The 70,139-nt window shown below is 31.6% G+C and overlaps 9 protein-coding genes across 11 annotated transcripts; 4 read left to right on the forward strand and 5 right to left on the reverse strand.

The window, feature by feature from the left end:
• Positions 1-354: 354 nt before the first annotated feature.
• Positions 355-4,222, reverse strand: LOC114194498 (B3 domain-containing protein Os11g0197600-like). Its single transcript, XM_028084763.1, has 7 exons — positions 4,063-4,222; positions 3,713-3,941; positions 2,661-3,204; positions 2,266-2,441; positions 1,354-1,843; positions 924-1,093; positions 355-778 (listed from the first exon to the last, which is right to left on the reverse strand). Exons 2-7 carry the CDS (start codon positions 3,797-3,799, stop codon positions 464-466), a joined length of 1,782 nt encoding a protein of 593 aa, XP_027940564.1. The 5' UTR covers positions 3,800-3,941; positions 4,063-4,222; the 3' UTR covers positions 355-463.
• A 2,485-nt stretch (positions 4,223-6,707) lies between these two features.
• On the forward strand, positions 6,708-10,993 carry LOC114193592 (GPN-loop GTPase 3-like). 3 transcript variants are annotated; one of them, XM_028083463.1, is made up of 10 exons: positions 6,708-6,970; positions 8,295-8,354; positions 8,466-8,574; positions 8,668-8,749; positions 8,875-8,960; positions 9,278-9,381; positions 9,513-9,643; positions 9,727-9,820; positions 10,277-10,332; positions 10,649-10,993. In XM_028083463.1, the coding sequence occupies exons 2-10, from the start codon at positions 8,310-8,312 to the stop codon at positions 10,743-10,745; spliced, it is 804 nt and encodes a 267-aa protein (XP_027939264.1). In that variant the 5' UTR covers positions 6,708-6,970; positions 8,295-8,309; the 3' UTR covers positions 10,746-10,993. The 3 variants fall into 3 exon arrangements, with proteins under 3 accessions (XP_027939264.1, XP_027939262.1, XP_027939263.1); XM_028083461.1 differs by having other exon boundaries at positions 6,719-6,970; positions 8,152-8,354; XM_028083462.1 differs by having other exon boundaries at positions 6,719-6,970; positions 8,155-8,354.
• Positions 10,994-12,182: 1,189 nt separating this feature from the next.
• Positions 12,183-14,349, forward strand: LOC114193246. The gene is made up of 3 exons (XM_028082968.1): positions 12,183-12,407; positions 12,504-12,815; positions 13,362-14,349. The coding sequence occupies exons 1-3, from the start codon at positions 12,312-12,314 to the stop codon at positions 14,109-14,111; spliced, it is 1,158 nt and encodes a 385-aa protein (XP_027938769.1). The 5' UTR covers positions 12,183-12,311; the 3' UTR covers positions 14,112-14,349.
• A 6,865-nt stretch (positions 14,350-21,214) lies between these two features.
• Positions 21,215-27,737, forward strand: LOC114194424 (nucleobase-ascorbate transporter 3). The gene is made up of 14 exons (XM_028084619.1): positions 21,215-21,541; positions 21,940-22,037; positions 22,144-22,320; positions 25,012-25,112; positions 25,227-25,302; positions 25,497-25,556; positions 25,638-25,822; positions 25,918-26,014; positions 26,225-26,311; positions 26,425-26,483; positions 26,591-26,682; positions 26,772-26,849; positions 26,939-27,099; positions 27,245-27,737. The coding sequence occupies exons 1-14, from the start codon at positions 21,388-21,390 to the stop codon at positions 27,461-27,463; spliced, it is 1,644 nt and encodes a 547-aa protein (XP_027940420.1). The 5' UTR covers positions 21,215-21,387; the 3' UTR covers positions 27,464-27,737.
• A 2,172-nt stretch (positions 27,738-29,909) lies between these two features.
• Positions 29,910-33,345, reverse strand: LOC114194276 (probable disease resistance protein At4g33300). Its single transcript, XM_028084402.1, has 5 exons — positions 32,646-33,345; positions 31,781-32,175; positions 31,308-31,663; positions 30,986-31,197; positions 29,910-30,900 (listed from the first exon to the last, which is right to left on the reverse strand). The coding sequence occupies exons 1-5, from the start codon at positions 33,343-33,345 to the stop codon at positions 30,089-30,091; spliced, it is 2,475 nt and encodes an 824-aa protein (XP_027940203.1). The 3' UTR covers positions 29,910-30,088.
• Positions 33,346-35,851: 2,506 nt separating this feature from the next.
• Positions 35,852-39,045, reverse strand: LOC114194683 (probable disease resistance protein At4g33300). Its single transcript, XM_028085047.1, has 5 exons — positions 38,370-39,045; positions 37,769-38,160; positions 37,217-37,572; positions 36,906-37,111; positions 35,852-36,678 (listed from the first exon to the last, which is right to left on the reverse strand). Exons 1-5 carry the CDS (start codon positions 39,043-39,045, stop codon positions 35,852-35,854), a joined length of 2,457 nt encoding a protein of 818 aa, XP_027940848.1.
• A 7,084-nt stretch (positions 39,046-46,129) lies between these two features.
• LOC114193279 (protein OSB1, mitochondrial-like) lies at positions 46,130-49,024 on the reverse strand. Its single transcript, XM_028083009.1, has 4 exons — positions 48,588-49,024; positions 48,330-48,468; positions 47,416-47,491; positions 46,130-46,959 (listed from the first exon to the last, which is right to left on the reverse strand). Exons 1-4 carry the CDS (start codon positions 48,899-48,901, stop codon positions 46,691-46,693), a joined length of 798 nt encoding a protein of 265 aa, XP_027938810.1. The 5' UTR covers positions 48,902-49,024; the 3' UTR covers positions 46,130-46,690.
• Positions 49,025-53,914: 4,890 nt separating this feature from the next.
• On the forward strand, positions 53,915-59,465 carry LOC114193237 (mitogen-activated protein kinase kinase kinase 5-like). Its single transcript, XM_028082958.1, has 12 exons — positions 53,915-54,524; positions 55,587-55,705; positions 55,795-56,329; positions 56,445-56,532; positions 57,038-57,100; positions 57,229-57,392; positions 57,509-57,584; positions 57,774-57,833; positions 57,906-58,031; positions 58,224-58,439; positions 58,782-58,885; positions 58,982-59,465. The coding sequence occupies exons 1-12, from the start codon at positions 54,184-54,186 to the stop codon at positions 59,157-59,159; spliced, it is 2,070 nt and encodes a 689-aa protein (XP_027938759.1). The 5' UTR covers positions 53,915-54,183; the 3' UTR covers positions 59,160-59,465.
• Positions 59,466-63,231: 3,766 nt separating this feature from the next.
• LOC114195298 (transcription factor MYB73-like) lies at positions 63,232-64,015 on the reverse strand. The gene has a single exon (XM_028085718.1). The coding sequence runs from the start codon at positions 63,866-63,868 to the stop codon at positions 63,272-63,274; it is 597 nt and encodes a 198-aa protein (XP_027941519.1). The 5' UTR covers positions 63,869-64,015; the 3' UTR covers positions 63,232-63,271.
• Positions 64,016-70,139: the final 6,124 nt, after the last annotated feature.

Below are 70,139 nucleotides of genomic sequence, written 5' to 3' on the forward strand. Positions count from 1 at the left end.
TTTATTTTTTATTGAATTTTAGTTTTACTTCAATTAAAATTTCATTCATGAGCTTTAATTAAATTTTATTTAATTGAAATTCATTCACTAAAATGAATGTTGAGTAATTACCACCGACTAAGATAAACTTTTAATTGTATTAAATTTTAATTAAATTGAAATCAACAAAAAAAATTAAATTTTTACTATTTACTTTTAATTGGAAAGTATTGCAACTGATAATTTAAATAAAATTTATTTATTTCAAGTGTATTTACGATTTTGTAAGATTATACGTAGAATTTAATTGGTAAATACTATGTAGGATCTTACTATTTAAATCTCTCGATTTGAACTAAAATAGAACCACACACATATCAAAGAGGATGAAATTACTGAAATATGTACATAAAACAAAAGATGTTTGAGACTCTCAAAACAAACATCCTCAGTGAAGATTGATTCTGAGAAACAGAAAAGAAGGTTAGCATGAAGATGGAAGGATAGATAACCTGTCAGGTTTCAAGTGACCATTTTGATGTTCAGGCCCTTCCTTTCCGACCCCAGATATGTACACCTGCATCTCACATTGAGTAACCAATTCAAAAATGCACGTGTCTCCAAAATTTATGTCATTGTCACGAACAAAGGCCATCCAACCCCCACAGAAGGTATGAACTGTTCGCCCTTTTGCATCTGGAACAGAGTTCACAGTCCAACATTCACCTCTTGAATTACGAAGTATGACTTCAGTTTTGTAAGTTGGGAGATGTGCAGCTGAGAACTGGTATGGGATTTTCTACAATGTAACACCAATTAAATAACTTAACATTCATATTAAATATATATATATATATATATATATATATATATATAGAGAGAGAGAGAGAGAGAGAGATAAATAAAATGTAAATATGGATACTAAATGGTTGTGCATAACTCACCAGAGTGTATGAGCCACTGACATTGAACATTTTCATGATTTTAACAAAACTGGGAAAAGGGGAACTAAAAGCTTGAGCTACTCTTTGTTCATCGAGTGCAAACAACATTCTCAAACCAGATTTAGCCTGTGAGCTAAGTTCATCTTCAACCCGATGTCTCCTAGGATTAGCTGTCATTGTTTAGAGTTTAAAACATAAGTCATAATTTGGAAGTTACAAACCTTAATAGAAGGAAAGTATTCAATGTTTATTCTTTAAATAGTAAAGTGAAACAATTCCAATTCTCAAGGAATTGAGTTATGCTGTTTTCCTTTTTATTTTCTGAAAAATGAAAGAATTTCATAGAAATTTGTTGCAAAATAAGATATAAATCGAAATGGAATTAGAATGTGAGTGGATCACAAATTGGGCAAACAAAGAAAAAACTTACCCAACTTTTTATGGGCAGCTTTGGACTGAGAGCACAGGCCCATCTTCTTAGAAGTATTTGAAGCTCTGCCAGATTTCTTAAGGTCAATGGATAAAACAGTTTCTTGACCAATCTTGGGCCATTTTTTATCTGATAGATCAACTTTTCTTATGGACTTTGAGTTTACTTTAGCATTCATTGGCATATATCTGGTAGTTCCAGCATGTCCTGCATTCGCTCTTCCAACCTGGTCGTCTAGATCATCTTTTCCAACCCCAGCAATGTGAACACGTAATTCACACTCTTGCACAAGCTCAAAAATACAGATATCTCCAATCTTAATGTTATTACCACGAACGAAAGCCATCCATCCTCCACAAAGTGTGTGACTAGTATGCACTCTAGTTGTTGGCACAGAATTAACAGTCCAATGCTCTCCTTTCAAATTATGAAGAATAATCTTTATCTTGCAATTGGGAAGGTGTGCCATTGAAAACTGATATGGGATATTCTGCATTACAATATTTGTAAAACAGCATCAGCAAGAAATTGATCCGCGTACACACGCAGGGAGAAGCAAAAATAACTACTTCAAGGTTAATGGCAGGCACAGTGAATAAGAAAATAGATAATGCTAGGTGTGGGAAAATCACTCCAAGATGCATTTAAGTGCAAGGAAAATAATAGTTCCAATCGACCAAGGTTGACATTCACTAATTCGGATTTGTATGGATGAAAATTTCAATGAGGGCATCTTTTAATAATATACATCTGAAATGCTTTTCATCCTATGTTTATGAATGATGAAGGACTTTCAAGGAAAAAAGATAATATATATCAGTTCAATTTCTCAAGCCAATGAAGCACCACGAAAGTAACTTAACAGTTAGTGTAGAGTCATAAAACAACACTATTTGGAAACTAACAACTCACCAGAGTATATGAACCACTGACATTGAAGCTTTTCATGATTCTAACAAAATACGGAAAATTGGAAGTAAAAGACTGAGCAACTTTTTTCTCATCTTGTGCTGATACATTTGATAATGAAACTCCACCAAGAAAATAATGACCATCTTCCTTTCCACTTCTGTACAGGATGGCAGCCCCTGCATTGCATTGAACAATTCCAGCGATCATGAGTTTATGACTTTGTCAATATACTGTATTTTAGACGGCATTTTCACATATCAAACTTAAAGGAACAAGTACTAAAGAAAAGTATACTGTTGCATATAATTAATGATTTTAATGAAAAATAAGTTTTTTTAGACGGGCATAGAAACTCATTTTGTGTGAGAAACAGAATTTGATCAAATTAACTGTACCTTCATTTCGATTGTCCATGTGAAAAGGCACAAGGTTATTACTAGCCAAACAAGCTTTAGAGGTTTCTTCAGTTTCTCTGAACATTCTAATCGGTCTTACTACCTCATACCGCAATAGTTCTTTACCAACAAACCCTGGTTCAAGTTCCCGGTTGTCATATTTACAACCTCTCCTTTTCTTTGCAACACCATCAAATGCAATATCCAAAGAAGAACTCTCCTTCGCGTCTCTTTTCTGTCCAACAATTTCCTCAAAGTCACTCGAACTTTGACTACATTCAGACGTAAATGCTGCCTCTTTCTCACATGCATCCTTATCAAATACTTGGACAGTAAAATGCAAGTGACCTTCGTATCTGAAAACCAAGAGGTCACCACATTCTAGACTATGATCCACCACAAATGACGACCATCCGTGATGGAAGAAAAGATCATTGTCCTGCTTAAGTAATTGCACTGTCCATACATTTCCACTGGGACCAGTCAATGAAAATGAGCCGTGCGTCCTTCCCTCCATCCGACACACAAATCCATCTGGAATTTTCTGCATAAAAAATAACTTACTTTTAAACAAAAATATTCCAACAAGCAATTTATCATAAACATTATTCAAGAGCGACATCAAATATTTCTCAAGCCCTCTTTAAGACACGGCAACCCTAGAACATGAATAGGATAATCCAACTAAGAGTGTTGTGAAAAATAAAATTACCGTTGTCGTTCTTCTAGACAACTGATAACAAACAGTGCCTTTCAGGACAAAAAAGTTAAGAACTTTATGTTATCCAGAATTTTCTTTAAAGAAAAAGCACAGTTGTTCCTATTTAAACACACTTTAGCTTGTTATTGTTGCAGCAGCAGAATGATGCTTATTCATAATACATTGTGCAGAAAAGGAAAACTAGTACCATAGGTTGTAAAACCTAAGTTTCAGATTGAATCTCCTGGTTTCATTCAGAAGGGTAGTTAAATATATTAGTTTGAGAACAGGAAGCTAGGTCTACGGACACAGCAGAGAGTGAGAAAGATAGAGAGAGAAATCGGAGAGTTACCAGTCTGTGAGAGCTGAAGGCAGAGGAATAAACCTCATAAAAATGAGGCTTTCTCAAATTTAACTTCCCCCCACAGTCACACCCCATCAATCAAACCCTATTCCTCTCTTTCTCTCTCGATTTTGATTCTGACAACGAAGTTTGAGTAATGCGTTGGCACTTCTCAACATCAACAACCCCAAAGCCTCTGATTTTACTCTTATTTCGTTTTCTGGATAATCACTTGGTCCTGATCATCGCCAAATCGCACATCAAAAGTGAGAGAAATGTGAGCAATTAACGAAATTGAAAAACAATCAAAATAATAATAATGATAAAGAAAAGAAAGAGAGGGAGTGAGAAGAAGGTACCTTTGGGTAGAGTAGAAGTTGTGATCTGTGGAACAAGCTTGGTGTGAAATTTGTAATGTTAATTTCTCTCTTCTTTGTCGTTTTCCTTTGGGTCTCATTCTATGCTTCTGCAACAAATTGAGTTTATCATGTCACGTGGGCGCGTGCAAATTTACATCCATGGGAACGACGCCGTCTCTGTTGGCCAAAGGGCGTGAGACCTTGATTCTCAATCGAGCGGAGTGCGAGTAAGATAGTTATGATGTGCTATTATACACTTTTTTATATATATTTTTTTAATGTTGTTTCTTTTGTCATTTAACTAGCACATATCCAGATAATTTTTGTTTGTTTTATATTTATATATTATAAATAAATATTTTAATTAATGATTTATTAATTATTTAATTTTGTTATAAAAATATTTCAAAAGAATCATAGTGGCCACTCTTAACTAACATACAAAGCATTATCAAGACAAAAGAGTCATAAACACATCATATTAGAAATTAAATGAAAAAACATGAGTTGAAAAAGAATTGAACATGAATGTGTGCACTTTTTTTTGAAGTTGTTATCTATTTTTTCAAGTTATTATTTATTAATACAATATCGATAGATGATAAATTTAAAAAATATATATTTAAAAATAAAGTATATTTGTAAAGGGAATAGTAAGAATTAATTGTTTTTTTCTTATGAAAAAGTATGCATTATAAATATCATACAGCTAGTATTTTTATCGTACACCAAAATTATTTCAATTTAATAAAAAAAATATTTGTCATCATCCAATTTTATCCAGATAAATAAATTATATTTTTAAAAACTAAAAAATAAAAAATAAATAAAAATGGTTGAAATAGAATTTATAAAAAGAAAATTAAAACTTTAAAAGGACATTAATTGGTTAAGTTAATTGGAATTTAAAATAGAATAAAAAAATAATTTTGGTCTATCTTTTCCCCCAACTTTTTTAAAAAAGAAGTTAACTCATTTTCATCCACGGACCCTATTTTTCTATTCACACCACCCATTTTTCTAAGCCAATTTATTTTTTCTTCAACACACACCCCAGTATTTTTCTATTACACTTCCTTTTCCACCAACATTTTTTATCCATTACCAACCTGCTACTTGGCAACCCTTTTCTACCTCTACCAATTAACCTCACTCACCACACACCTCGTTGGGAATAAATCCATAAGAGGCAATGATTGGAGTGATCGATATAGCTGCATAATTATGACAAAAGAAATTATCAAAGAAATATATTATGTGAAAAAAAAAATAAGGGACATTCACCCTCAATAAAAGATTATTGAGAATAGTCTAAATGTAAATCAAAAGTCTCACATTTAATATAATAAACAAAGTTAAATATTATATAAAAATATTGACTCATAACATTATTATCTTCAAGTTTTGAGAATAAAATTAGTGTTAAATACCTAATATCATATAGTCATATAAAAGTTTTTGTATGAGTATAACTAAACCATATAAAATATAAGGTTAAAATATTTCGTTGGTCATCGTTTTTTATCAAAATCTCAATTTGGTCCTCATATTTTTATTAGTATAAATTAGGTCGACATTTTTGTAAATTAGTATCAATTAGGTCATTTCTGTTAGCATAGAACTAATACCGTTAAGTAGGTACCACGTGTCAGCTCTTCGTTTTTTTATTTCTTTTTTGAATTTTTTTAAGTTTTTAAAATATTTTAAAAAAAAGTTATGCCACGTTTGTAGTGTGTCACGTGTCAATCTAATATGGTGACACGTGTCAAATTATTGTATGAATCTCAATTTGGTCCTCATATTTATTAATTTGATTTGATTTTAGTCCCAAATTTAAAAAAAAATTAATTTCATGTGCTACAAATTTAGACCAAATTTAATTTTTATATAAATGTAATGATGATACTTTTATTACATTATATTTCATTTACATATTTTTAACAATATTTAATTTATTTAAATTTATATTTTACATTAAACTTTATTTAAATTTTATTTTAAAATTATAAATATATAGATTAATAAATTTATATTCGAAATATTTGTATAACATTCTATATGAACAATATTTTAGAGTTGGCTTAAAATAAAAATTTAATAAATTCAAATGTAAAATTTTAAAACAATTTTATAACAAATTAAAATAAAAATATTTAAAATTTTAATATTAAATACAATTAATATTATTAAAATATTTAATAAAAATATCAATTTTAATAAAAATAATCATAACATTATATAAAAGTAAAATTTGATATAAATTTGGAGTGCCTGAAATTGAAATTTTTTTAAAAATATTGGGACTCAAATCAAATAAAATTAACAAAATATGAGGACCAAATTGAGATTTATACAATATTTTGATACGTGTCACCAATATTACATTTACGCGTGGTACATTACATATATGAGACATGACATAAATATTTTTTAATAAAAAATTAAAAAAAAATTAAAAAAATTAAAAAAATTAAAAAAATTAAAAACAAATGAAGAGCTGATACGTGATACTGGATGAGTTTTATAATAACCTAATCGATATTAATTTATAAAAATATTAACCTAATTAAAATTAATAAAATACGAGAATCAAATATTTTGGTAAAAAACGATGACGAATCTAAGTATTTTAAACAAAATATAAACCCATCTCAGATACTTACGCGGGAGACACTTCGAGACCTAAACCTCCTCACTGACCACTGATCACTTTCTTTTTTTTCTTTTGAAAGCTGCTTCCAGCAACAGCGTCAACGGAGACCCAATCACCATCATCTAGGAATCACTACGCCAACGTTTTCCAAAGCTCATTTCTGTGTCGCTACAAGGTTGTCTCCTTGCAGTCTCGGCTCACCAGTGATTGGAGTTTGCAACCTTCTCTGTGTCATCCATTTCTAGAGTTAGAAAGGTGAACCAATGGTTTCTCATTCACAGTAATCACCCCATATGATGCCATTTCCTCTTTCTTTTCTTTTTCTTTTCTTTTTGGATTCATGGTTGGAATGATTGGGTCTGATTTGGGTCCTGATAATATTCTTGTTTTTTCCACTGATTTCCCTTTCGATATGGGTTTGAATTGTTGACGCCTTGTATGTGCCTATGGCGCTTGGGGCAGAGGCGATTCTGGGTTTGTCTATGAATGCGATGTTCATGTTTGGTGATTGAGGTTTTCTTGTTTTCTTAAGAAACTCTGTTTGGGTCAGGTCATCTGTTAATTCTATAATTGTCGGTGAAATTATGTAGTCTGATAGATGGTTTGATTTTATATGGATTCTTGGAGGTTTTGTATAAATGTGTAACAATAGATAATGGCCAGATCAGTGAAATGTGTAGTTGAGTTTGTTTTGTTTCTTGTTCCGGATTTTTGATTCGTATTGGATTGAGTGTGTGAGTTTACTGTGATCATAGTTGATGCATTTCTCTGCCGTTGCCCAGGATTATGATAATGTCTATTTTGTATTTAATTTGTTGCATTGCTCCTTATGCCTCTCTGCTTTATTACTGTGGTTTTACATAGTTTTCTAAAATAAATTATAATAACAAATAAACTATAGTGACTCTCAAAATTATATTTTATTTTAAAGTATTTTTTATTTTTATCGAGATAGGGATCCTAGGCCATTTAGGTTGCGACAACCATCTAACAAAAGATGCACCATAAACTATTAAAAAAGCTTACATATCCTTTGTATAATTTTTCATAAAAACACACAGAAATAATTAATTTTAAAATTACATGACATAATTTGAAGATGTAAATTGTAAATTTAATATTCATAAAACACACATAAATAAATAATGAATTTTTATTTTATTTTTCATTATTATTTTCCGTATAAGTGGCACTCACGCCATCTAATTCATTAAAAAAAAATCAACTAACACGCTTCTCACGGGTTTTGTTAACATCATCCAAATTCATTAACTCATTTATTTGCATTTTACTAAACTTAATTTGTTTCTTAGCACTGCAATCGATCAGAAAACCCAAACACTGAACCACAAAGTGGAAATGAAGCGATTTTTTTTTTTCTTTTTTATATTTTACTCTTTTTTGCGTTTGATATTTGGTATGTTCATGTTTTGTAGTAGTGTGTGGTGTATGGCCTACAGTGATGTGGTGAATTTGTTTTTGGCCATTGCGGTTTGGTGTACTGCTTACATTGCTGTTGCAGTTCTCGCTTCCTTTCAAGCAGTCAATTACCTCTGTACTTTCTGAAACCTCCTTGCAGTTTCATAAGGTTACCATGGGTTATGCACAACTTGTGATAGGTCCTGCTGGTAGTGGCAAGGTAACTCTATTGCTTTCACAAAATTTGCTGAGTTAAACCACATACCAAGGTTTTAAATATGCTATTTAGCAATAATGCAATTATCTGTGTGTCTTGTTTTTGTGCAATCAGTCTACCTATTGCTCGAGTTTGTATGAACACTGTGTGGCTTCGCGGAGAACGATTCATGTTGTGAACCTTGATCCTGCTGCTGAAAATTTTGACTATCCTGTTGCAATGGGTAAATAAAGTGTTATTATGTGGTTATTTCTTTTGAGGGTTTGGATTTTTGTTATCCTTGGAGCTTTACTTTTCTGGGCTGCGATGCTGGCAGATATTAGGGAACTCATTTCTCTGGATGATGTTATGGAGGAACTTGGATTGGGTCCTAATGGTGGCCTTGTTTACTGCATGGAGTATCCTTTTTCCTCAATTATGTTTAGCAGTATAGTTTCTCTCCATGAGTACCCATGTTAGCTTTTTGCTGTTTTAAAATTTTGATTTTGATTTAAAATTTGGTTGCCTTAATAATTATATTTAGGCACCTTGAGGATAACCTGGATGATTGGCTCACGGAGGAATTGGACAATTATTTAGATGATGATTACTTGGTTTTTGATTGCCCTGGTATTCACGATCTCTTCTCTGCCTCTATTGTTATTTATTTATGTTTTAGTAGCGAAAGTTTGATGTTTGAAGTTTTTGGAGGATATTGTGATTATGAGGTGGTGATAATATTGTTATAGTTATAAAATGCAATAACATATATGGAAGGCTAGAAATCAGAAGGGGTGGTATAATGAACTATAGTTTTGTTCTTTTAAAACAGATCGGTAGTATGGCCGTTTCTGTAATGTTGAAGTCTATATTACGATTGTTTATCATGATTTTTGGTTGGCTTGACAAGTTGTGATAAATCAGCTTTGCCTTGTGATGTTTTGCAGGTCAGATAGAACTTTATTCACATGTTCCAGTGCTTAAGAATTTTGTGGAACATCTGAAACGGAAAAATTTTACTGTTTGTGCTGTTTACTTACTTGATTCCCAGGTTTGTGGTAGTTTGCTGAAATCATATTTTCTTTTAAGCTTTTGGATTTCTCGTATTTCTTTAGGCTTCTAGCTGTTGTTTATTTGTACTATCGTGTTTGTTGACTGGTGGTGATTGTAAATTGTTTCCAGTTCATGACAGATGTGACCAAATTTATAAGTGGATGCATGGCATGCCTTTCTGCAATGGTTCAACTTGAACTACCTCATGTTAATATCCTCTCAAAGATGGACCTTGTGACTAACAAGAAAGATCTTGATGAGTAATCACTGTCACTGAATTTTCTTTCCCAAATTTGTTTTCATATTTTCGTTCATTCAAGTTTTAATATACTTTTACTCTTAGTTTTTTGGATCCAGAGCCCACCTTTTTACTGTCTGAATTGAATCAACGGATGGGTCCTCGGTATGCAAAGTTGAATAAAGCTTTGATTGAATTGGTAGGTCGTCTATGATTTTATGGAAGTTATGTCATTTTCCTCCTTTCCCAATAATATTATAAGTTAATATAATGTGTACATGTTGGTTTTCAATGTTAAACCGTTTATTAATGTCTGGGTTATATACCATGTCATGTTATATTTTCACAATTTGATAACAAGTTACACTTCCATCATATGCGTGCTGGTTTTGTGTAGAATGTTGGACTACTTCCAAGGAACATAGAATATAGATAACTATATTATTAGAATTGCTATAGAATGAAGTATAGTGGATTTTTGTAGACGACAGTGTCAATTCTAAATAAGCAACCATGAATTGTCATTGAATTTCTGGGCAATATTATTGAACTGATGTTCCTTTTCTAAATATCATATTTTTTCTGAGTGCAATCATACTCATGAGGTTCAGATAGGCCACCTCAGTTTTTTTAACTATTTCCTCTTTCTGAACAGGTTAATAACTATAGCATGGTGAGTTTTATACCACTAGACTTGAGGAAGGAAAAAAGGTATGTTTCTCTCTTTTCCTTGCATATCCTAGCTACGGTTCATTTCTTGAATAATCTTATATCTATATAGTTGGCATATAGCGGATATAATTGTGCATCATAGACTGCTATTGGATATCTACCATGGGTGTGATGCTGAAATATTAAATCTGAATGGTATGAACTGAAACAGGTGTAAATTATTTCTGTGGTAAAAAGAAAAAAGATAGAATAACATAAATTAAACTATTATAGTTGAAGATAACACCAAGATGGTCCTAGTTTATACCTGATTTCCTATTTTTTTATACTTTTTGTTGGATTCTTGTATCTACAGTATACAATATGTACTGGGCCAAATTGACAACTGCATCCAGTATGGAGAAGATGCAGATGTGAAGGTTAAGGATTTTGATCCTGAGGAAGATGAGTAGCAAATGCATGTTTTTTTGTATTTTGTTTTACATGAACATGATGGTGAATGAAGCTCACTTACATTGTTAATACACTGCCTCATTGGAAAGTTTGAGGTTGTTGTTTGGTTGTAACATGAAAAGTATTTGGTTACCACTACTTCAGATATAGCTTTCTATAAAAAAAAGGTGTGTCAAAGTAGACAATTAGGGATGACAATGGTTATAATTTGGATAAGGTATATATGAAAATAACAATTTTAATCTCATGTTTTAAGTCAATAGACATTTATCAATTTAAAACAATACTACAAAGGTGCACTGCTGAATGTATTCATACATGTGTTTGTTAACAATTTTGGGATATTCTTTCTGCTTAATGTTAATACTATGATACACCACAGTTGGATTAATCTTCAAGAAGTAATTGGATTTAATAATTAGTCTTTATTTTAAGCTAATATAGGTGTCTTTAGTGAACTGAGTAAAAAGTTAGAAGCATATTTTTGTTTCTTTTACTTTTGTGTCTGAAAATATAGAGATAAATTTTGATAGTTTTTTGTTAGAACGACACATGATAGAAATTATATTTTCAAAACTTTTAAAAATTCATGATGAGAAAACTATCAAAAGATGGTAAAAAAATGAATAAAAAATCAGGGGTAACAGACATATTGAACTTAATTTATTTTGTTAAATAAACAAAAACACTACCTTACATTTTAATAGAATACTTCTGTTTTTCTAATATATTGAAGCATATTGTAATCTCATTTCAAATTATTTTATTTTTCTAAATATTTTTGTTTAAATTAAATAATTCAATTAAATTATAGTTTTCTCTTTTAAGATAAAGCATTGCAATTATTAGAGATGTAAAATGTTATTTCCATGTCAAACAATTATTAATAATTAAAAAATTTTAATATTGAAGATTGTTTTTAATCAATTTTGTATATGGAATCACTACACAAATAAAACTACATACACGTATACGCTTAAAAAACTGATTAAGAATTTAACTATAAGTGAACTAGGGAATCAATATGGTGAATTTTACTCAGACTTTTAATTATCTTTTGGTATTAAATATATTTTTACACTAGTCAAATAAATAGATTTGTATTTATAGTCATTATCTCTAAATTTGTTTCAATTTTAATAAAAAAATACTTGTATTAGTTAAGATTTATACTCAAATTTTGTAAAGTATGCGTAAAAGTAATATATATAAAGAAAAAAAAATCATATTTTCTGTTGAATTTGTTTGTGTAATTTTTATCGAATAATAAAATATACTGATGCATATAATTTTTTAATATAATTTAAATGTCAAAATTAATAATTTAAAAAAATATAATATAGGAACAACACAAAAAAAAAAATCAACTTCCAACAAAGAATCTAAATTCAAAAAAAAAATTTAAATATATAATAGGAATGAATCAGGAATGAAAATTTATTTAAAAAACCATATACTAGGTCTCAGAAATTCAATTCAACTTCATCCTCAGCAGTTCCCAACACGACATCACGACACCTCTGCTTTCATCGGAGATCGGAGTTACCCAACGTTTGGCATCGAGGATGATCAAAGCTCGTTTCCCTTTCCCCTTCTTCATCATACTTCTCCTTCAATTCACAGCTTTTGCATCTTCTTCCAACCTCACCCTCATTCTCCAGGTACTCTCTCTCTCTCTCACACACACACACACTCCACTTTTTCATTCTCCAATTTCTGAATTCGCTTATTCACTTTCACGATTCGTGGAAACCAAGGATGTTCTGAGGGCGGTGTCGGCGAAACAGAAGTGGGATTCGAACGACGTGAGAGTGGCCAATTTGGATGTTGCAAAGGTCAGATTCGGAACTTCCCGGAGCTACGAGTTCCGAATCGGATTCGGCACTGGTAACTTCACCCTCAAATTTGCCGACAAAGTTGCCACGTGGAACAAGTTCAGAACACCCTTTCCCGATTTACCCTCTCTCGTTCATCGTCTCGGTTCCTTCCCATTCCTTCCCACACTCAAATTAGAAGGTCCCTTTTCATTACGTGTTGATGCCCTTCATCACCTTTCTCTATCCCTTCCCGTAAGTAATTTTTTTTCCTCTTTTTCAGTTCAGATCTCAGTATGCTACGTCCTAAAGTTTTCTTCTTTCATTTGGAACTTGTAGTTTGTTTTACTCTGATTGCTGAAACTCTTATCCACGAACAAACAAAAAACTTACGCATGAAAAGTACTGAGAGGAGTAATATCAGCCGTATTGTTAAAATAGATGATTAATATTAAAATTAGTTATAACAATCTTGACCCATCTAAGTATGGACATATGGTCAAGATTCACTTCAATCACCATTCATGTATCCACTTCAGTGTTTTTTTTTTTTTTGCTAACAGCCTAACATAAAATCTTTCGTCTGTAGCTAGTCATGTCTCAAAAGTTGAAGATATTTTACTATTATTTTTGTTTTATGTAGTTCTGCACTTAGTTCAGTTGGCAAATTTGATGATTATCCTGCTATTGTTAAATGATTTTTTTTTTCTGAGCAATATATGATATGTTCTAGTTAATTCCTATGAATAACGAGTGGTATTGATATTTCAATAAAATCTGAGTCCTGTCTCTGTCTGGCAGATGAATGTTTCGTACACTGGTTTGAAACAAATCCTTGTTGGTGAGGGTATTACAGTAGAAGTTAAAGGAGCTCAAGAAATCTCTCTTTTTTACTCTTCTGATATCGATCTACCAATGAATGGAAGTGCCATTTGTAGTGGAGGGAAGAGTGACATTTGGCCCTTTCTGCATTCAACTTGCATGGCTCTGATTCCTATTCGCATATCAGGGTCTGCATCTTTGGTTGCTTATAGAGCTCGAAATCCTTATGCACACATAGCAACTACATTGATTTCAGAGGATGTGATTGAGCTGCTTCCAGAAAAATGTTACCATGGTCGTATGTTTAAAAAGCGAGCATGTCCAATTGATTCCTTAAGTTTGAAATTAAGTATGTTGGAGAAAGTTTTGAGGAGTCTTCTTGGTCGTAACATACTTCAAGGTCAGCTTTTTGGCCTTCTCAAAGCAAATATTAAAGCATCAGCTGTTGTAAAGTTCCACATAGAATTAGAAAGAGACATAAGGAATAATGTCACTCTTAATCGTACGATTCCTGATTGGAGAACAAAGCCTGGTTTTGAAAGGTTTTTGTTTGAGATACTGGCCAGAGTTGAGGAAAACAGGCTCAAGCCTCTTTTAATCACGAAGGTAAAACCTTTTACTGGATCTGTTTCGGTTTCGTGGGCCAATTTGATGTCGAATATGTCATATACAAAGTTGAGACCCGTTTTTCTTCCTCCAGAACCTCTTACACTGGATGTGAAATGGTAGGAGAAACCAAGTTATGATATCTTTTTTAACGAGTTTCTAGATCATGTTTGTAGATTCTTCTGCTGATCTTGTTATATGCAAGAGTTCACCAATTCTTGTAAAATATTACACTCATGATTGGTCCTGTAAATACCAACATAGGATAGGAGAAAGAAGTGATTTTACACAATTTATACAGTCTTCCATTATATGAACTTAATTCTTTAATTGGTACCTCTGATGAAGCAGTCTGGACTAAGGTGGTGTGCTACACTGCTTATGCTAAGTGGCTGCGCTTCTAATGTGCTTTATGCAGGATTATAAATATAATCTGCAAAAACTTAGTTATCCTTAGTGTAAATGTCACTGTTGACATAATGAAATTTTTAGGAAAGTCTTGTAACCATGGATTTTGGTCTTGTGCTTTTTTTCTCTCCCTGGGTCTTTACGTCTGATCTAAGAACTTCATAGTATCTTTCCCGGTTGGCTCGAACACAATGAACAGTACATAAAAACCTTAAAATAGACCCAAATTCAATGGCACGAGCAGTTGCAATTATGCACCTTCAATACCAGCATGATTACCTTCTAATGACACAGCTCAATTTCTGAAATTTTAGTTCCCAGATTTGGGAATACTATACAATCCATACCATTCAAGTTGACCTCTATTCAACTTCGTACTTGCCACCCACCCTTTACTGATCTTGTTGATCATTGTTTGGTAATTTAATGACACTATCTAAGGGATTGCTATGCTTAGTGACTTCATCCCTGCAAGAATCTGCATTAACAAAGCTCCAAAACACCAACCAAGTATACCATAATGGAAATCCAACATTTCTTAACATTTTGAGTCATTTGTGATAGAGTCATTAGACTTAAAGGTTAGAACACTCTCAGAATGCAAAAAACCATGCTCGAGTCTCTATAGCCCCTCTAATTGTCATGAAAATAGCCGAATGATCCAGATATGCTCCAATCTGCTGAAGATGTGAAATTTTATCAGTAATTCCTATCATTCTTCTCAGAGAGAATAAAAGTGGTTATACAAAGGATTAGGAACTAAAAAGCCTAACCTAAATTGGATCTCTGATAGAAACTAAGAATGAATTGAATAACTAGGTATGCATTATTTGATGGATGATGCAGTAAAACTGTGATGAGCGTATAGCTCTATAGCAACAAAGTAACTCCAGAGTCACAGACTCCTCCAGAGAGTAACTCTCCTCTCAAAACAGGCCAACAATCCCCGATCTTCAGGCCCATATTTTGGGCCTAACTACCCCATCTATAGTCGTTCCATGTTGAGTACAACAATTCCCCATCTTCAGGCCCATATTTTGGGCCTAACTACCCCCATCTATTGTCTTTCCTTGTTGAGTAACAGGCCCATGCTCACTTCTCAACGTATGGCCCCTGTTAGAAGTTCTATCAATGTCTGCCAAGTCCAAATGCTTCAAAGGACTCAAAAAGCAAACATTGACCAAAATAAATACTGAGAAGTTCTTTTTATACTCAACCACCTTAAGTAAACAAAAGGTATGACTCAGATAAATGGAACATGAAATTAAAACAAACCCCTTGATGTTGGGTTCTTAGTTTATTGGTTCTGTTACATAGGTTTGGACTGAGCAGAAGGTGTTCACAAATATGTTGTTAAGTACCATTTGAGGCTAGAGAATTACTAATTAAAAGAAATATGAATCTGGGTTGTACTATTTATTAAAAAGAAGTAATAGGACAAACAACAGGTTTGGATACTTCAATATCCACACAATGCAGTTAATGTATATATTTTTATACAAAATTATAATGCATTTTGAAAATTTTGTATAAAATATATATTATTGATTTCCAGACATAATAATAATGTGTCCATGCATATAAGCAGAGTTGTGAGTATGGATGCCACTGCTGGTACATAACTGTACGTACCACCCAAACTTCAATCCCATACTTAAAACTCATCCAAACAACCAAATAATAAGGTATGACTGAAAGCAGCTAATTGGGGCCCTTCATCAAACTGGTCTGAATGAAATTAAAAATAAAAATAAAATTAGAGTGTGTTTCTTAAATAGGTCTTACTTTATACATAGAGTAATAGTTTTATAGACATAGTAATAGTGAACTATTTTTTTAGCATCTTTGCATGTACTTCAGATGTGAGAAAAGTCTAAATTGTTTATGAGTCTGAAAGATTTTTAATTGTATAATAATCTGAAAAGTTATTTTGAAATGTGCAATCTAAAATTCTCTCCTTATACCTCAGAAAATGTTCTACCAATGATCTTTGAAGATGTTCTAACACTGATCCTTTAAAATTGTATCTAAATCACACTATTTGATAATTTGTGTGGTGTTTGGTTGAATTCAAACTCTGAATTCAGATCAGAGATGTGTAATAAAGAAATGAGAAATAGCAGTGAATGGTTAAGGTCGGTGGCTATATCTTATGGCAATAACATTGCAAATCTCAAAATAATAAAAAATTGAAGAGAGTATATAGTGATTTGGTAGTACACAGATAACTGGGTATGAATGAAGCATTTCCAAGGATCACATGGCTCATACGTGATCTTTCATATTTTAAATCCTTCACAGACTGTTTCTGTCTCATTTCACTTCCTTCTCTGTCCTCATTCTGCTAATCAAATTACTATTGCATGTGCATGCTCTTCTCTTCTGATTTTAACTGTTATATAGGATTTTCTGTAAACTGCACAACTCTGAGCAGTAAAAAGTAATTCAAAATCAATGATTTTGAATTATATTCAACCTGATATTACACCTAACATTCACATTTTTGACCACTCATTTTTGTAAGCTTTATAAACATGTTTGGTACAAGGTGAATGTAAAACTTCTAAAATAGAACACACACACACACATATATATATATAATATTGAGAGATATGATGGAATAACTATAAGAAAATAAGTTTTAGTATAATTTAATAATTTAGGTCTAAATTAATTTCACAATTAGTTTCTGGTGTGAGAATTATTTCTCACTTATATACTTTTTTATATTTTTCTTATTTAATCAATTTAAAATGTAGTTTTTTCTCAGTATATTAATGAAGACTTTAATAGTAATAATTTAGAATTGTTCAGTATTCATTGAGATGATTATTTGAATTTGTGTTTATTAATTAAATTGAAAATAAATATACTATTTTATCATGTCACTAACATTCCATAACAATATTGTGGCAAAAAAATGTTAAAATAAATTGTAATATTATAGAGATGATATAATTGAAATATATATTGTGTTGCTAAACTTGTTCTTGCCTTCGATTTCAACTATCTTATGTTTTCTTTTTTATATTTTGGATTGATATTCAGGTTCACATCTAATTGTAATTATTTTTATATAACTATCTTTATTCTACATTATTTGAAAATTATTGTAAATTACGATCAAAAATTTGTTAAATATAAAATATATTGATTAAAGTGTACGAAGGGTGGATTTTCTTAGTGAGGATAAGTTAGACCTTTTAAATGATGACACACTCATATACAAATCAAATAAATTGTCATGAATAAAATGTTTTTATAAGAAAATGCATTGTCCATCTATCACTACAACATAAAGAAGATATTACTTCTGATAAACATAAAATACAAAAAAAAAAACATATTTATTTAAATGATTATATTGTAGAAAATAAAATTTAGAATATTAAATAAATATTCAAATAAAAGGTAATCCCAATATAAAGAAAGGATGAAAATTTTAATGAAAATAACATTAAATCTGAGTCATACACAAAAAAGTGTCTTGTAATTATTTTAATATTAAGCATTTGGGGGATAATGTTAATAATAAAAAATAAACCTTAAATGCTAACAGCAGAGGAATATGTGACCAATTGTTACACCTTATCCTAATTTTTAAATATTAAAGTGGAAGTGACAAAATTATAAAGTAAAATATAAGAATAATACCTATTTATTCTAAGGATTTTATTTATAAGTTATCAGCTTTTTGTAAGATCTTATCACTGTATTCAAATAAAACTCAAAGTTATTATTTTTGCTTAAACAAGTTAATCTAATCATATAATTTGGATGGACACTTAATCATGAATATGGACAAAGTAGTTCATTATCGAGAAATTGAAGATCTTGGGTTGTACATGTGGGAGAAGATTATAAGAGAAAAAAATTTCACAAAAAGAAAAAGAGATAAGATAAGAGAATGATTAAAGTTGCACGAATGATGTATGATGAAATGTTCTTTTGTGAATTCTTACATCATATTATATCATACTTTCATTGATTGCTGTTTTTTCATTTAGATGTGAAAAGCTTTTGAGATCAAATCTTTTGAAAAAGTGCTTTTAATTATTTATATTGTATTAATGCGTGGTTCAATTTATTTGTTTATTTATATTAAAATCTTGATTAAGATTCCAATTAGTGGATTAATAGGACAAAACTCATATAATTAGCATCAACTACACTTATTCTTACTTTGAAAAGTAAGGCACAACTAAAAAAGTTTAATTAAGAGGTTGGTAATCAAAATATTAAAATCTAATTATTTATTAAAAAATAAAAAATATTTGGATGCAATATTTATAAGATTAGTAAAGTAAAATTTAAAAAAAAGATTATAGTATGAAAAACTTTTCTTAAAATACTTACCAGAAATAAAAGTTTTGGTTTTTAGAGAATATTGTAAAAAAGAAAAAGAAATATTTACATCAAGACTATAATCATTATTACTTGGGTGAGGTTGCTTTAGTGCGTACATTAATCATTGAAAGTTGAATAAATCAGAATATATAAAAATTATTACTTTGGTAGATAGCCTTTAATTAACTCAAAAGTTTCATGACATGCAAAAATGGAATGATGAATAAAAATGAACATGAAAATAAAAATGTAAATTGGATAAATAATTTTTGTGAGTAGTACTTTTTTACTCTCATTTTTAGATTATTTATTAATTTTATAAGATTAAAAAATAACTAACTATGATGATTTATGACTAATTATGAATATTCTAATTATTTATAAAAATACTTTAAAACATATAGAATAGTAAACAGTTGTATTCTATTTTGACCTACAAGTGAATATTACTTTCAACTCTCACAATCAGTAATTTACATAAACAAACTACAATGCAACAAAAAAAGTTCTTCTCACAAGTTACTCTAAATCACTTAAAGGAAAAATAAAAAATAAAAAATCATGATGACATGTTTTACATAACTTTTTTAGTGATGCCAAATAAATTTGTATAATATTTTTAAAACATTTAATAATATTATATTTTTTAATAGTGTGAGTAATTTTTAAATATTTTTTTTCACTCAATTAGGAATTATAATTATAAGTATTTGTGTGTATGTATAAATAATCACTAAAAAAATTTAATGTACACTATTATGAATTATATATTATATTAACTACAGCACGATAACTTTATATAAATTTTTAATTGGAATAAAAATATATATAATTTGGTGTCAATTTTAATAAATAGATAATCAAATAACCCCTATTATGATATTTTAAAAATATATTTTAAACTGACACAAAAAAAGAAAAAATACATTCTGTGTTATTTTGATGCATGCTAATGATATATTAAAAAATATTAAATTATTCTAATATTTTATAATTAACATGGTATACATGGTATGATATGAAGATAGTAAAGGATGTTTTTCATAATGCATTGCCGCACTATATTGCTACTTTGAATTCCAAGTAAATGAGGTAAATTTATTTTTATATTAAGATATGTTATATACATATAATAGTATTTTATAGTCTGCACTCATTTGTTTATTTTATCAAGCTCTATAACTGTACATGAATTATATATATATATATATATATATATATATATATATATATATATATATATATATATTCAAATTTTAAATATTTTTATGTACTATTTTAAATAAAAATCTAAAAACGAATAAAAAATATTTTTATTAATATCAATATATATGAAATAAATTACATAATATCTTAAAATATACATTTTAATAAGTACTTAATATTTCAATATATATATATATATATATATATATATATATATATATTTGAATATAAACAGTCATAAATTAATGTCCTACTAAACAAATTATATTTAATAATATTATTGAATTGAATATATTTATGTACCATTTTTTTAGTTTAATAATTATTAAATATATAGAAAGTCATACATTTAATAAACATATTGTAGATAACATTATGAATGATAAATAATATAATATATTTACTAACTACAATAACTAATATATTATCTAAAAAAAAAAACTCTTTAGTTATACACTTCTGAAAATAACTCATTATTGCCAACAGGTGCAATATTAATGTCTGTTTGTTTTTCAATCTTGTAACTTCTAACAACATTAAATGCTAAAGTAGTTCTGAATTTGAAATCTTCAACAGTAATAATCTTTTCATCTATCCTAGTTATTAAAGGAAGGATGTAAAATAATTTCACTTAATAATTGAATAGGGTGAATTATAGACTAAAGATTAATCACTCAACTGTTTCAAACAACTAAAACTTCTTGAAAGTGTAACTGTAGTTTTTATTGCTCACCACATTTTTTTATGCTTATCTGTTTTTTTGTTGTTGACTGGTTTTGTGCAATTGTCAAAAGAGCAAAAAGATGTGGACCATAACAGTTTATGCATCATCATATGCATGAGTTTAGTAACAGTTTCATATTCACTACAGAAAAAGACATTGTATCCGAAGAATGAAGAAAAAGAAAAAGAAGAACACTGTGCATTTGAATTGAAAGATTAAAATGTGTCACAAAATGGCAAACGGTAAATTTTGAATTTTGGAGAAGTGTTTCAATGCAAAGTGCGTGTAATGTGAAGAGGTTTGAACATCCTCGAAGACTGTAAAAATTCACTGCAATCCACGTGTTCATTCAACCCATTCTCTCATTAATAATCTCAAACCAAACAAGAAAGAAGAAGAGAAAAATACTTCCCCCAGAACACGACAACAATAAAACGCAACCTTAGTAACTCCTTCCTCACTATTTCCTTGTACTTTTCTGGAAAAAAACAACTCTTTACTTAATTATTCTAATAAGCTTATAACTCCTTTTTTTCGAAATCAGAAAAAGACTCTGTCTTCAATACATTTTACTTTCTTTCCTTTGTTTCAAAGACACCCCTTTCATTCAGCATAAAAAAAGACCACACTTTCATTTCACAGCTTTTCTTTTCATTACCCACAAACTGAAACAAATTATTCTCACAAAGACTCTCTTTTTCTTTGAAAAAAAAGATGGGTGAGGAGCACCACCATGCACCGCCACCAGTTCAGGCGCCTCCGGCTGGTCCACCACCACCGAATCTTGCACTTTCTAGAGGTCCAGTGTGGAATCCAGCTGAACAACTCTTGCAGCTTCACTATTGCATCCACTCAAATCCTTCTTGGCGTTAGTATCTCTCACTTTTTTTTCCACCCTTTTTGATTTATTTTTTGTGTTACAAGATGAAAAAAGAGAGGATACCCTTGATGTCAACAGAAGTTAGGAAATAGGAATCTCTTCATGTAAAAGTTCCTTTTTTTTTTTACTCAGTTTTGTGTCTCTATCATAAATAAAACAATTTTATGTAACTTGGTATGTTTGCAGATTGCTTTATGTTAACCTTTATTCCACTCTGATTTTATTCTCTTAAGAAAAAAAGGTCCTTTGTTTTTTTCTCTTGTCAGTTTTGAGAATCTTTTAGGTGAAAAGTTTATTAATTTAATTCTGGGATTCAATCTTATGATGATATTGATGCATGTCTCTTAAAGTTTTCACCTTTTTGATTGCATAAAAAAAATTGATAGCGGAGGCGCTTCTACTGGGTTTTCAGCACTACATTGTGATGCTTGGAACAACTGTTCTGATTGCAACCACGCTGGTTCCTGCAATGGGTGGGAACCATGTAAGTGAAATTTATAATATAAAGATTGTATTATAGTACTTACTGTTCTTGTTTTTGTTGTATAAATTATGGTATAAGTATATGAAACTTTGCTATTTTTGGACAGGGTGACAAGGCCCATGTTATTCAGTCATTGTTATTTATGTCTGGGGTGAACACACTGCTTCAGACTTTGTTTGGATCAAGGCTTCCAACTGTGATGGGTGGATCATTTGCTTTTTTACTCCCAGTGTTGTCCATTATAAACGATTACACAGACAGAACATTCCCTTCTGAGCATGAGGTTTGTATATGATTATATTGGTAGTAGCTTTTAACTTGCAACTTTTAATGATATACTTATGTTGATTTCAAATATTCTAGGATATTCAGAAATTTGAATCTTACCTTTATTTGAAAGAAAATGAATGCTAACTACTTCTTTAAGATTCATTATTCAAGATTCTAGGGTGAAAAATTTACATTGGAATGTGTGACTTTTTATTTTTATTGTTACCTATGTTCCTCCAAATTGGTTTCCAAGAAAAACTTTCTATCTATTGATTTTTCTAAGTAGTGGGTAAATCCTTGACTCTTCTTTTTACTTGATTGCCAATGTCTTCTCTTTGTTTCAAGCATTATGCTTGACTTTCTTCAACTGTTTGTTCTGAGATTTTGTTGTTTTTCCCTTAACTGAACACTTTTGCACTACAGTTTTGGTGGTGTATGCGCTAGGTTACTGATAGATCAAACTGATAATTCTATCTACTCTACTCTCTAGTGCTATAGAAAATAGTTTTCTCTCTTCCTCCATTCCATAAAATGGTTTCTTTATACACCACCAGAAAAAAGAAAATTTAACAATAATGAACATTTGCAAATAACTGTTGCGGACAGCTACAGCAATTCTGGCTCGAAGTTCAAGTGAGTTTGACCTAAATTGCTAAATTGCGCTCATATTTATAGGTGAATTCACTGTGAAGCCTGAAGATTAAATACCCAAGGCATTTGGGAAAATCACTGCTTTAGAGGAAAATCTTATTGGAAAACTGATCTTTCTGTTTTTTTAATTGAATCCAATTATGGAATCCCTAATCTCCCCGACAACGAAACATCTTTTTCTAATAGTAGACCATCTTTCCGAAATTAGCGCCAAATATGTTTCTATACCTGAGTGAATGAGTGGATGAACATCAATGGCTCTCTCTCAGCTTGACTATGCGGAACCACTGACTTATGACGGATTATGTCACTAACAATTTCTCCCACTGGGGAAAAGACCTTGTCCTCTCAATGTGATAGTGTATGAATTTCATCCCACCCACTTCTCACAAGTCATGTTTTCAGAAGGAAGGCCCAACTTGTACGTAATGTTGTTGAGCCCAACTTATCGGTAATGTTGTTAGGGCCCAATTGGGACATTGACATGAAATATTCCATTGTGGCCCATGTGTTAAAAACAGAAGCTGAGGGAGTGAGATGGAAGTCCACCTTGATTGTGTTATGTGGCCCTGTATCTAATGTGATGTTTGAGGTTGCTCTGCCACCTAGGGGATAGGAAACCTATTCCTTTTAGTCCGATTCGCCTGCCTCGAAGACTGGCATTAGGCCCCTCCGCTACGGCGATGCTATAAGAAGATAAGCCCTTGGGTGCTAGTACTTACCATTACACAGGTTAGTAGCAGACAACCCTCAATTACATCGACCCTTGCAACAACCAAAAAGCAGTAAGCCTTCTTACAAGGGTAGGGTTTGGATTGGAATGCTTATGGAATGGAAAAAGGGCTAGGACGAAAGGGCCAGCATGAGACATAGGGACTACGGTATATACGTAATAGCCGGACAAGTGCTGGTGATCTAAAAGTGAACAACTCCCAACATAACATAGAGAGAGGATTTAGAAACCTTGGGAAGGCCAAGGTGTTAGACAACACAAGATTGCACAATAAAATGTCTGCTGCCACTTTCAATCTGGATCATGACACAATAATTGTGAAATTAGCAGTGGATGCGAAGTGTGTCGGAACCTGGTGTTCTAGAGAGGCAGATAGGAGGAATGGGTGAGAGGCCACATCTTCAAATAGAATTGGGAATGATGGGTCATTTTTTGTTTAACTGATTAGAGGGAGGAAATGTCCTCTATGACGATGATTTTCATCGGAGACCCTCCTCATGTTAGAGGTGGTGATTTTCTAAGATTGGGTTTTAAACAGAAGCTAGTACAGGGTAGATTTAAAAGCTGGATCGGTGGGGGAGGTGATACTGGGAATTGACAAGAGCACCAAGGAATTGTGACGCCAGTCTTTGAGCTTGGTTTCTCAAGTTTCGCCAAAGTTATGGCTTGAGGAAGTGAAAGGGATTGGTGAGCTTGTACCTCATGGCGGATCTCCGAAGATAGACCTAATACAAAGCAGGTCATTAGGAATGCTGGTGCAAGAATAATTGGCAATGCACTCAAATTTGGTATGGTAAGGTAGTGATTAAAGATCCATTTTGGGCAAGCTTAAACAAAGTGCCTTTAGGATCATTGTAGTGGGACGAAACTAATTGAGTTTAGAGAGCCTGAAGAAGTCCCAGCCATGCCGCAATAAACCTTGTTCTGGAACACCCATCAGTACCAGCTTAAAGCAGGAACCTCCGTATAGAAAGAGGCAATGATGAGCTGCACTTCCTCCAAGGTTCCTTGATAGTTGATGAATTGCAAGATTTTGACCATCCATCCCAAGGGATCGTGGCTGTCAAACTGTGGAACCTCAAGTTTAATATGAGGATGATGCAAGGAGGGTGGTGTTAGTGTTGTATTGGATGGTGTAGTGGTAGTGAAACTAGAGATATAATCCAGAATGGTCTCAACCTTGAGGGGCTTCTTTGTAGTCATCTTAGATTGGCCATGTTGCTAACATTATACTTTGTCTTTTTTGTTGAGCAAATTGTTTTCTCTAACGTGAAAATGGTGAATCAAACTGCTAATGAATTATTACACCGGCGCTTGTAGAGGTTCGTCTACACTATCAGAACAATTCAAGGATCCCTCATTGTTTCTTCTTTCGTCAATATCTTCCTTGGGTTTAGCAAGACATGGGGAAACTTGACAAGGTAAACCTCATGACTTGTTTTCCCTTTTTATTTTAAGTTCATGGTCAATGTTTAAAGTAACATCTTTAGTTATTTTTAATTGTAAATTATTAATTAATCTTCTTATCTGAACAGGCTGTTTAGTCCCATTAGTATTGTACCTGTGGTATGTGTGGTGGGTCTTGGTCTGTTCTCCAGGGGCTTTCCATTGGTAAATATTCCTAATGATCTTCCTTTAATATTATTGTAAAAGACATAAACAGGTTATTTAGTAAATTTTCATGTGATGGCAAATGCTTGATGGACTTTGGGGTGCAGCATAGCTGAGATGTCAAAGTTCATAGTGATGCCTAACATGACCTTATTTGGAAGAATTTGTGAACTCATCTTTCCTCTTCTGTGCAGCTTGCAAATTGTGTGCAAATTGGCTTACCTATGCTCATTCTACTTGTCATAACACAACAGGTTTATATCTTGTCCGAAACAATTTCTTAGATGAGTTTTTTCTTTGATACTAATATGCCCTTTTTCTTTTCTGTATGACAGTATTTGAAGCGTCTTCATCATGCTGCACATCATGTACTTGAGAGGTTTGCTTTACTTCTCTGCATCGCTGTCATATGGGCATTTGCTGCTATCCTTACTGTCGCAGGTGCGTATAATACTGCTAAAGCTCAGACCCGAGTGAGTTGTCGCACTGATAGCTCTTACCTTATGTCTTCTGCTCCATGGTATGTTCACAAAACAATCAGTTCAACAGTTTATTTGAGTTTCAGTGCTGTTTCTGGAACTTTATAACAACAATTAAATTGATTTTTTATTCCAGGATTAAAGTTCCATATCCATTCCAGTGGGGTACCCCCATTTTCAGAGCTAGTCATGTCTTTGGGATGATGGGGGCTGCACTTGTATCTTCTGCTGAGGTCTATCAACTATTCCTTAATTTTTTGAATGCTACATGTAGCTCTAATAATTTATGTTCATTCTCACTTTTGAAGAATTTGACAGCTTTGCCCTGTGGAAAATTATTATTATTATTATTCTTTCTGTATATATGCCATTATTTTCTGTCAATTTTCATCAAATTGATAATCTAATGTGGAGTTTTCTCCTTGATGAAATTTCGAATGCAGTCAACTGGTGCTTTCTTTGCTGCAGCCAGGCTTTCTGGTGCAACACCACCTCCTGCACATGTGCTCAGCCGAAGCATTGGGTTTCAGGTGATTCTTGCTTCTGAACAATTAATTTAGTTGTTCTTTTATATTGTTGCAAAATCTTGATATGCATGTAACACTTATCACTGACTCATGTTTCTCACCCTTCCAAATGGCAGGGTATTGGCATGCTGATTGAAGGCATATTTGGTTCTGTTGTTGGTACTACTGTATCTGTGTAAGAAAGCAGTGTCTTAAGAACTCCACATGTCCCACATGTCATTTTTTTATCTTAGATTAAGAATTGTATGAGTAATAATCTAACAAATTTTTTGACGATTGCAGTGAAAATGTAGGCCTACTTGGTCTAACACATATAGGGAGCCGCAGAGTTGTGCAGATATCATGTGGTTTCATGATCTTCTTCTCTATTTTCGGTACTATATTCCACCTGAAACTCACGTGGCTACTAGATTTTTCTTTCAGTTTTACATTTCTGGTGTAATCAATTTACTTCTTCTTTCAGGGAAATTTGGAGCCTTTTTCGCATCGATTCCCCTACCGATATTTGCTGCTATATACTGTGTTTTGTATGGTATTGTGGGTAGGTGCTGCTGCTATGCTTACATAAATCACAATAAAGTTGACCTGCAGAAGCAGGCCTTATATTTCATTATTGATTTTTTTTTGCAGCTTCTGTTGGGATTTCTTTTATACAGTTTGCAAATACCAACTCCATAAGAAACATCTATGTTCTGGGGATAACCTTGTTTCTAGCTATATCAGTTCAACAATACTTTGTCACTAACACTGCACCAGATGGTCATGGTCCAGTTAAAACAGATGGTGGATGGGTAAGTAACTCTTAAAAATCTCATTTTTCGACATTCAATGTCATTATTAGGCATATCAGCTTTCCTTAATCCATGGTTAAGGTTGTAACTATGTGTTGATTTACGTGATTTTTGATTGATCCTACCTTGTTTTATGTGACAACAGTTTAATGACATTTTGAACACCATATTCTCTTCTGCCCCAACTGTGGCTATAATTGTTGGAACCCTAATTGACAACACACTTGAAGGAAAATCTAAAGCTGTGGACAGAGGACTTCCATGGTGGGGTCCTTTTCAGAATAGAAAGGGAGATGTTAGAAATGATGAGTTCTACCGTTTACCTCTCAGGATAAATGAGTATATGCCCACCAGATTTCTCTGAAGTACTCATATATGCTTCTACTTAACCCCTTCTGTGAGCTTAATTCTCAAAATTTCATGTACAATGAAATGACCTTGTAAAATATGGGTAAACAAATTTTTCCTCCAGTGGTCTCAGAAGCCAAATTTTACCTTGTATAAATGGATTGGAATAGTAATTCTTTGGATAAACTACTCCAGAAAGATGCTCAAATTACTTTTTCTCCTCTTATTTAAAATACTCTTGATTTTTTTACGAGATAAATGAGATGCAGTTTAGTTCTTTATAATGCAAATGAACTTAACAGTACTGAATTATTGCTGATGTGCTTTTTCCTAAGGTCTTAGAATGATGAATAGCTACTTTTGAAACATTTTGTTATTGGTTTCAGTATTTCATGAGGTATGATGAACTGCTAAATACTTCTACTGTTGCTTTTAAAGTTTCATTTGTTTTGTTCTGAGTTTTCAAACTTACTGCTATCTCTGTTGAGGAAAAATCTAATAATTTCACTTCTATAAGAATATAGTTAATTGTAAGATATTCATCTTTCAAGTGAAAAGAATGTGTATTTGATGATAGCAGGTGAGAAAAATGTAATATGAGCATTTCTTTTTACTGCAGGAGAGTGCAAATTATTCCAATTCTTTATATAGTAGTTTCTTTAGTGCAAAAGTTCACTTTGAGATGGTAGATTTTGTTCATCACCAAGTTGGATGATGCTGATGCTCTAATCAAAGACTTGGAATAGAGTATTCAATTGTATCACTGACAGTATTATTATTGTTGTTTTTCTTAAGTTTAAGGCTTTATCTGTTTATGTATATTAAAATTGAATTGTGAGTTCATCATGCATTGTGTTTTCTCTTCGTTTGACACACACACACACATACAGGGAATAAAATTTTGAGGAAAATTGACTTTCCTAGAATATCAAACCTTTGATTTTCAATTTCCTCATCAGAACACGGTTAATGTTCTTAGTTATCTTACACTGATGGTTTGGTGTCTATTTTTCTTATTTTATTCAAAACTTGAAAACAATTTTGGACTATATTCATTAAATTAAAGAACATAAAGATATATTTCTTAAAACAGACATGTTTTATATGTTTTAAATATAATGTCCAAATTTATATGTTTTATTTATATATTAAGTTTTAAATCCGATTGTTGGTCCAAGTTGATTAAGTCTTACCCTAAGAAAGTGACCTAACTAAAATAAATGCTATTAATTTAAATTCAGTCCTCGATAATCAGTTTATCACCCTATAATAGGATGAAAGAAAAATCAACAGATTGAGTGGTGTGATTACATTTTTCATGTCAATTGTGTCGCTGTTTATGACATATATATTTCTTAGTTGCATCATCATGCATAAGGCATAAGCATGGCGTAATGCTACCCTAAGAAAATAAAATTATTTGAAAAATCTTAATGCAGATATTTCTGATTGTAACTTCTCAAATAAACCTTAGCCACTTATTTTTAAATACCCAATAAGGGTTAGGAATAGTGTAAGTTTCATATTTGTTAGAAATAAGAAAGTAGAGCACTATATCAAAATAAAATATCTATAAATTTATTGTCATAAGATTTTGGGTTGAGAGTGGTGTCAATTTTTTATATGGTTGAACTCAGGTTTCATTGGTGTTGTATCTTTCCAGTGAAATCCCCTTTCTAAATCTAATAAGTGGTGTCAAAGCTGATGGTTAAAACCGACTCAGATGAGTGCAGTATGTCCTGGATAGGTGTGAAAGGGACTCACCCTTGAAGGTGTAGTATTTCACATATATATAAATAAAACTTCTCTTATTTTGAAGTACAAGTCTCTCTTATGCTTCATATTCTGCGTTAAAAAATTGCTTGACACTCATACACAAGGGTATAAGTGTCTTTGAAAGTCAGGCACAGGTGATGCAAAAATTAATTTTAGAAGTTTTGATGATGATGATGATGTTGACTTGGGAGGCTTGACTTGCACTATATACGGATTGAACAATGTGTGAGGATAAATAATGAAAAAAAGACATTGACCTAACCTCAATAGTGAAAAAGAAGAAAGATAAGAAGGAAGCTTCAAGGTAGACACATGACAGCAACCTTTGCGAGTGTGGTGAATCAAAATCCAAAGGTTGCTTTCAGTTTTTGTCTTTATGTTTCTCTTTACGCGTTTTCTCATCTGAATGCACAACATGGCCTTTGGGTGGAGGCATGTGATGGAAACTGGTCGCACATGTACAATGTATATGTACACATGTACACAGACAATGATGGTGGTCTCAAAATTCCAACATTATGGTCTCAACTTTCCAACTCAAAATGGGAAAAGCACTTCCTTTTGGAAATCTAACTCGTCCATTTTCATTTTTTTTCTAGCCGCCCCTGGTATATGTGTGTGTGTATATACTTTGATTTTTGTGTTCTTGTTTAACTCATCTCAAACAATCAACATTGGGAATGTGGTTTTTGAAAAGATGCTTTTAAAAATTGAAACTTTCTGTCTGTTACGGTTATCTAACTAAACTGACAATAACCAAGTACAGGAACCTAAGATTGTGTCATACCATAACTTGTGGGAAAAAAGAAAATTTCCTTTTTCTATGAACAAGTATATACAATGAATTGTGGGAAGTGATGCTTCTTCATTCTTGAAGCCAGTCCAGATCAAAGTGTTGTTCTGGTACCTGAATGTGAACATTTGACTTGGCCATCTCAGCAACATCTCTCCATGTTCCATACACCTCCTCGTCACAGATTACAAGCTGCAGAGAGCGTAATGACACTGCAGACTTTGGTAAATACCTAATCATAGGGCATTCCCTCATGTCAATCTTCTCTAAATTTACTAATCTACCAATCTCTTTAGGGAAGCATGTGAGGTTAGTGCACTGAGAAATGTCAATGTACTTCAATTTCTTCATCTCACACATGCTAGGAGGAAGTGTTTCTAGATCAGGACAAGCATATAAACGGAGGATCTCAAGAGATTTTAGATTGCCAAATTCAACAGGTAGTTGAGACAAATTGTGGCAGTCTGTGAGGCTCATGTTTCTGAGTGACTTTATTCCACAGATGCTTGAGGGCAAGTATGTTAGATCATTGCAGTGATCAAGTGTGAGCTCAGAGAGGTTAGGGAACTGTTTCCCATCCAAACTGTTGTTGATCTGGCAGAGGACTATGAATAGTTTGCTCAAGTTTTTCAAGACAGTGCCTGAAAACTGAGGGGTGGAAACCTTTTCAAGCCAGAGACTCCTCAAGTTGGTCAAATTCATAAGAACTGAAACATTGTGAAGGCGAACATATGAGGTACTGTAGTTTACTATTATCAGTGCTCTCAAATTTGGCATCTTGCTGATGAAGGGAGGTAAAAAGTAATCACTGGATGTGAAATTGATGATCAACACTTCAGCCTTGGGAAAATCCAGCTCAAACCAATCCATTTCTGTCATTTCACCTGCAATTTGAAGTTCATCACAGATGAATCACACAACCAGACAGAAAGTTTATGATAATCATGAGTTGTTGATATTTGTACATACCTGTGTTAATTGAAACAATCTGTGCTTCAAAGGGTCGGTTCTGGAATCTTGACCATTCTTTTGGGAGTAGTCCATTTTCTTCTCGTTGTGCCATGACTAACCTTCTGTGTTCATGAATGCTCCCGCGCTTGCTCAAAATAAGAGCAAGGTCTCTCAGTGTGTCATGCTGAGTCACAGAGATCTCAAAGCAGCTGCTATACATGCCCCCGGCACTGAATGGTTAAAATGATCAAAAGGGTGTTAGAATAATGCTTCTGATAAGAGATAAATGAAAAGAAAATGAACACATTGAAATGCATTTCTAAGTCTGCAATTTGCGTACCGTGCTTCTTTCACTAAGGTTAGAAGGTTCTTGTTCGAAAGCTCAACCGCAATGGCATATGCTTCCGCCTCACGAATGTCATGGATTTCAACCCACATATTGATTAGAATTTCGAGAGGGATCTTCCTATCCTCAGGGAAAGAACACAGGTCCAAGAAGCATTCTTTGATCTTTTCTGGCAGGTAGTTTGTACTAATTGCCATTCTATCAATCAGATTGATTTCATAGGACTCACCAATGCTGTGACCTTGAGACAGATTACTCTTAACACTCAGCCAAAACATTTCATTCTGGTCTCGCAAAGAAGCTCCAATCACCTTCAGAGCCAGTGGAAGTTTTCCACACTCAGCCACAACCTGTTGATACAAACACAGAACAAGAGAAGGTAAACGCGTCATATATCACAGGATTTTGGTTTCTGCACTTAATCAATAACCAGGGACATAGAACACAACTTCAGTTCCATCCATTACCTGCTTCACCAAGCTCACATTAGCACCCAAAGGAATTGACTTCTCTCCAAAAGCATGGTGGCAAAACAGAGAGAGAGCATCCTCTTCACCCAGCAATTCCACGTGATAAGTCGCACTGAAGAATGTTGGGAATCTGAATCGAGACACCACGAGGAATTTGCAGCCAGGGATTTTCCACACAAGCTGCTCCAGCACGGAGAACGACCACACATCGTCAAGAACAACAAGAACTTGAGCTTCCCCTTTGCATTCGAACTGTGGCATCCACTGTGGAACCACGTAATTTCCATTTAAGCCTTGGTTGCCCATGATGTGTCCCCAGATCCTCGCTCTCAGCTGCTCCACATTCGGAGACTGTGACACGGTCAAAAACAAAATCCTGTCCTTGAAATAACCTGCAAAAAGCAACTGTCACACTCTCGAAACACTTTTAAACAAAATAAACAGACAACAAATGCATTCACCCTTTTCAAGTTATAAAACTGCAATCTTGTCAGACACGAATATACAAGAATAGGATTGTCGGTTATCAAACGTGAAACTAACATCATAAACATAATCTCCCCCGAGGTTTTTAAAAGTTCTGTTCAGAACCCGATTCTTTTGAACAAGATTAAATATTTTTCACAGGAATAATCCTGCTCCTACATACTGAAACTTTAAATTCAAGAACACAATTTTGTATCAATTGATTCACGATAACTGCTTGTTAAACTGAAACAAGTCTGTGTCAGTTGATTCATGCAAATCACTTTCTAACTGAAACAACTGATTTAGTGTTTCGTCAGCTGCATTCACATTACCAAGAAGGAAAAAAAAAAGTTTTTCTTTTTAATGATGGGTGAAGGTGGAATGGTGGACTTACATCGGACTTGGTCGTCTCTGCAGAGCTCTCTGGCAAGGGTGGTTTTCCCGGAGCCACCAATCCCGCAAATCCCGACAATCCAATCAGCATCATTGTTAGAGAAAACCATCTCCATAACCTTCTTCTTCCCGAAGTCCAACCCAACACTGAAACCGTTATTCCCGTTACACCCTTCCACCCACGTCTCATCTTCCTGCATGCTCTTCACAGCCTCCTCCACCCACCCACCCCCGTTCACTCCGATCTTCATCTCCTCCAGAAACCGCTCCATCCGCCGGTTCGACGCCTCCACCCGGTCGAACCGCTCCGCCATCTCGAACCGCGCGTGATGCACGTCGGCGAGTATGTGCGCCTGCATGGGAACCTGCAGGAACCTCGTCACGTGCTTCTCCAGCTTCTCCATCTTCTTCGCCAGCTGGAAGTTCCGGTACACGTTCCAGCGGCTGGACGACAGCGCCTGGTGCGAAAGCTCCACGCCGGAGCGCAGAATCTCCGAGAGACGGTCCAGCTGCGACTGCCTCGGCGCCGGAAGCTCCACGCCGGAGTACTTTATTTCCTCGATGGTGGGAAGAATCTCGCGCACGTAGGTGATGAGTTGCTCCGCGCTGGACTTGCAGCGGAGAGCCTTTCGGGATATTGTTATGAGCATTTTCCAGAGATCGGAGGCTATCTCTCCGGTGAAAAGGTCCGTTAGGGCCATGGTGGTGGTGGTGGAGCTATTCTTCTCTTCCTTTTTCTTCTTCTTCTTCTTTCTTGGTATTAAAGGAGTCAGCAATTGGTGGCTCTTGCGAAATGACGGTACTGTCCTTCAGTTGCCAATCATAGTTTCTCAATTCTTAGTACACCAATAGCGTTCAGGCACACGTGACGTGATCAACTTTTGTTGGGGACAACAACATTCATTTCCAACCGTTGGATTTTGGGACATAGATTTAACTAACACCGCTAACTGTTAGTTAACTCTCGTACTTAACTTAGCCCTCGTATACTTCATAACTTCAACTGTTTCTGGAAACACTTTGGTCTTTTTAGGTTTAATAATTTCTTTTTCAATTTTATTTACTAGTAACCATCAAAATTGGTAAAAAAAATTGTAATAATTACTTTAATCATTACAAAATTTAAACAAAATTAATAACATTGAAATTCTTAAATCAAAATCCCAATTATTTTATTTCCAGGATGTTAATGAATCTTAATAATTAAAAATATTAGTAATCCTTAATATGAAATGACTAAAATAAAATCTCTAAAGAAGCCTTTAAATAACAGATAATTATATACAAGTAATTACGTAATATCATTTGCTTCTTCTATTTTTTTAATCTTTCTTTTTGCTCATATTATATTACCCACTATCTTTTGCTCCTCTTTCTCTCTCTGCCCTTAGAATATTCATGAGCCTTTGTCCATTTCCTTTCACTATTAATTGTATGATATATTATGTAATCTGTGTCTCTTTTTTATCTTCGGAAATAATTTTTTATAAAAGGGATGTTATTTCTGACTAAACTAAATTAAAGTAAGTCTTCAAATTCAAAAGCTGATAATGTTTATTTCATTTTCAACGATGAGATTAGGGACTTAAATGTGTAATTTTGACCTATTTCATGCACTCCATTGGTTGGTTTTTGCAATCATGAATGACACTGATAGAGACTTTCAATATGAAAATGTTTTTGTCAAATTTGGAAGCAGATTTAGGATAAAATGCATTAGTTTCTAATAATATAAAATTGAGTTAAATATATTTTTCATGGTTCAAGATTCATAAATTTTTTTAAATTAGTTCATTTTTGAAATTTTATACCAATTTAGTTTTTTATTTTTAGAAATGTGTGAATTTAGTATTTTTTACCAAAATTTGTTAAATTTATTTGACATGATGGTATATTTTATGATAATATTTGAATTAACATTGAAGTAAAAATATGTCAAATAATGTAAATAATTCAAATACTATCTTAAAATGTGCTTGAAATGTCAGATAAACTTAACAAAATTTGGTTAAAAAGACTAAATTTACGCACTTTTTAAGATAAATGACTAAATTGATTAAAAATTTTAAAAATTAATTAAATCTAAATTTCACTTGAAGAATTAAAAACATATTTAACCCTATTAAATTTTATCTTCATTTTTAAAACTTTAAATGTTATATACACACGTACACTTTTAAATTTAGAAATAAAAAAAGTGCTGTAGAAAAAGTTGAGTGATTAAAGTCACATGTATTATTTATATGAAGACAAATTACAATCGCACTTTGTGCATTTCCACGAAAGTTCTCACTCCACATGCCCTTCTTTGTTTCTATCAATATAAATTTCAATTACTTTATATAATAATATATAACATTCGTACCGTTTTTCCGGTTTTTCCGGCATGAGATAATTTTTTCGACAAGAGAAAAATTCCTCAGTTTTTTTATAAGTATATGTACAGAAAAAACAAAAAAATATTGTATAAAGAAGAAATGAAATATCAAGTATAACTTAGTTCAATCTCGGAAAGTGTAAGTTTAAACAAAAAGTAAACTATTACAAAATTAAAGAAACTAAAAAACATATTTTACTTATTATTTAAAATATAACATAAAATGTATTCGTATAGATTGAAATTTATCCGTGCTATTGTATTTATTCAAGGAATAAAATAAATGTGTTTTTAATCCAAATTTGAAGGCAAAATTGAATTTTCTTTATATCTCAAATTTTGATAGATATTGATTTTTAAACTTTATAATTCTTTTAATTTAGTTGTATTAAATATTTTGATGTATTATTTTAATTGTTTATACTATTTCACACATTCAAAAATTTAAAAGTTAATTTGTAAAACCGTTTTACAAACTTAAACAAATTAATATCGTTGGAATGTTATTGAATTAAAATAATTGTATCTATTCAATTTTAAAATTTTAAAATTAAAATATATTAAAATTAAAGACAAATTTTAATTTCATTCAAATCTAGAGACTAAAAATATATTTAACTTGAATTGAAGTCCTCTCTCTTAGTAGTATAAGATAATGTTGATAATTTTTCTCAATTTTTTTATTTTTATTTAATATTAAAACTTGGATTCACCGTTGTATTTTGAAAAGGTTTCTGAAAAAGATAATTTCCATAAAAAGTAGAAGTTATATACAAGTATTCACATGAAATTGGAAAGTAAAACATCACAGGAAAATACACACAAATGAGTCATTCTTTAAGCCAGTCCAAGTCAAAGTGCTGTTCTGATACTTGAATGTGCACATTAGGCTTCGCCTTCTCAACCTCTTTCCAAATCCCAGAAACCTCTTCGTCACAAATTACAAGTCGCAGAGACTGCAACGACAATGCAGACTTTGGTACATTTCTGATCATAGAACATTCCCTCATATCAATCTTCTCCAAGCTCACTACTTTACCAATCTCTTCAGGGAAACATCTCAGGTTCACACATTGAGAAATGTCAATATACTTCAATCTCATCATCTCACATATGCTATTAGGCACTGTTTTCAGTTCAGGGCAAGCATATAAACGAAGAATCTCTAGAGATCTTAGTTTCCCTAGTTCAAGAGGCAATTGATTCAGATTGTGGCAGTTGGTGAGACTCAAGTTTTGAAGTGATTTCATTCCACAGATGCTTGAGGGCAATTGGGTTAGATCATCACAATGATCAAGAGTGAGGTCAAAGAGGTTTGGGAAGACTTTGGCTAAATCTACCTCTTTTTCAACCAAACTGTTGTTAATCTTGCAGAGGACAATAAAAAGTTTTCCCAAGTTTTCCAACACAGTGCCTGATAATTCTGGGGTGGAAACTTTTTCAAGCCAGAGGCTCCTCAAGTTGGGCAAGTTCTTGAAAACTGAAATGTTGTGAAGGCAAGCATATGTTGCACTGTAGTTTATTATTATCAGTGCTCTCAAATTTGGCATTCTGTTGATGAACTGAGGTAAGAAGTACTCGGTGGATGTGAAATTAATGATCAAAACTTCTGCTTTTGGAAACTCCATATTACACCAGTCCACATCTTTCATTTCACCTGCAATGTCAAATTCATCACAAAAATTGTTACTTTAAACCTAATTCAACTTCATAGAACTGGCTTGTAAGTTGAGGTTTGTATTTACATATATACTCTAAATTCTCTAAATTGACCTTATCTTGGTCTTATCTTTAATCGATGTGAAACTTACAACAAAAATGAACAAAAGAAGCAAGAATAGGAAAGATAAGAAAGCCATTTTTCAGAGAGTAATTGGTATATACCTGTATGAACTGAAACAATCTGAGCCTCAAATGGTTTGTGTTTGTATCTCAACCACTCTTTAGGAATTGTGTTTTCTCTTTTTGGCATTACTAATCGCCTGCGTTCATTAATGCTAGCACGGTTGCTCAGATTAATGGCTAGGTTTCTCAGTATATCATGTTGAGTAACTGATATCTCAAAGCAGCTGCTATACATGCCCCCTGCACTGGTAGATTAAAACATCAAAAGGGTGTTAGAGTGATCTCATTGCTTATTCCAACAACAGGAAAAACAAGAAAACCAAGTTAAGAGCATTTCTCATGTTGCATACCGATGTTCTTTCATTAAGGTGAGAAGATTTTTGTTGGAGAGTTCAACAACAATGGCATAAGCTTCTGTTTCAGGAATGTCATGGATTTCCACCCACATGTTGATGAGTACATCCAAAGGGATTTTTTTATCCTCAGGAAATGAACACAGGTCCAAGAAGCATTCCTTGACCTTTTCTGGAAGGTAATTGATACTGATTCCCATTCTTTCAATCAGATTGATTTCGTGGGATTCACCAATGCTTTGGCCTTGAGATAACCTGTTCTTAACGCTTAACCAAAACATCTCAGGTTGATCTCGCAAAGAAGCTCCAATCACCTTAAGAGCCAAAGGAAGCCTTCCACACTCAGTGACAACCTATTTGCCATCACACACAAGAATCATAAAAGTGAATGAGGTCCATGCATAACACTCTACTTGTTCAGTGCTTCAACTTAGAACCAGTTTTGGAATTAAAATCATTCTTAACATAGAAACAAACATGTGTGCATTCACCTAAGATGTTTTAGATGGTATTTAGCATTATCTTTTACAGTTACAAACAACACATTACCTGCTTCACCAAACTCTCATTAGCAGCTGAAGGGATTGATTTCTGTCCAAAAGCATGGTGACAGAACAGAGACAAGGCATCCTCTTCACTCAGCAATTCCACTTCATAACTCACCAACGTTTGGAATTTCGTTCTGGACACCACAAGAAACTTGCAACCAGGTATTCTGCACACAAGCTGCTCCACCACAGAGAGTGTCCACACATCATCCAACACAATCAGAGTTCGAGCTGCTTCAATTTTGCACTCAAACTGTGGCACCCACTGTGGAACCACATAGTTCGAATCCAATCTCTCATTTCCCATAATGTACCCCCAAATCTTCGTTCTTAGTTGCTCCACGTTTGGAGACTGAGACACAGTCAGGAACAAAATCCTCTCCCTGAAATAACCTGCAAAAAATTTGATTCATGCGAAGTAAAACTCCACACTGACTAATCTATGCATGGAACAGTATCGTACAAGTTGAACCACGATAAACAGTTTCCTGATCATGTATGTTATGTTATCTTTTTTATTGCACGAATTACGAAGGAAAAGTTTGATTCTTTGAGCATGAATAACTTTGACGAGTTTAAATTAAGGAACTTTATGAACTCACATCTAACTTGGTCATCTTTGCAGACCTCTCTAGCGAGAGTGGTCTTCCCGGAGCCGCCAATCCCAGAAATCCCGACAACCCAGAGATCCTCCCTTCCGACAAGCATCTCCCTTACCTTAATCTTCCCGAACCCCAACCCCACGGCGGAGCTGCCGTCAACAACATTCTCGTCCACGCTCCTAACAGCCTCCTCAACCCAGCCGCCGCCGCCGACGCCAATCTTAATGTTCCCGAAGTACTGCTCGAGGCGGCGGACGGAGTTGTCAACGCGGTCGAAGCGCTCCGCCATCTCGAAGCGCGTGTGGTGGACGTCGGCCATGATGTGGGCCTGCATGGGGCCGAGGAGGAACTTGGAAACGGTCTTCTCGAGCTTGTCCATCTTCTTGGCGAGGTGGAGGTTGCGGTACACGTTCCAGCGGCTGGAGGCCAGGACCTTGTGGGAGAGCTCGACGCCGGACCGGAGAAGCTCCGAGAGACGGTGGAGCTGGGACTGGCGCAGGGCGGGGAGCTCGACGCCGGAGTACTTTATCTCCTCGATGGTGGGGAGGAGCTCGTGGATGTACGAGATGAGTTGGTCGGCGCTGGCACGGCAGAGGAGCGACTTCCGGGAGATGCTGATGAGCATTTTGAGAAGCTCCGTCGCGATCTCGCCGGCGAAGAAGTCGTTGAGGGCCATTGTGTGGTGTGAGAGTGGCCACACTCTGTCTCACTCTCTTATGCTCTGTTTTCCTCTGTTTTCTGAAACATTCTTAACTCTCGTTTCTTTTCCGTTATTTCGCTCTTCTTTCGTAAACTAACTTCTCTCTCTGAGTCAATGTCCAAGACTTTTTTTTTAATCTCGTTTACTAAGATAAGTAAACTACAATAAACAATTATTCTGTGCATGGTTAGAATGGGAAACTCTTCAAATTAGGGTTAATACATTAAACACTTTATATCCAACCTTAATTATCCAAAAAAAATTAAGCATTTTCGTATAATATTAATAAGAGCATGAATCTATTTATTTCAAGAATAATTAGAATGACTTACTCTTAATCTAAAACATTCTATTTAATCTCAAATTAACAGTTCAGAGTAATTATCAATAATGATAATGAAGTGTGTTCAACTTTGCTCTTACGAAAAAAAAAACATATTCTATAGAAATATGTGTATATATTTAATTTGATATTTTCTCCCTTTCTTTTCCTATGATAAATATACAAGTATGCAAAAGTAAAGATGGAAAAGAAAACATAAAAAAGTTAGACAATATGCAATTTTCAGTAAGTATGTAAAATAATTATCCTTCCTCCTTAGTTTCTTTTCCCTTGAATTCATTCCTTTTTTTTATTCACATTTAACAATTTTTTCTAAAATATTTTGTTCCTACTTTTTAATAAATAATTTATTAAGATGGAAGACATCAAAATATAAAAGAGACGAAAAGATCCAATTTTCAGGAACTACACAAAACAATTGTTCCTTTCTATGCATATTCATGAACTAAGAGTTTCTTGCAAGTCTTATTGTTATGACTATATTGAATCATAAAAATCTAATTGGATTCCTCATTTACTATTATAGATTGTAGATACTTATTTTTTAAACTTACTTTATTCGAATAATGGTTTAATATTAATTTATTCAATTAAAGAATTTAGTAATATAACTTATTCAAAATAAATTGTTGTATTAGCATATATAATTTCATTTAAAAAAAAGTCATGTAAAAATATGAGGTATGAATTAAAGACAAGTTCTAAACATACACGGAAGAAAACAAACCATAGGTCTCATCAATCGAGAAAGAAAAAGTATAATATGCTTCAAATTTTTGTTTTTCTTCTATGCGATCTTATAGGAAATAAGTGAATGCAAAATTTAGGTTATTGTGTTTAATTGAATTAAGTTTAAAATTTATTTTTTAATATTGTATAAATGTTATGGATTAAAATTTATTTTATTTAGATTTGTTATTTATTTATTTGTGTTACTCCTTATTTTATCGAAAAATTTGTTATTTGTTGGGTCTATCGTATTACCGTCAAATCATTCATTAATGTTTATTTTCATCGCTTGAGATGTATATGTTTCGGTGTAAGAAGTATATCCACATCAAGTAAAGATAAAATGATATAATATATAAATGGGAAATGTACAAACCTCATCTTATAAATTAGTTCTGAATAATAAAATTTAACTTAAAATTCATTTCTTTTATATATATATATATATATATATATATATATATATATATATATATATATATATATATTAATTAATAGGAAGCGTAAGAAAATGTCCTAGATTTTGGCCTTTTGTTATGTTGTTTATTATCTTTACTTTTAACAAACCTTATATGTATTATTATGAAGCGAAGAGAATAGAGAAAATTAAATCAATTGTAATATATATAATTGATAATATACATATTTTTATGTAGTTTTATTTCTTACACATAATTATTGTTAATTAATCTAAACTGCTACTTTCAAATTAAATAAAAGGATTAGATTAAAATTTTTGAAACTAAATAAATGATTAGATTAAAAACAAATCATTTCATTTAATATTGGTATAAATAATAATTTGTTATAAATGATATTTTTTGTAAAAATTGTTTTAAGGAAGCATGTAATATTTTTCTAACTAGTTACCCTAAGCATATATTGAAACATATATTTAATTTATTGGGAGACCTTTTTTTTTTTTTTATCTCTTCTAGGTAAATAATGTGAAGTTGTTAACCTAAAATTGATTATACAAACTTAATTTTAAGTAGTTTTTGCCAACATCTTTTATTTATACATAAAAAAGTGTTAGTGTGAGTTGACTACTTTCCTGTTATCTTTCCAATTGACCAAATCCTCAATGCCTTTTGATGATGCTTTTATAGCTCAAAAAATGAGATTAAAAAAGAATAATAAATTAAACTAAATATAACATCTAACTCCAATTTAGCAAATTGCAATGCATTTCTTATACGTTTAAAGTTCTCTTTATAATATAATACTTTAATCATCACGTGAAATAAAAGAAATCTTAAATTATATACATGCAAAATCAACACAGATAAAATGATGGTACAAAAGGTGAAAAAAAGAAAACAGAATATATTAACTAACTAGATAACAAATCTAATCTACCCTAATATAACCATGAACAAATGTGCTTTAAAAACATGAAGGTTTTTTTTTTTTCAAAAACACAAATATTTACCCAAAAGTAATTTTAGGTAAATTAATAAAAAATGTATAAACGATAAATCAAGTAAAAACAGAAAAAAATGGTTAACCCGGACTAATTTATTTTAAAAATTATTATACTTATTTAATCTCTACGCAATTTATTATTATTATTATTACATGAAATTTACCCTTTTTTATGAAATAGGTAGGTAGGGATTTGGAATTTCAGTGATGATCAGAATCTGAAGTGAACTTTTCAATATTTTTCCTAACTTCATGATTTCAATTATCAATGACTCACTTTAAGAAAATAAAAGCAGCCTAAATAACTTTACTTTCTTTTTCTTTTGATTGTGTTGATTTTCATTTTTCTGTGCAAAAAGGGACTTTTTTTTTAGGTAAGTACTTGTTGAATGAAGACTGGATGCAATGCAACATTCTAGAAGATGGCTTAACTTTTCCAAAGAGTAAATAAACTCAATTTAATCTTAAAAAATATTGGTTCAGAAAAAAAGAAGGATAAATTTTAATAAAAGAAAAAAAAGGAAAAAATAGTGATGCCAGATGATCAATTCTAGAAGATTTTATCAAAGTTTAAAAAAAATATTTGCACGACCTTACTTAAAAAGAAAAAGAAAAAAATAGATTTAATTACTATTATGTTTATCTTATAAGCTATTGGTTCAACAGAGGAAAAAAGAGAACTTTTAATAATGAAAAAAAATAAGAAAATATTTATGAATTTGTCTCATACTATATATCATCTTTCATAACAACCACAAAAAAAGTTGAGTTGAATTGAAATGGGCATGATTATGACAAGTGAGAGTGCATAATTAAAATATTAGAAAATATATTTGTTTACACCATATTTATAAGTTGACAATCTATTTTTAGAAATATTTTAATTTAAAAAAAAATAATTTTGGTATTTATAAAAGGAAAATATTAAAAGATAAAATAATTATTATAAAGTGTGTCTAAAACTTTGTTAGGTGTCAAAATAATAATAATATGCAAAAATACTATGCAATAAAATCAGTACCATTAGATAGAAAATGTTAAATGAAAACATTATCACTAACTATTGGAAGACATAATTGTTGAAGGATAAGTCATGAATCTATAAAGAACCAGTTGACCAGCACAATGACCATTATGCCCTTCACCAACCCTAGTAAACTTAATATTGGAATTCAATTTTAACCTATTATTAGGATTTCCATGATTTCTTAAAGAAAAATTCCAGTGGCAGACATAAATTTGTTTGTTAATACTTTTTTCTATATTCTTTATTTGTCTTTTTCTTTATAAGTCCATGGAATTTAAGTCCAATTATCAAATACCTAACAACAAGATGAGAGTTTTATTTGTGTTTCCTATGTGGACCTCCCATTTTATAATAAACCAAATAAATATTGAATATTTAATTTAGTTTTGTAAAATACTAAATATACACAAAAATTATACTGTCAAATTATGTGTAAAATGCAGACAAAAATACATCAAAGCTTAGTCTTTAATGGTCATTAATAATTGGTTTTATGAGTTTCTTTATTTTTAGTGGAACATTTCTTATATTATTTCGTTATTTATTTGATATGATGTATACTTTATTAGATGTAAATTCTATTATTCCCTAATGAATCAAATTGGTCTCTTTTAATTAGGACCTTGTAAAATGATACGAAACGATTTATCTTCAAACCGAATTTAAAACATAAGAGAAAGCTAACCAAAGCCTTATCCATCACATCATGCAAATACAATTTTATAAGATGTTAAACTAGTTTGGATATTTTTAATTGAACTTGTTTACTTTAAACTTTTAAACTTTTATCCTGACCCTTTTGTATGTGTTTAGTTATAAGTTTATATATTTATATATTATAAATTAATTTTGTTTTAATTAATGTTGGATTTTCAACATGTTTTTATCATAAGATTAAGTTAATGTTTATCTCTTATTTATATATATATATATATATATATATATATATATATATATATATTCCTATTTGAACTTAGATGTATTAAATAGTATAAATAAGTCAAATATAATTCAAAACATATTTGACATGTTAACAAAATTTAACGAAATTGGATTAAAAGTACTTTATCTATTATTTTTTAAGTATGAGATCAAAATATATCAAAATTTAAAATATGACAAATTTTAATTTTGCGTACAAATTTAAGGACAAAAACATATATAAGATGTTTCCTTTTAAAGTTATGAAAGATAAACCTATTGCCAATGTAATTAAGATATACTTACACAAATTTTTGATTTTGATTCCTTGATTTTTTTTTTTATTTTAATAAAGTAGTAAAATAAAATTTCTGCCCTAACTAATATAGATGATCGGAGTGGATATTTTTTTTAATCTCATTTTATTTTTTAGTAACAATTCCACTTCATTGTAACATACCTAAATAGCAGGTTGAGAATGTTATTTTACCTCATCATGTTCTATTTTACTCAATCACAACTATATCCAAAACATGACTTTCTTCCCTAGATTGTGTAGCTGTCAAAATTAAGTTGGAGCATTTTTTTTTTTGAGTGCCACACACATCACATGAAAGTGCAAACCCCCCTAACATTGATAGATATAATAGTTGGTTCAACATCACATTGAAGTTAGGATATTTCAAATAAAAATCCGAACTTTGAACCAAAAATGCATTCATTTCAAGACACCCATTTGGGTTTCCATAATAGCATTTCAGTAATCAGCATCAGAAAAGTAAACGCCATGTCATGTTTTCCACTACTCCACAACACCATTAACTTCTCAAATTTTCCCAATGGCAAGTCGTGATTGCATTCAACTTGCCCTTAAAATACCCCTAGGCTTCACATAGCAATAGATTTTGATAAACAACGTCTTAATTTATAATTTGTTGTCATCATTATATATATAAGAAAAAAGAAAAGTAAGTATATCTACTGATTTTTTTGTATTGTCTTTCTGCTATTCTTTTAAAATAAACTAATTTTGATATATTAAAAAAAATGCAACATATTCTAAAATATCAAAGTCAATATATTTTGAACATGCAACAGTGAGACAATAAAAAAACTCAGAATCCAAATTAAAAAAATAAATTTGGATCATGCATAGAAGATAGCTTTAATTTTTACGAGAAAAAGTGGTATATAAAGACTTTGTCTTGGGGGAGGTAGGTTTGCATTTGGTTCCCAGTTGAAGCAACATCATCCACCATTATAATACTCAAGTCAATTAAGGATTGAGCATGACCACGTTCAAAAGTTGATAATGTGAAAACTTAAAGGTTACACTTGCACTCAAGACTCAGAAAACTTGAAAAGAAAACACTTTATTTTTCTCAGTTTTCGCACCCTGTTATGTGAATCGCTTTAATGAGGCTTTTCAAAATTTCCATAACAAGCAATTAGGACAGAAAGTAGAACCACCACCACAAGAAAAATATGCTAACTATATGTGACCAAGTGATGACCACCCACCAAGATACACTTCCACCTCTAAAGTCTTCAATTCAGAAAGCAAAGAGAAATAAAGTGAATATAAAGAACGATTGCAACTACTTCCCAGTGTAAAGCAATCAAAAAGGAACCAAATAATAGGAATTCAGCACAAATAAATCTGTAATTTGTCATGAAAATGATGGTAAGGTATTTCACACCTGGAACTTACAATTAAGAACATCAACCATACAAGTGTTTTATAAAAAAACTCTGATGAAGTTTTATTCTAATTTAAATGGATTCATCCGTCTCATGTCACTTTAAAACAATTCTTACAAATCTTATTTGCAGTTCAATTCCCTCTAATATTTAGCATTATAAAGATATGATAATCCATACTGAAAAATTGTTCTTTTTATTCTTAACACTTAAGAGTTTAAAAATTTATAGATGATCTAGTTCTTAAATGTTTAAGAACTCGTTGTATCATATCAACATGCTTATATAAAATTTTCTTATGAAACTTGAAGTCTTAAATTTAAGGCTACACTAAAGATGTTCTAGGAGCTAGAAGGAAAACCAAATGTCCTTCTAAAAGTATATTTCTCATGCACTTAAAAATTAAATGTTTAGACCACTAATTTTGATCCCCAGTTATTATTCTCTTTCCTAAGTAATATTCAAAGTAGTGATACTATTTAAAGTAATTTCTGAAATATCAAATATTCATCATTGTAATCCTCAAGTTAATATATTCTAATCAAGTTCAAAAATAAAATTGAAAGCTTTTTTAATATTTCAAGAATTATTTAAGATACTTCAAGGGTGAAATTACTTACATTCTTTATAAATGGTACTCGGCTGTGATGCTGTTGATACTACATGATTTAGCCATGGAAAATTGAAGTGGTAAGAAAAAAACAAAAAAGTAATAAGACACTTGGTAATGCCATAAATAATAACGGACTCCAACACAGTTAATCAGCACAAGGGGGAAAACAGTTTCTGTGCAAGTTTGATATGTCTTTCATAAGTCTAGTGTGTCAAAAAAACAGTATGTGAAGCTTCCACCATCTGAGAATTGACAAACATCATCTTAAGTTCTCAACCTATCTAACAAGGAGTTCCCAAGATTTGAAACCTCGTAACCTTACCATTGATGCATGTGTACACACAAATTTAACAAGAAACAATTCAGAGATGTGAAAAAACAACAATTTCTATAGCAGTATTACATTAGTGTTTATAAAATCCTAACCCAAAACATAAAGGTCCAAATCACAGGGATGGAGCCTCGCACTCCCGACCAGGATAAGTAGTGGGCTCTTGTCTCGGGCCTATCAGCCCGATAACTCAACTAAAACCAAACACTACAAAAATATTTTAAAATATTTCTTCACCAAATTGGTCAAACCACAAGCTTTTCAGGTTAGACCAAAAATTGTAGTCATCAACTTTACCTCTATCATTCTTTGTGGCTTCTGAGTAATTATCAACTGGGCCAAGCTTTCTCACAGCTGAGATGTTTTGCCCGTAAAATATGGTCACTATCATTATCATAATGATTCCCATTCTCTTAATAAATGGTGCCACTATCACTCTGCTGTACATTTCGTTCCAAATGGTAAGAGTAAGTACAAAGCTATAGTGTCTAAGTTCCATTACCGACACGCATAGTATTTTATCCATATAGACTAATCATCGTAAACCCAGTTTGAGACATGAGAATGATGAGGACCGACTGGTCCTCCTGCCACTTTTGAGTCTAGCAATTGGAGTTGTCTTCTAACCCATGGAGGATCATATGTACTTAGCCACAGAACTTCACCAGTATCCTTGTGCTTAAAATCAGGCTGTTTTGGATTTAACTTGCGCTTTCTTTGATCCCACCACTCATTTGGATTGGAAAAAAACACTTGCCAGAGGTGAAGCCGATTTTGATTATTTTGCATGCCAACATTTGCTATTTTTTGTTTATGATAAGAAGAATAAGAACAGGAAAATGCATTAAAAATTGAAAATAAATCAGTTTAAGACTAATGAAGCAACCACACAAATTGTACAACCAATTCAATCAAGAACAACAGAGAAGCCTGTTCAAGCAAAAATTTAAAAAGGGGTTGCTTAATATGCATAAGATTTTCCAGATTCCTTTTCCTCTGTACTCACTGGATTAACAAAATGAATACCTGCATCCAATTTTTTTTTCTTCACTAAAGTAAAATTTGTTCCATCAATAGAAAATAAATATTGCCAGTGTTAGAAACTTTGTTTGTCAATAAGAATTTGTCTTAATTCTTTGATATCAATTACTGACCTAGTTGGGAAATATGATTTGGTAATTCCAAACAAGATAAAAACCAAAGAAAAACAACAATTTTTGGCATTTGTATGAACTTAAGCAATCAACAAAACATACCTTTAGCGGATTCCAACTTCTTGTGGCCTTGATAACCAGACCTTTGAGTAACAAACTTGAACTCCTTCACATCTACCTGTAGGGAAGTAAATGCAAAATTTACACACAAAAGAGGGGAAAATATCACAGTATGCAAGTTAAAAAAAAGTGTAATGATAAGTGAGGAATTTAAGCATACGAACACCACTAATCCATTTTCAAGGATAGGAATTTGCAAACACGAACATTAAATCTTAAGAGGCAATTCGCAAGACGTTGAAGCAATAGGAAAAGGAGGAGTGCTTTGGCATGGAATATCCATATAACCGATATTGACAGGGGATAGCATATCTATTGAGCGAGAGGGTATTAGCGATCTAGTAGCATCTTAGGGTTTGCTTAAATTACAAGAGAAGATTGCTTTATTTTTTCGTTTTTTTCACTTTCAAAATGTCTCTTCAAAAGACATTAAGTACAGCTTATTTCTAACATAAAATATACTATGATGAAATAGTCCCTCAAACAGAAAATCCAGGGATAAAATTGCACCGATGGACTACTATTGGTTCCAACAAACATAACATGACCAAGTAATGAAATTTCAAAATTTTAATTATCATTCTAGTCCATTGTTTTCCTATAGTAGTTCGTAAAGATTTTTACTCTATCTATCAAATTAAAATTATTCATAGATACAACTTTTAAAGAAAATTACATCGACACCCTGAAATTTCATCAAATTGCATCCGATACCCCTCCCGCTTGTACTCCTACGATAACCCCTCTATTTACATTGATCATTCAAGAAACAAATTGATCACTATGAACGTTAAAAGACAACATCAAATCGGGTATCAATTTAATTTGCTCTAACATCTAAATTAATTATCCCATAAGTTATCAGACATCTATGAATAGATAATTGTATAAATAACCTTGTAATTCAACCGAGGGATTCCACCGGCATCAGGTTTAGTGTAAGACCCCAAAGAACCTGAAGCATAAATAAAATCATTTGGTTTCAAGTGTTCCACTGCAAGTTCTGCCACACTGTTCCACATCATCAGAAGCACCCTGGTAAACAAAACGCACAGCACAATGTAGTTTCTGTCACAATCTCCCAACAAAATCAATAAAAACTGCAAATTTCATTGAATTGAGATCATTATAATTTTAGAAAAAATAGTTCGCACCAGATAAAGGAGCTATTAGGTTGGTTGGATGTTGGAACCTTGAGCACAGTGTAAGCTCCGAAGTCACCGGTTTTTGAGTTAACACGCGCCGGCTTGCGCGTGACAGAGCCGATGAAGCTGGCGGTGTTCTCCAGGCGCGGGCTCCACCGAATAGTGGCGGGACGCTGGAATTGGAGCGCGTGACGATAAACGGCGCTGCATCCCGCAACGGGGTCGTCGAAGGAATGACGATTGTGACTGGAGAAGGGAAAATATCGTGAAAATATCGATGGAATTGAATAATGTTTCGTGAAGATGAACGGCTTTGTTTTCATAGGCTCCGATGAAGCGCGCCAATTCCGGCGATCAGGTTTTCCCGCCGGTCATAAATTTCGCCGGCGAATTTTGCTTTGCGGTTTTTTGGAGGGTAGGGTACACGGTGTTTAAACATTTCCCTTTCCCTTTGGGTTGGGTGGCTGAACTTGTTGGGAGGCTTTTACCTTTTGCACCTCTCAAAATTTCTCCATGCACCTCCATGGTGTCAACAAAATCCGTTGAAGTTCGTTAGTATGCTTCTATATTTGAAAATGTTGGAAAAGATGGTATGACTGATTAGGAATCCGTTTTCAAAGATCTAAAATTTAACAAAATTAAATGGTATATTTTACTAATTTTAAACTTTTAAATAATCATAAAATAATTATTTTTAAACAAAATATAAAACTTAAGTCCTTATCTATCAAAGTTACAAAATATAAAAAGTATTAGTTAGCAACACAAAAACAATTAGTAAAAAATTGTAATGACTAGTTAGAAAAATTGTCCGATTCTTCAAAATTATGTAACAAATTTAAGGTTAAGATGAAGTAAAGTCTTTTGGTGTCATATTTATTCCTATTCAAATTTTGATTATTTTTCCTTTAATGGATTAGTCTAATCTAACTCACCAGGGTCGACTTTTATAATTTTTATAATTAGACTACATTTTTACTTTTTAAATTAATTTTGACAAATTTTTAACAAATATTTTAGGAATGATAAAATCTTTATATAGATGTGTAATTGTTTTTGGAAGGGTTAAATATATAAAATATATTAAATTTTAAAAAAATGTTTTAAATTATATATATATATATATATATATATATATATATATATATATATATATATATATATATATATATATATATATATTTCAAAGAGGCATGTCCTGAAAATATAATATTTTACAATTTTTTTTAAGTATGATATGTTTATTCATTATCTATTCTACATCAAGATTTGTGAGTAATATTTTATGGACACATGTAATTATTGAGCATTTCTATATAGTATTATTCATGGACAATACATTAAAAATTAACAAATGCTGGATGCATTACTTGAGATGTTCGATGTGACATCTCTTGAAATGGATGTTATTTGTAATGTTTATGTTATTGGATTCTAAGTGTGAAAGTATTAATTTTGACATTTGAAAAACTTACAAGTATTTTTTTTTAGAGTTGATTCATTTTCTCATTTAATTTTCATTGATGAGACATTAGATGAATCTTGCACAAAATTACAATTGAATATGATTGTGATGTGAAGTTGAACAATTTTAAAAACCTTGACATTCAAGTAAAAATTAAGAACACTCTTGTGTGAACCCAAAAGATTGATGTATTGGTGTTTAGTTACATACAAACTTGTAACAAAATCATAACTTCGGATAATAATATGCGCAATTTCAAAGTTATAACCCTATGTTGGATAAGTTAATTATTCATATGAATAATACTAACGATGAAAAACCAAATGATGTGAAGAAAAAGTAAAAAAAGAAAAAAATCCTTTGTGGCATAAAAAAGTCATCAATAATCTATATGAATAAATATAATCTCAAATGTTTGAACGAATCATAACATTCTTTTGACCTTTAATTCTAATATTACCTTCTTTATATATATATATATATATATATATATATATATATATATATATATATATATATATATATATATATATATATATATATATATATATATATATATATATATATATATTATTAAAAGTATGTCTCAATTTGGACAGTTTGATTGCGAAAAGTTTCTAAAAAATTACTATTAACGATTATATGATCCTTTTAAAACAATTTACAGACTATGAAATTACGAAAAATTTCAAAAATAATTTTAAGACTTATTCAAACTCTTCAAAAACTAACTTATTATTTTTATAATCATCTTATTAGTGAAAAAGTTATAACTTCTCTCATCTCATCTCGTTATTGAACGGTTTTTGATCAGTAGTAATTCATCACATGTTTGATGTTTGTTGTACTTCTATACTTATACTCAAGTTTGTAGTACATAATTTTTTAATTCCTCAAAGTACAAAAAGATTTCAAAAATTATTATGCTCTTCTTACTTGAAGAAATAAAATAATTTTAAAGAAGTTACTTTTGTCCAACAAATTTAACATTTAAAAATTAAAACTTTTTCGAGGGACTAGAATAAAGTTTTTAAAAATATAAGAGAACCAAAATAAAAATCATTGCAAATCACAAATTATTATTTAAATGGTTTAACAGTTATTTTTGTTAAAAAAATGTAGTAATTAATATTTAGTAAATTTCTTGCTCATAATTTTTTTGCATGTTAAGAGTACTTATATTAAAATTGAATATTTTGATATATTTATTTGTTGAAAGTAATAAAGGTTTTTTTTTGTATTTGGTTTGGAGAGGCGTTTTCCACGAATGCGTGTGAAGGTGTCGGTGGCCTTTTCTGGACTCTTCCATCTTCCCCACAGGAAATGTAAAAATACATAAACACAATTTTACTCATGTAAAAATTTTGGAATTCAACTTCTTTTAAACTTTCATACAATTAAATTAATATTTTAAGTGAAACGTGTAAAATAATATAATAAAAAATTATAAAATTGAAGAAATTGAGATCCTTAAACTTTTAAAATTTTGTGTATATATTATAAATATATGAGAATTAAATTAGATAATTTTTTATCTTTTTTTTTCTATTAAACATGGTTAATAAATAATGGAATATAAAATTAATTATTGTAATGAATAAAAAAATTCACTCTCATATCATTATTTTATAAAAAATTAAATATAAATTTATTATTTTTACTTATTTTTATATGTTGTATTTGATTGTAGCCGAAAGAGAAAAAAAATTAATAATATGTTATTTTATCTAATGAATCTTTTATATAATAATTATCTGTAAGACTATGGAAGGAAAATTTAATTATTATGTACTTTCTCATAATCAACTTTTAATAGTGGTTTAATTTTGACAAATTTAACTTTTTAATAACTACGTATATTAATATTTAATTTTTTTTAGTTCAACGTCAATTGTTCATGAAGTTTTCTTTTAATAGTTGTGAATAAATTTATTTTTTTGGATTTTAATGAACAAGAGGATTAGTTTAAAATATCAACTTCAACATTTTATTGTTGATAATGCTCTTAATCATCAAGGCTTAAAAATGAGAACAAGAAGTTCTTCCTGTCTTCTCTCTTCACTCTTCAACCTCTTAGCTGAGATGTCTCTAGATTCAAGTATTGTCTTTAGTCGAAAAGGAGTATGTTTGCAAATGTCGCTCTAACGATCAAGTCAGGGGTGTGCGTCAAATGATTACAAATGTTGTAATAATAAATATGTCCTTAATTACCTTGAAAAACTTTATCTGATTGAGCTTGGACCAAATAATTCTTAACCTGGTTACCCATGCAATATGATGAGGCGCAAATACGATCTTGATTATCACATGATAATATGATATAGAACATGCATTCGTAGACATTCGAGATGTTCTCAATCACACGTTAGATAGGTCATATATGAGTGTTGACTAAAATGATATCGAACACACATAATACATCAACTATGTCAATCTTTAACAAAAATAAAGAAACAAAATATATTTTACTTAATCTACTGTTTAATTAGTTTTATTTTAACACTTTCTACTTTTATATTTTACTATTAATGAAATTCTTAAATAATAAAGGAAAATAACTATAATCATATTATTTTATGTGTTATTTTTATTGTATTAATGACAATATTAAATATATTATTTTGAGTACTAAAATATATATTTTCAATATGATTTACAATATATTTATATTTAAAACATGTTAATATAATACAAAATTTCACTCTAACTAAACAATTATCTCTACATTTTTGTAAGGATGATAATACTTTGACACGCAACAATTTACATTTATTTGATATTATCTTTCATTTTTTCTCCTTATAAATAAAAAAAAATTATTTTGTTATGAGGTTTAAATACTCATTTGATCCTAGTTTTAGTTTAGTTATTTTCCGATTTGGTTCTAATTTTAGATTTGTGTTTAATTTGGTTTCAAATTTCGTCAATTTCGTTCAATTAAGTCTTTTTATCTAACACCGTCTAGATTGCTAACAAAACAATGTACATAATGGACTATTTTTGTAACATGGTGCGCTATAGTATGATGTGTCCGTTTTGATGTACTGTGACTTGTAGTTTTAGTTGGAATTAAACTTACATAGTTGAAATGCTTAGGTCAGGGTTTTTATATTATACAAGAGAGCAAGTAGGGGCGTTGCCCATTCAAAAATCTGCTTGTGATCCACCTTCACGTGAAAAGTTATGCTCCGTGGGTCATCGTCTTCCTCTTGCAATAGTTGGAACAACAAAATTGCGATTCATGCCATGGTAGTGGTTGTAGGATTTTGGGCATAGCACCCATTTACGAATGCGAAGAGCTTGCAACTGTGCAAACAAAAAGAACTACAAAGAATTGGGTAACAAAAATGCAACCAAAAACCCTAATAAAAAAGATTAGTCGAAAACCCTAATCAGAAAGCTAACCTCTAAGATGAATATGTACACAATCCACCAAAGCAAGTTCATATAGCAACAATGTTCTCCCACAACAATAATGTTCTCCAAATCCACAAATTCTTAAGACCGCAAAATGGAAGCAAATCCCCAATGCCCAATTATAAACCCTAAACACAATTTATTTTCATAACTTTTTTAATTAAAAATTAAGAATGAAACTACAAGTCAGAGTAAAATAATGGACACACGTTATAGGAACAATTTATCTTCTAAACGGTTCTATTAAATAGTGTTAGATAAAAGGATTTAATCTAACGAAATTAACAAAATTTAAGATCAAATTGATCACAAATCCAAAACTAGAATCAGATTGTATGACCAAATGAGTATTTAAGAATTTTTATAATATTTTACTTTTACAACATGTGTAGTGTGAAATGAGGGTAAAAATTTGTAGTCGTGAAAAGTATAATTACTCCTTCACCTTTGACAATGTAGAAGGTAGTTACGGTTAGAGTTTGTATCTCCGTCCAAGAAGAGAAAAAACGACGTCAACTGAAAGTCAAGGTGAGGACAGTGCAGTATGTATTATTCCAGACACAAGAGAATCCTCGTTGGAACATGGAAATTATTAGCCCAACCAAAGTCCACACAAAACAGCGTAGGTTGTTTCCATCGTTTTGCTTCGCAATGTTCTAGTCCCATTGCAACCACCAATCGTTAAATACACAACCCTCTTTCACCACCAATCACCACTCTCCGATGCCTCTCTCCAGAAAATCGCTTTCCGCCGGAGCCCACCCCAACGACGCCGGACCCGATGCTCCGCCGCGCCGCTTGACCAGGCAGAGGAAGCTCCGCCACCTCAGCGACCATGACATTGGCTTCTCCTTCTTCCCCTCCGCCGACTCTTCTTCGTCTTTTTCTGCCTCGCCGGAGCCCCGCCACCACTGCGCTTCCGACCACCGCTCCCTCTCTAGTCTGCCGCACCCGCTGCCTCTTCCTGAAGCGCCGTTGACCCGTCGTGCCAAGTCAGTCAGCTCTGGTTCCGTACATCCTCCCCTCTATGCTTCCTTAGAACATCCCGGTTTCTCTTCTTCCGGGTAAACTTTGCTTCATCGTTCGAAATGCTTTATACTCTAATTCAGTGTATAAAATTGAAAACAAGCATGCAAGTGCAGTAACGTCCTTGAATGAAATTCAAAAGTGTGCAACAGTAAATTCAGAAGACATTCGCACTATATAATATGGTTGAAAACAAGTACAAGATTTTGAACAGTACTTAGAAAAAAAAGACATAAAGAAATCAAATTAGTTTATGTTTTGTAGGTCATATGATTCTTGCATAGCTCGTGCTAATCTAGAGATAAAAGGATAAGATAGATTAGTTACTAACAAAATTGCTAGACATTTCACTTTAATAACACATGCATACCTGAGAAAAAGGAAAGAAATTAAACCAGTATATTTTTGTTGGTTAGAAGAATGATTCTTGCATAGCCTGTGCCAATCTATGCCTAGAGATAAAGAGAGAAGAAAATGGAAATGTTATAGGTAGTTTTATGTGATAAAGAAAACAAACAGTGTCAATTAAGTATGTGTATTTGTGAGAACTTTCATATATTATTATCATAAGCAAAAGGAAAAGAATGTTAATTATACCTTTTGCTTTTCTTTTTGTGTCTCACTTTTCCTACCCTAATCGATTCCACAATCTGCTAGAGTTTTGCATAACTGTTAGAAAACTGTTTCCTTTTTAGTGCCAGGGTACCATCTGTATACCAATTTTGTTGCTTATATAATAATCAGTCTGTAGATTAATTGAGTTTTTAATAGGCAATAACATTGGTGTGAAATGGGTGTAGAGTGATTAAGGAAGGAAAAATTATTGTAAATAAGGTTTTAAGGAAATGTAAGAATGTGCCCGCTGTCAAATTACATGAATGTTTTCTGAGGAGTTGGTGGCTCTTTATTTTTAATATTGATTTTTGTAAGGAAGTTGATCTCTAGAACTTGCTTTGTTACGAGCAAGGAAAATGTATTACTTGTATTGTATATATATATATGTAATGATTGGGATCTGATTCAGTAATTAATCTTTAATGGAGTCTGCAACTGTGCTTTATGTTTATGCCACATGTTGATTCGTTGCAATGATTAATCAGGAAGGCATTGCCTCATGATGCATTGACACGTACAAAACCTACACTCCATTTGGACTCTACTCATGCAAATGCAAAATACAATCTGAGAGAGCATATTCCTGCAGCAAGTTTCTTGACAGGTTGTTTTTTTTTTCTCCATTGCTGTTCTATGCCTCAAGAATTGAATATTGAACTGCTATGCCTTCCTATGTTGCTTTTGTAAATACAGGCCATAGTTCATTGAAAAACCGAAGAGCAGTGTCTCATGGAAATGACTCTGAAGTTAATCCCCATTTGAATTTGGGTGTTGCTGCCAAGCCCAAGAGTGCTCCAACAAGTGTGGTCAATAGTCCTGATACTAGTCCATATAGATCAAATAATATAGACTTCTTTGATCCTACCTTCAACTTCTATTCAGAAGTCAATGACAAATTGAAAATGTTATCAGCTAGAAGTGTACATAGTCCAGATCATTCCCCTATTCATTGCCCTCTAAGCCTCACTCGTTACTTCAATCCTAAAATTGAGGAGGGATCTCAGAACCATAAATTTTTTTCCAAGGTTTGCCCTGAAAATAACCATGTTGATGCACATCCCTTGCCTCTTCCTCCTAGAGCTTCATCTCCTGCACAATTATCTGTGCTGCATCAATCAAATGCCATCCATCATGCTACTGAAAATATGCCTTCAGTCAAAGGCCAATGGCAGAAAGGAAAACTTATTGGACGAGGAACCTTTGGAAGTGTTTTTCATGCAACCAACCTGTAACTATTTAATTCTTATTGTTTTTCCAATAGTTACTAGTTTAGTTTACATCATCTGCTATAAAGTATACCTTTTTCTATAGTTACTCATGTGCATTACTACTTTATCTAACAGGGAAACTGGAGCCTCGTGTGCAATGAAGGAGGTCAATTTAATTCCGGATGATCCTACGTCTGCTGAGTGCATGAAACAACTGGACCAGGTTCTTCCCTTAGTTATATATGTATGCATAGTAATCTGTTGAAAAATACGGTACAAGAAATTAGTATCCATCTTGTGGTAAGAATTTATTAGAGTCAACCATTGATCTTAACTATTGCTCTACAGTTTCTATTGAAGTTAAACACCTACAACTGGAAGTTAATTTCTAATGTAAATGTTAGACAAGAAAAATTCATATTTGTTCAGGAAAAGTTGGAATGTATAGTGGGACATCGAAAGAATATTATTTCATCCTTAATCGTATGTAATATTGGAAACGGCTCTGGCTTGTTTCCATCTTTCCCTCATGTCTACTTGTCTTGGTTTCTTCTTTTACTACATTGTGTTTTTCAATTCATTGTTCTGATATCTAGTATAAGTAATCCATAAAATGTTTTCTGTACAGAAAAGAAAATTAAGGTAAAGAGAAGCCTAGAGTTCAAGACTAGGATGCTAATTTAGTTATGCTTCTGTAGATCTTAATCAATAAAAGTTTATTGTTACAGGAAATCAAAATTCTTCATCAACTAAACCACCCCAACATTGTGCGGTATTACGGAAGTGAAATAGTGAGTTAATTGTTGGTTTGTTAACTTCTTGTTTCAAGTATAATCTATGCTAAGTAATGAAAATTTAAGGGTATTTGCGATTGTAAATTAGATTGACGTTTTGACTTTTGAGGCATTTTAACTTTCAGGTTGGCAATCATTTGTACATATATATGGAATATGTCCATCCAGGATCAATCAGTAAATTTATGCGTGAGCATTGTGGAGCTATGACAGAATCTGTAGTTCGCAATTTTACAAGGCATATTCTCTCTGGTTTAGCTTACTTACACAGTAACAAAACCATCCACAGGTAACAAGGATTGTTTTATGAAAAAAAAAAACTATTCTGTTGTGGTTATTAAATCTGCTAGGCCTTGAAAATTGAAGTTTTTTTTTTTTTTTTAAATGATTGCTTTGGTTCTTTAGAGATATTAAAGGTGCAAACTTGCTGGTCAATCAATCCGGCATTGTGAAACTTGCAGATTTTGGGCTAGCGAAAATTGTAAGTTACTAAGTTCTATACTTTTAATTAGATATACATGTACTTTTAGTGTGGTATAGCTGTTCTACTGATCTGGTTGTAATCACCTCATTCATGTTATTTGCCTTTTTTGGTTTGCATTATTATTGAAGCTTGTGTCTTCTGCTTTTGTTTCTGGTGGTTGCAATCTGACCCATCTGCTTTTTCCAGCTGATGGGGAATTCATATGATCTTTCTTTAAAGGGTAGTCCTTACTGGATGGCTCCAGAGGTATTTTATCACTCAAATAATCTATTTTGTAGTAATGACATGCCCCTTTTGACAATAGTTTGTCCCTTGAAGGTCGTGAAAGGTGCCATAAAGAACGAATCTAATCTTGATGTTGTCACGGGAATTGACATATGGAGCTTAGGGTGCACCATTATAGAGATGTTTACAGGAAAACCTCCTTGGAGTGAAGCTGAATGGGTGAGCACCTCCTTATTCTTGTTGACTCATTTTAGCCAAGCCTTACGCATGTTAACTATTGGTTCAATATAAAAGTGATCATATATTCTATGTTTCAGTTCTTCTTTTCACTTCTTTTGGTATGACTTCATGTTATAATTCTACTCCAAGAAGAATGAGAAAAACTCTACTTCATTGTGTTTCATTTGTTAGGCTTCAGCCATGTTCAAGGCACTGCAAGAGTCCCCTCCCATACCTGAAACTTTATCATCAGTGGGAAAGGATTTCCTCCAAAAATGTTTCCAAAGGGACCCTGCAGATCGACCATCTTCATCAACCCTTCTTAAGCATGCATTTGTGCAGAATTTGCATGATCAAGATGTTCTAGGTCATCCACAATCCTTTCCTAGAGGAGACCTTGGACCAGGAGTAAGTGCTAATTTCATTTCATTAATTCTTCCATCTGAATCCTTGACACTGTCCAAAAGGGTCTTAGCAATACAGTTTCTGATATTCTCTTTCTTATACATTGCCTCATGTTGGTTGCAATTTGTGTAGGTTTAACTCCATATGGGAAATCGAATCATTCACTTGAATTCATCCATTAAAAGAATATGTCAAAAAACAGTGTTGGAAAGTGTCTTGTTAACATACTTTATCATGAATGATAATACATAAACCGACACATGCTTGGTGTTAATGCAAAAAGAGAGAGGAAAAATGCTACAGGAATGAGTGTTTCTTACGTTGTTGGAATTGTTTGTTCTGCAGGGTAATTCAGCTAGTCCTAGAGACACCACCACCACCAGAAGTGGCACAATGCAAGCCTCCATTATTAGCTCACGGTGTTTTAACAAGACTCAGAAACTACTGGGGTATTAGTTTTGTGAATAAAAATTGTAAATTTCATAAATATATAATCAGTAGTGTCTGATTGAGCTTCATTCTCTTTGTTGTTTTGAATTTTGCAGCGATACATCGGAACATAACAATGACAAGGAGTGTAATCATGTTATACCTTGTAGTCACTCTCATGTTCCAGAAGTGAACATTCTTCAATCTTCATTGAAACCTGGTACCCTCAATTACATGTCTGCTGAAAATTCCAGAAACATTTCCACCATGATGAGAATGATCACAAACTTCTGAAGCATCTCATCACGCTTAAAAGTTGGATAAATTCCACTGCTGAATGAATCTTGCATAAATTCCACTGCTGAATAAGTACTCCAGGGATCGAAAAGCTGGTCATTCGTGATTTTTTATTTTTATTAAATGTACTCTCAAAGATTAAGAGGCAAAAGAAATCGTAAAAATTCATATTGGTTTCGAAAGTGAGGCTGTTATTTAGACTTGTTCACAGGTAAGAAATTCACGTGTAAATATACATTGTATGATTTCTGTAAAACATTCTTTTATTCCTTTGAGTTTTGATGTATTCCAGAGTTATTCCAATGCTGTCGTTGGTTTGCTGTTGTAGTAATTTATAATCAGGTACAAAGATAAAGTTTGCTTCGAATTTTGTTTCTTGAATGAAAAAAAAAAACGTGTATAACACATTTTTAGTTTTTAATATTTTATAATTTCTTTTTCATGCATTCATATACCAAAACATCAAAAAGGCTAAACTCTGCTATTTTTGGGTAAGTAACGTTGCATGTTTATGTATTATTTCAAAAGCCAACAATTTGGCATGTTCAAATTCACTTACATTTAAGTGTTTATAGCACTTACAACTTTAAAAATAGATAATGAAAACTTATGAGATTGAGCAATATTTGAACTTATATATATATATATATATATATATATATATATATATATATATATATATATATATATATATATATATATATATATATATATAATTTTTGACATAAATATTTAGCACTGTAACATTTTCCAAGACTCTATAACTCTTTTGAAAAGATTTCCTTATTTGTTGTTTTTCATATAATTCTTAATAGGTACGTGTTCAATTTGTTCACCATAAACAAGTTTAAATCACGTTGTTAAATTCAATCATGACAAAGCTACGATAACGAAAATAAAGCATTAACCCAAAATAATAACGAAAAACAGTTATTGGACTTATAAAAGATGTTTTAAATGGGAAGAGAATTCTTCTTTGATATCATTGTTCAAATCGAGAAAAGTCTGAATATTGGAGTACAAAAGTCCTACATATTGCATGAGATTATTTTATGAAAATGGTATTTATAAATACAAATAAAAACTCAAAATCCATACAAATCAAATCAATAAAATAATTCATTGAAATTTGTATGATTTTGAATATGGGGTTTTAGTTTTTTAAAACCTTAATCATTGTTGTTGAAAAAATAACTAAATAACCAGCAACGCAGATCAATTGTTTTGAGAAAGAATCAGTAGAGATATGCTGATTTTTACTTGTATCGCCATTCATTATGATGGAACATGTTTGTCCAACCTATCTTTAGGTAGACTTCCAATATAGGAACTTGTCTGAACTGATTACCAAGACCGATCATTGGTGCTGATGAATCTTTTGAAAATAATCGTTAAAGAGATATAATATTAGTGAGACCCGAATCTAACCCATGTAAATGATTGACATCACTTTCAACCCAAAATTTTAAAATAACGAGTTATTGAATTTTTTTATTAATATCAAACAAAATTATCTTCTTAACAAAGTAAATTGATGTTATTTGTTTACCAAAGATATGGGTTTTAATAGTTAACATTGAGAGGGTTATTTTTATTCCACGTTAGCCAAAGTTGTTTTATCTACAATAATATAACTATATAACTATTTGTTGGTCAATTTAAGTTAGGGTTTTCTTATCAATATTGATAGGTGTTATTTATCAATTGACATTATTGAAATTATTTTTTGTCGATATTGGTCAAAGTTATTTATCGACCTATATTAGTTATTTATCGACCTATATTAGTTAGAGTGTTTTCAATCAATGTTAACAAAATTAATTTTTTTCTACTAATGTGAGTTTTTTTATTTTTTTTTTGACTAATGTCTCTCATAATTATTTTGATGTTGATAAAAATTATTTTCCAAAGGACATCATTGTGTTAGTTTTTTTGTCAAAAGTTGATCAAAGTCTTTCTTTATAATGTCAAATGGAAAAGCTTTTGATAAAGTTTAATTATGATTAATCGGGTTAATATTGATGAAATTTCTTAACTGACATTCGTAAGAAAAAGTTGAAAAAAAAGACAATATTTTTACTTATTGTCAATCAAATTAACTATAGACGATATCATTTAAAAAAGTATCGACCAATACCAGTAAAAAACTCTTGTTAACTTAGTTGATGATATCTGACAAATTTTGATTGAAGAATAACCTCAACTAATATTGACAAAAAAAAGTCATCTATTTATATTATTGAACTATTGAATATTGTTTAAATACACTTTTATATTTAGTTATAATTAAACTCCTCTTTTTCATAAAAGAAAATTGTTTGTCTAAACAAATAATCTAAAGAATATTTTTTTTAAAAGAGATAAAATTCAATTAAACTCTTGAAAAATTGTAAATATCCCCATCAAAACACATTGTGGGAACACTATTACTTATATTAAAAAATGTGAATCATGCGAGTTTTATGCATTTACCCCACGAAGTTAGATGCTTATAAGGCAACATTATAGAAGAAGAAATATATATAAAAGCATGATGGTTAAATTTTGTCTAGTTAGGTTTTTTTTTAGTATTTTACATTTTTATTATTAATTTAGTGATTTAACATTATAAGAAAAATGAAATTACCGAAAGATAAAATTTGATAATAAAAATATTTCTCAGTAAACAAAAATTGTTTGTCAAATTTTTGACAATAAAATGTTTGTCAATAAATTTTATTGATAGATAAAAGAATTTGCTAGTAATTACTTACAACTATAAATTTGTTAGTAATCACCGATGAATTTATACCGGTTAGTAAGATTTGTTAGTAAATTATGATTTGGTTTTCTTTCTCTTTTTGGAATGACATTGATTTTTTCTCCTCATTCTCCTTTGTTGCTATCAATGTGACATCCATCACTCCTTCATCATTGTCGTCGTTGTATTGTTGTCATCGTTACCTCTTCCTCCTCTTCCTTATCCTCCTTCTTTCCCTCCTCCTCCCACTTCTTTTCTTTTTCTTACTCATTACCAATTAATTTATAAAAATATTTTCTTGGATTTGGTTGGAAATTTGGTATCCATTTTATTTAAAAGTTTTAAAAAAATAAGATACTGATGAATTTAATAATGAATTTTCAAAATATTTAATTATCAATATATTTATTGACTGATTTCTAAACAAAATTCATCGTTGATGAATTTACTAATAGATTTAACGATAAAATGGTTAAAACAAAAATTTTGACAACTATTTTACATGTGAAATTTAATAATAGACAAATTCTTCAATAATAAAAGTTCTAATTAATCGATATATTTTATGAATAGATCACTGGTTACCAAAATTTTCATAGATTGTTTAAATTTTAATTAATTGACAAATTTTCTTAACAAATTTACTTCGATCAATAAAATTTTGTTGATAATTAAAAATATTATTGTAGTATAAAACAATATGATTTAGTTATAAACACTCTTAAAAAATATAATGTATAATGTGACTAATAAAAGTTGTAACTCGGATAAGTTTAATTGTTGTCCTATTTTAAGGAGGTCCCAACTTATAAGTTGGTGTTAAGAGGAGCAAAAATCTGAAAAAAATAAATATATTGGCCATTATATATACGTGTGTGAACTTGTGTATTAATATATCTGTCATTTAGAAAAAAAAATTGTGTTATCAACTAAGAAAAATTATCTATAGAAGTCAATAAATTGGTTTGTAATTTAATAACAATGCACAATTCAATAATACATTTCTTATATTTCAAATTTTGTGTTTAAACAAAAAAATGTCACTAATTAAAAAAGTTTTTTTTATGGAATAAAATAAATTTATATATGAAAAGGATATCAATTTTCAGTCACTACAAGTTTATTTTTATTGTTTTACTAAGTATGATTAGGTCATAATAACCATTTCTTTATTTTATTTCTTTATTTTTCTTATGTAATGTGGACAGATGAGTTTCTCTTAGTTTTTATAATATTATATTAATATCAAATTACCGCATAATTAAAATTTATTATTAATTACAAATTTAATTTTATATTAATAAATAGTATAAATTTTACTCTGAACACTTCAAGTCTTAACGACATAAATTCCATTACCGAATAAAAATTAGTATTTGGATAATTTCTCGTTAGAGCCCAACTTATCGGAAAACGAGAAAGACACATATTCTCGCACTTCCCTCGCAACCACATCCCGGAACCCCGCCGTCCATCCTCCGCCACCGCCGCCGCTTCCCGGCGGCGCCAGAGTCAGCGCAGTCAACGGTTCATCCCAAAAACGACGTCGTTGGGAGGCCCTGCGCTTGAGCGTGGCGTTCCAGTGGTTCTTAACGGCGTTATCGGTCCGGCCCGGAAGCATTCTCGCAATGGCGGCCCACTTGTTCCCTAACCGGTCGTGCGCGTGCAAGATAAGCGCGTCCTCGCGCGTGGTGAAGGGTCGGTGCTCCACGGCGGGACTCAGCTGGTTGCACCACCGAAGCCTGCAGGACTTCCCGGACCGGCCCTTTACGTGTCGGCTTATCAAGGCCCAGTTTCTCGGCCCATGGGCCTCCACAAGCCCAGTGAGAATCCTATCTTCTTCCGCACTCCATGCCCCTCTTATTCTAACACAATTGTTGTTATTATTATGATTATTGCTAGGATTGGATTCAGAAGCAGAAGAATGAGAAGAGAATGAAGAAGAACATTGTTTGGTTCTTCTCATTTTACTTTTTGGATTTGGTTTTTGAGTCACTCCGATTCTGGTTATATATGAGAAAAAAATGTGAGGTTCATGCACGAGTGCAATTCAAGGGACCTTCTAGGAAGGTGGGTGAGGGATTATGTAATTTAGGGTTTGGAATATGTGTCTTCCACAGTCTCTTCAATTATTTAGGGTTTCTATATGCTTAAAAAATGAAGTTGGAATTATCCATTTTTTTCTGTATATCATCTGTTGTATTTTTAAAATTTTAAAATATATCAAAATAATATATTTTTAATATTTAACATAGGAGGACAGTACAAAAAATTTAACAGAGAAATCGGACTCTTAAAATATTTACAAATTTGCATCAATTATTATTTATTTATTTAATTCTCTGCTTTATTTAATCATGATCATAATGCAATAATTTTAATAAATTAAAATAGTGTCTTTATAGTAAAATAATAAAAAGAAAGCTCAATTTTCATGATGAAATCCAGTTTTATGGCTGGCTAGCACTCTTGATTTGATTGATTTAGGTTGTAGAGTTGCAATGTTGTATTATTGTTCTTACTATTCTTGATTTCGGTTTGTGTTATGTTGTTGCTTTTGACTGGTTTTGTCGCATTGCTATTTAGTAAACGTCTTTTTTCTTCTCATTAATCATTATTCTCTTTTATCTTCTTTTGTTGGATATAGTTGCTAACAGTTTCAGCATGTATAAACAAAAACAAAACTGTCATTTGCAAAACAAATTTAACTCATTTTATTTTGTTTAATGATACAGCTTTTAAAATATTTTTTTAACTGTGGTTTGTTTTTTAAGAATTTCTTGTTCATAATGTTAAATTGAAAAAAAAGTTTTATTGTTGTTATTTAATAATGCAAAACAATCTTATAATATTATTAAACAACAAATTGTTATTACTTATTATTAATATAAACACATACGTTGTCACGTTTATATAATTTAAATATAGTAAATCTAGTTAAAATGATACGAATTTTAATATATATTCATTTTAGTTAGATAACTAGATTTAGATTTATTTTAATCCAATTTAAATTGAATTAAAACTAAATTAAATTCACTTTGTTCTTGAGATTCAATTCAATAAGATCGGTCTAATATTCTTGACTATTAGGTTCATTAGATATGAACTAAGTCGACTCGGCTCGACCCTTTGATTTAGATTGATTCGACTTTAGATCTTAATTTATTCAGCTCGACCTTCGTTTAGAATTGAGACAAACTGAATTTTGGATGGGGCTTATTCAAGTTGTCAGTCAACCGAGGCCGACTTTGGTGGACCTTCGACCAAGGTTGAATCATATTGACCTTAGACTCGGGTTGGCTCGATCAACCTCTAGTCGGGCAGACTTAGTCGACCAGTGGTCGCGAGAACTCAACCAATCTTCAGGTAATCCAACTTGGTCGATCTTCAGTCGGGCTGACTCGATTAAACTTCAGCTGGATTGACTCGACCAACATTTGGCTCGGGTCAACTTGTTCGAGACCTACTTGGGTCGACCTTCCCTCGAGACTAACTTGGTCAACCATCATTCGACCTAAATCGATTGACCATCGATCGGGTAGACTCGACTGGCCTTTGGTCGAGTGCCAATCTTTGGTCAAGCCGACTCGGTTGTTCATCGATCAGGCCAACATGGTCAAACTTCAGATGGATCGATTCGATCAAACTTCGGCCAAGCTACTCGGTCAAACTTTGGTTGGGCCGACTTGGTTGACCTTCGTTCTGGGTCGAATTAGTCGTGACCAAGTTGGGTCGACATCCAGCCTTGCCCAACTCCTCTAGGACCGACTTGACCTTTGATTAGGACCAATGTAGTCCAACTTCGGTTAGGGCCAACCTTTGGTTGAGGTTTTCTTTGACCGACATTCGTTGGGGATTGACTAGGGTTGATCTTAGTTAGGATCTACTCAATCTGATCTTTGGTCGGTGTCGACTCGAGCCAATCTTCTGTCGGGGTCAACTCACACCAACTTTCAGGGATGACTCAGCTAACCTTTGGTTGGGGTCGGGTTGACCTTCAGCCTGATTCCCAAACGCCTTGGCTCAAGTTAAATGCACATTGATTTTGGATTTTCAAAATAAATAAAAAATATCCAATCTAAGGCCAATCCAAATTAAATCCAATTAAGTGGATTGAGATTTATCGTTGCTATATTAAATTCATTTGCAAATTCCTTTTTCATAAACATATTCAAATTCCCTTTATAAAAAAAATCACCCATAAAAAATTCATGTTGTATTTGATAAAAGTTGACATTTTTTTTTCCGATTCATTATCATATATATACTACAACGAGTTTAGACCACACTAAATTAGACAACAGTTAAATAAATGTGGCTAAATATATCATAAACAACATTTTTATAAATGTTGTATAAATATCATGAAAGTTCATAATTATATATCTGTTGCTTTAAGCTATGTAGACAAAACCAGTAAAATTGTGGTTTAAAAATATATATGAGATATAAAATCAACCTGAAAAACTATTGTCTATTGTGAAGATTTTAAACGATGATTTAGAAGTATTGTCGTATTAAAAACTGTTATCTATTACTTATAATATACCAAACATAAAAAATTGTAGTCTAATTTAAATCATAATTGATTTTTTGTTGTAGTGATATTTAATTTCACAATTTTAAATCTAAGCATGGGATAAACTAAACTTAAGAACGTTTTACGAAATAATTAAATCAAATAGTTAATTTTTATTCATTTCCAGTCACATCAATTATAAATTCTTCATTAATTTCCACCAACTCTTGTTATATTATACTCAAACAATTTCTCTCTTCTTCTAGTTTCCTTCTCCTCTTTTCTTTTCTTTTCCACCTCACCCACCATAATCTAAATAAAGCATTAATGTATTATCTTAAATAATCTTTATATAAACATGAATTTTTTTTCTGTATCAGTATGGGTGCCTTGATAACAAACACTATTTTTATTTGATAATAATTAAATTCTATGTCCTCTTAGACGAATATTAATAAGAATTCTTGGGTTAAGTTAAACAAAATAAAACAATCTATGGACAAAAACTTATTCATAGATTAACCCAATATGATTCCATATTCTAAAAAAGAGAAAATAATAATGGAATCACTTCCAAGTAGTCTTTTAGATTTAAAGTTTAGCTTCCGATTTTCAAAATAGAGAAATCATTAATCACAAATATATAGAACACTTACACTAATAGATAAAAATTAGATTAACAAAAGATAATAAATGTAAATCGAATGATTACATTTAATCTTTACAAAAGAGACTTTATTAATACACAATGATAAAAAAACATTGGAGATAACTTGTTTTGTTTAAGATTTAAGGTTTAGAATTTAAAGTTTAGGTTTTAAATTTTATTTTGACTAATGTTACAAATATTTGATAATAAAAAACTCTTTTTTACCACCTAAAATTACAATTAGTTCAGCAAATTTCTTCCAATTATACTTTAGATTTATTATATTTAGTGACTCAATCGGTATTTTTAATTGTTTCTGCAAATAGATAAATGAATGAACTTGATACAAGATCAAGTTCATAAAACCAGCCACAAGCAAAAAATCCACTCTTATGCTTTAAACTTTAATGTAAATTGTTTTAAGGAACTGACCAATTTTATGTGCACTAAAATTCCAAGAACCAATTTAACGTATTTACCAAGATTCAAATCCCAAAAAGGCAGCCAACAATTTCAATGTAATGAATGAAGTTTGGAGGAACTGACCTTTATCAATGCAAGTGATGGTAATCTTCCAATGGAGGTAAGAGCGGCGGCGGAAAACGGAGCAAACAAAGCGGCAGCGGCAATAGCTCAAGCAACTTCAAAATGGAGGTAGGACGTCAAGCAACGCCAACAATAGCTCAAACAGCTTCAACGGAGGTGTGGCGGCATCGACAACATCAAGTTGCGATAGCTTCCACGCGAGACAGGGATTTCTGTCGACAGCGGCGGTTCGTGGTGCGGCGAATGACGGTTCGTGGTGCGGCGAGGGTTTCGTGGTGGGACGACAGCGGCGGTTCGTGGCGTGGAGGTGGTCGTTGGTGGCGCGGAGGAGGTGGTCGTTACAGCAAAATGGAAAGGGTTTCATGGTGCGGCGAACAGAGAAGAAAGCAAATGATTTCGCGATGAACGGAGCAAAATGGCGATGATGCACAGTGGAGAAAAACGCAGATGAATAATGGAAGCGGATGCACAGTGAGGCGCGAGAGAGAAGAAAGGGTTTCACAGATTTGTGCAGAAAACATTACATCAGTTATATTGCTAACCGATCTAATATTTAAAAGCGTCGGTGTTTTTTTTTAATTTTAAAAAAAAGAACGTTAGATTGTTTTCCCGCTAAACCGATCTAATGTATACATGTTAGATCGGTTCCCCACACAACCGATCTAGTGTAAATGAAGTTATTTTCAAAATTGCCACCGCGTGAATCGTTAGATTGGTTCCTGCACAACCGATCTAATATCCCATTTTTGCACTAGTGATCTAAGCTATTTTTTTTTTAGTTAAAATAAACTGTACAATAAAAGTTCTAAATAATTAGTGATAAAAAATTGTTTAAAAACCAATTTAAAGATCTATTTTATAATCAGAGACCAATTTCTTTGGTAATCAAAATATTGATAATTAATGTTAATGACTAATTTAGAGACAAATTCATAATATAAACTATTTTAGTTACCAATTTAAAGACAAATTATGACTTTTTATTCATAATAAAAATTATTATAGTGACCAATTATTTTTAATTACATAGATCATTATTTACAATTTTTATTATAGTGTAATATAGATAAATAGGCACACAAAGATAATAAACTAAAATAAATGAATTAAAATGTCTTATAAAAAGGACATAATTAAGACGAGGCACTTAATATCTAGGTATAAATTTAAGATGGTAAGATAGATTCAATTTCATATTTTACACACATCAATTAATATAGTTTATGACTATGATGGTCTAATTTTGATTAAAAATATACAATTAATCTGTTCTACCAATACTAACAATTCAATGAATTAAAATATTCAGTAAACACATTTTGTAGTTTTCTTTCGATCGAGTGAGAAAAATAAATTAATTAATATCTAATTAATTAATGATTAATTTAAATACTATTTTTTTTATATAGTCAAAACCTTAATAATTAATTAATGTTAGACATCAATTTAGAATCTTATTCATGAACTAATTATAACTTTTGATTCATAATAAATTCTTTTAGATATCAATAATTTTTAATTTTATAAATTTATAGATAAATTAGTTATTATACTAACTATTTTCTTTTCTATCTCTAAAATTAATTGCTATTTGAGATTTTTTTCTTTTAATACTCTTTTGTTCCTTTTGTAGTTAAACTCTAATTTTTCCACTTATAGAAACAAAGTCTTACTTATAGAAGATGCGTGGATGCTAAGCACAAGTTAGTACGTACATTATTTTTAAAAGTTATTAGTAAATTCCCTATCTTTGAAATATTTTACGGCTTAAAATTCTATATCATATTTTTTTAAATGGTTAAATATGTGTTTGGTCTTTTAACTTTCAGGTAATTGTGGAATTAGTCTATTTTGAAACTTTGGATCAATTTAGTCTTTCATCTTTTGAAGATTTAGTCATTTTAATCAAATTTTGTTAAGTTTATTTGACATTTCAAACGCGTTTAGTATTTGACTTAACAATAAAGCAAAAATGTGTCAAACAGTATAAACAACTCAAATACAATCCTAAAATACGTACGAAACATCAAATAAACCTAACAAAATTTGATTAAAATTATTAAATTCACGTATTTCGAAAGATGAAAAGCTAAATTGATTTAAAGTTTTGAAATGAACTAATTTCAAAATTCACTTAAAATTAAAGAATAAAAAACATATTATTTTTTTTAAATAATGAGATAATTTAGGAAATTCAGTGAAACTATTCTTCATTCGTCTCCACTTTAGTTACGATACTGTTTTTAAACACAATTACCTTAAGTTAAAGGAAAAGCACAGTGAGGAATGTTATTCTTATTTTACCTCCAATTTATTGCGTAGACCAATTCAAATACACTTACGTAAGGTTAAAGTAACAATAAACACATTTTTTTTTCTCTATATGAAAATCTCATATAATTGTAATTTCATGACTATATTAAAGAGATGTATATATAAAAACTCTCTTAATACTCAATTACAACAAAAATAAATAAAGTTTAATGGATCCCAATATGAAAAAATGGTGATAACAATTTT

The sequence above is a fragment of the Vigna unguiculata genome, chromosome 8 (assembly GCF_004118075.2).
Source record: "Vigna unguiculata cultivar IT97K-499-35 chromosome 8, ASM411807v1, whole genome shotgun sequence".
In the NCBI taxonomy this organism is placed as follows: domain Eukaryota; kingdom Viridiplantae; phylum Streptophyta; class Magnoliopsida; order Fabales; family Fabaceae; genus Vigna; species Vigna unguiculata.

Bases quoted from the DNA above. Each gene is read 5' to 3' on its own strand.
- LOC114194683 (XM_028085047.1), bottom strand. From the start codon at position 39,045: ATGGCCCTCAACGACTTCTTCGCCGGCGAGATCGCGACGGAGCTTCTC. The intron at 37,573-37,768 runs GTAATGTGTTGT...GATGGCAAATAG, and splicing joins ATGAGAGTTTGGTGAAGCAG to GTTGTCACTGAGTGTGGAAG. The intron at 36,679-36,905 runs GTATATACCAAT...TTGACATTGCAG, and splicing joins GATTGTTTCAGTTCATACAG to GTGAAATGAAAGATGTGGAC.
- LOC114193279 (XM_028083009.1), bottom strand. From the start codon at position 48,901: ATGAAAACAAAGCCGTTCATCTTCACGAAACATTATTCAATTCCATCG. The intron at 48,469-48,587 runs GTGCGAACTATT...TTTGTTTACCAG, and splicing joins CCTAATAGCTCCTTTATCTG to GGTGCTTCTGATGATGTGGA. The intron at 46,960-47,415 runs GTATGTTTTGTT...AACAAAAAATAG, and splicing joins GAAGTTGGAATCCGCTAAAG to CAAATGTTGGCATGCAAAAT.
- LOC114193237 (XM_028082958.1), top strand. From the start codon at position 54,184: ATGCCTCTCTCCAGAAAATCGCTTTCCGCCGGAGCCCACCCCAACGAC. The intron at 57,585-57,773 runs GTAAGTTACTAA...TGCTTTTTCCAG, and splicing joins ATTTTGGGCTAGCGAAAATT to CTGATGGGGAATTCATATGA. The intron at 58,440-58,781 runs GTAAGTGCTAAT...TTTGTTCTGCAG, and splicing joins GAGGAGACCTTGGACCAGGA to GGTAATTCAGCTAGTCCTAG.
- LOC114194498 (XM_028084763.1), bottom strand. From the start codon at position 3,799: ATGGGGTGTGACTGTGGGGGGAAGTTAAATTTGAGAAAGCCTCATTTT. The intron at 3,205-3,712 runs GTAACTCTCCGA...TTTTTTATGCAG, and splicing joins CCTTCAGCTCTCACAGACTG to AAAATTCCAGATGGATTTGT. The intron at 2,442-2,660 runs GTACAGTTAATT...AATGCAATGCAG, and splicing joins CATGGACAATCGAAATGAAG to GGGCTGCCATCCTGTACAGA.
- LOC114194276 (XM_028084402.1), bottom strand. From the start codon at position 33,345: ATGGCCCTAACGGACCTTTTCACCGGAGAGATAGCCTCCGATCTCTGG. The intron at 31,664-31,780 runs GTAATGGATGGA...TTGTATCAACAG, and splicing joins ATGTGAGCTTGGTGAAGCAG to GTTGTGGCTGAGTGTGGAAA. The intron at 31,198-31,307 runs GTACGCAAATTG...TTAACCATTCAG, and splicing joins ACCTTAGTGAAAGAAGCACG to TGCCGGGGGCATGTATAGCA.
- LOC114193246 (XM_028082968.1), top strand. From the start codon at position 12,312: ATGATCAAAGCTCGTTTCCCTTTCCCCTTCTTCATCATACTTCTCCTT. The intron at 12,408-12,503 runs GTACTCTCTCTC...GTGGAAACCAAG, and splicing joins ACCTCACCCTCATTCTCCAG to GATGTTCTGAGGGCGGTGTC. The intron at 12,816-13,361 runs GTAAGTAATTTT...TCTGTCTGGCAG, and splicing joins ACCTTTCTCTATCCCTTCCC to ATGAATGTTTCGTACACTGG.
- LOC114193592 (XM_028083463.1), top strand. From the start codon at position 8,310: ATGGGTTATGCACAACTTGTGATAGGTCCTGCTGGTAGTGGCAAG. The intron at 8,961-9,277 runs GTATTCACGATC...GATGTTTTGCAG, and splicing joins CTTGGTTTTTGATTGCCCTG to GTCAGATAGAACTTTATTCA. The intron at 10,333-10,648 runs GTATGTTTCTCT...TTGTATCTACAG, and splicing joins GACTTGAGGAAGGAAAAAAG to TATACAATATGTACTGGGCC.
- LOC114194424 (XM_028084619.1), top strand. From the start codon at position 21,388: ATGGGTGAGGAGCACCACCATGCACCGCCACCAGTTCAGGCGCCTCCG. The intron at 25,303-25,496 runs GTAAATATTCCT...TCTTCTGTGCAG, and splicing joins TCTCCAGGGGCTTTCCATTG to CTTGCAAATTGTGTGCAAAT. The intron at 26,312-26,424 runs GTGATTCTTGCT...TCCAAATGGCAG, and splicing joins GCCGAAGCATTGGGTTTCAG to GGTATTGGCATGCTGATTGA.
- LOC114195298 (XM_028085718.1), bottom strand. From the start codon at position 63,868: ATGAGAAGAACCAAACAATGTTCTTCTTCATTCTCTTCTCATTCTTCT.